Below are 71,471 nucleotides of genomic sequence, written 5' to 3' on the forward strand. Positions count from 1 at the left end.
CTGGCCCTGGGTCTGGGGCTGGGCTGGAGTCGGCCAACGTCCACTGAAATGGGTGGAGCTGGGCCGCCACCCCAACTGTCCTCCGAGCCCTTCTCTGCACCCATGGACGGGCCCCAGCGCCCTGCTCAGACCACACCCCGCCCTCGGCATTGCTGGGTGCCCCCTGCCCCGGCCGGTCCCGCGCAAAAGCCCTCTGGCTGTGACCACCTGGTTTGCGGTGGCCCCAGGGCCTCCCATCAGGGACGCGAGGCATCCTAACCCCTAACCTAACCCCTGGCCCTAACCCCAGTCCAACCCCCCAGGCTCTGAGTAACCCGGCCTGGATTCAGGTCTGTGCACTCCAGGCATACCACCTCATGGGGTCTCCCGTGTTGGGTCTTTTGATCTGTAAAATGGGGGGGTCGATAGTACTGGCCTTTCGAGGTTATTCTGAGGGCACTGCCCACCTCAGAGTAAGAGCCCAGGTGACGGTCACCCCACAAGTCCTGGTGGCAGTGACCGGAGCACAAGCCAGCTGGGTCCAGCCCGGCGTGGGGACAGCTGGTGAGACCAGGCCCACCGTTACGGCTGGAAGAAGCTCCTGGGGGTGGAGTCCGACTCAGACAGGCCAGTGAGGTGTGGCCGGTCACACACACTCAGACATACCCGCAGACGCAGAGGAAAGCCAACCAGCCCGGCTCCCTGGGTGCTGAAAGGCCCCCAGCTCCGGCCCCAGCCGCCTCCAGCCCCAGGCCTCCCGCCCACAGGGAGGACCCCACGTCCTCCCCCGGGACTGGCTCACTGCCCAGAGCATGGCCTTCCAGTCCTGCCCGCAGCCTCCCAGCCCATCCCGGCTCCACCCTTCCCACTGGAGGCCTGGGTCAACTCCTGCCCGGCCCCTCAGGCTCCAGCCGGAGCTCAGGGCTAGCTGGGCCCCTGAGGTCCAGGTGGGCGCCCCCCGCCATGATCTCCCCAGCCGGGCGGGTTCTCTGGCCCCTGGAGGCACGCTGCTGCCCTCTGTACCCTGCACTGGGGCCCCCAGGGAGGGTAGCGCCAGGAGCCGGGAGGCCCGCATGTGCCCTCCATCCCCGGACACGGGCCTTCTCTCACCCTGGCCCCCTGGACTCTGCCTCTTTGGGGCCCTCCATGGTCACTGCAGGCGGTTCCCACTTGGCTGCTGTCACCCCGTCACCTGGGCGCAGCGGCCCCTCTCCTGCCCCCAGGCCCGGCCAGCCAGCAGAGATGGGGCCTCACCTACCTCCTCCCCCAGGACTGTGGGGGCTGCTGCGGGCCACAGCTCCCCTAGGGCAGAGCCAGCCCGCCTGCCCATCGGGGGTGGGGGTGTGTGGCCCGCAGGAGTTCACAGAGGGGAGCCCACAGCCAGCCCCCCAGTGCCCGAGGCCCAGGGGGAGCCCTGCCCTGGCCCCAGGATTGCAGGCACACCCACCCCTGCCCTCCCTGGGGCGCCCTCCGGAGCCCAGCCTTGGGGGCGGGAGGGGCGAGACACAGGATGGACGCACACGCCCTTTGAGTGAGCATCGTGGTGGATGGTACGGGAGGCGGCCTTGTCCCCTCAGGGCGCCCCTGGCCTGCGCCCGTGGCCCAGGGTCTGGGCGAGGCTGGGGGAAGCACAGTTGGCGGCCGGGGCCCAGAGGCGCAGAAGGCGGAGGGCTGAGCCCCAGCCCCTGTGTCTTGTTCGCCGTGTTTATTGGACACGGAAGCACCAGAATGAGCTGACTCCTGGGCCTAGCTCTCTCCTCTCCAAGTGACAAGGCCAGTATCGATTCGCTCTTAATGTGCTTGTAATGGGGCTTGAAATGAACACAGGCTTGTTATTTATTCTCCTTTTTGGTTCCCGGCACCATCCACGGTGCTGGCAGCTGGGGACCAGGGTGGGGGGCAGGAAAGCCTCCCAGAGGCCCCGCCCGCCTCCACTGCCCGGGGTCCAGGGCGGGACCCCAGGCCTGCTCGGCCCCTTCAGCCCTGCTGCTGCTCAGAGAGACAGGCCATCAGCGTTTTGTGGGGACAGTTTCCATCAGGGCCGATGAGAGCGTCCTGAAGACGGATGGTGGGGCTGGGGGCCCACCTGTGAACATGCTTAACGCCACTGAGCCGGGCACTTGGCAGCTGCTGAGATGGTGAACTGTAGGGTCTGCGTGTTTTGCTAAAAGACAGTAATCTTTTATAAAGACGCACTGGTGACATCCTGCCGCTCTGGCCGTCCCGCCCCGTGAGTTCTCTCCAGCCCCTGAGGAAGTTCAGGGCTCAGCATTGGCCAGTCCAGCAGAGGGAGGACCCTTTTCTTTGTACGGAGCACCCCCCATCCTCCCAAGGCCCCTCCAATGTCTCCACCTCCACCCATGCCTCCCCACGTCCACCACAAGTGACCACGAGTGACCAGGAGCCCACAAGAGTGACCACAGGGACCCCCGCTGCTCTGGTCCCCTGTCCCTACCTGGGTCTAGCAGGGAGGGGCAGCTTAGCAGTGCTTGGGACCACCCCCGGTACCCCAGAACACAGAGCCCCTGCTCCCGAAACCTGGCAGATCTGGGGGGCGGGGGGTGTCCAGTGGGGGTCACCAGCGTCTCAACACCAGGTGAGGGTGTGAACCAGCTGTGGGCGGTGGGGTGGCAGAGGGTGAATCTGGCCGTGGGAGAATTGCTGAGTCCCAAGCAGGCCCCCCGGCTCCCACACGCCCGGAGCCCCGTGAACCTGCCGCCACCCAGAACTGGTTCTACAGCCCCAGGCTGAGTCATCCTCAGCTCCTCCCAGCTCCTCCCCCAGGGGGTCAGACAGGGCAAGGCCACACTCCCTCCTAAACAAACACCGTCCTTCACCACGGCTGCTCACAGCTGGGCCACTCGGGCCACACTGGGTGAGAATCACACTGCGCGTCCTGGAAAGAACGGGAAGCTGTGATACGCTGGACCCTACGCGACCGGCTGTACATAAATGCAGAGAGCGATTTTCATAAATTCTTTATGCTATTTACTTAGAGCCTGTGTTTATTAAGCTGGTTGGCTTCCAAAAACTCCTTGTAGATTTCTTCCTCCAAAAGTAAGTTTTATTTCTCCAGCCCACCATGAATTAAAAATGGGTCTTTGATATACTCAGCAGATTCTTCCCCATCCTTTCAGACTTACATAAGGAGTAGAAATAGACAGCATTCATCAGCAGTGCAGACACACACAGTTCTTTGCAGTCGTCAAAGCTGAACAGACTCTTGGATGGGCTTCTCCGAGTTCCAGCTTTTTCCCTTCTTTGCTGAGATACCATGGATGGTCTTTGAGATTCCTGCCACCTGGGGTGAGGCCTTGAGGAAACCCCTCTTCTATGAAATCAGCTCCCAAGCCTGTTCATACTTGAATTCACGTTGAATCACTGCACAGCTTTGAAGATCAGCTGATGACAGTAGCCCTTCACTGGCTGCGAATGATGAGAGTGGGTTGCCCAGGTCAGAGGGCAGTTGACACAATGCAGGGCCTCTGTTGCCCCCGCTGGGATTGGCAGGTACACAGGGACCACACCCCACCCTGCTCGGGGCCACGTAACTCCCCGGGGACAGGACCACGATCTGAAGCTGGGGGAGCAGAACCAGGCCATGGAGACCCTGGGCAAGTCGCCGAGACCCTCTGCAGCATCTTGACACGCTGCCCGCAGGGACCTCCAGCAAGGGGTCTAGGGAGACCGGGCAGGTGGGGCAGCTCTGTGGGCAGCGTTGGCTGGGGAAGGCAGGGGGCTCCAGGGTCAGACAGGGGGTGCTGGGGTCAGGGCGGGAGACGTGCAGAGGGACAGGCAGTGATGGAGGAGAATCTCATCTCCAGGGTGACCCTATGATCAAGGGCATCTTCATAATCTGCCAGGTCAGTGAAAAATGGAAAATCTGGTGTCTCTCTTTCAAAAGGCAGGAAACAAGTGCCAACCGCAATCTTAAAATATAAAGCTTTTTTTTCTTTGAAATATTTTGTTACCTCTAACTAACTTCTTGTGGCTCAGAGAGTAAAGAATCTGCATGTAATGTAGGAGATCCAGGTTCACTCCCTGGGTCTGGAAGATCCCCTGGAGAAGGGAATGGCTACCCACTCCAGTATTCTTGCCTGGAGAATCCCATGGACAGAGGAGCCTGGTGGGCTACAGTCCATGGGGTCACAAAGAGTCAGGCTCAACTAAGTGACTAATACTTTCACTTTTCAAGGTGTAATAGGGATAAAAATGATATACAACTAACAAGAAAAACTTACAAATTGTAAAATAGTATTTGGCTTCATAAGTTTATGTAGGGTAATAAATAATGACACTTTATTAATATAATGTCTTGATTAATCATAAAATTACTTTTCTGACTGCAAATGTATTTATTAGGTTACCAAAACCAATTCTTTCAGCAACTTCATTTTTCACCAGTGTAATTGAAAATGATGTCAACTGTTCTTGGCAAATGGAAGATTACAAATAATTTTTGATAATTTTTACTTTTGTGAAGGATCTCTCTGTTACTGTAGCTGTTACAAGTATTTATAGGCTATGACAACATTGAGATAAATCTCTGATAAATTAGCTTGAAATAGAAATTTTAGAACATCTACAGTTGGCCATTACAGAGAAATTTTTCTAAAAAGATTTAACTTTATACAAATCAGATTTGTGTAGTTCTGAAATTAGTTTCAAGTATAAGCTTATACAATAGCAATTTAGTGTTTCATCTGATATTTTTTGTCATGTGTAACATTATACAAGGAATAAAAACTAGGTTCTTGATTTGTATGTAATTCAAATGCCTGTTTCTGTATTCTAATGCCCTATCTTCAATGAGAAGGAAAATTTTAATTTAAAAGTTGTCTTTCTTACTAGTAATTGGCTCATCTGAACCTCCCTATGAAAATAGTATCTTTTCTGTCAAATCAGTGGTTATTTTTTGGCTGCCAGTCACTTGAAATGGGCTTCCCTGGTGTCTCAGGTGGTAAAGAATCCGCCTGCGATGAGGGAGACCTGGGTTCGATCCCTGGGCTGGGAAGATATCCTGGAGGAGGGCATGGCAACCCACTCCAGTATTCTGGCCTGGAGAATTCCATGGACTGTATGGGGTCACAAAGAGTCTTTCACGTTCATTTTTCACTTGAAACTCAGGATAAGTAGTCCACACTTTTTATCTATGGAATATGAAGATGGAAATCCTTTGAGAGGATATCATTTGTGCTCAGCAACAAGCAAAATTATCATCCTTTTCCTTGAAAAAAAATCCATCTCTTTTCCAAAATACTCAAAAACTCATTCCATAAATAAACTTCACCTTCACTTTATTCCACATCCACAACCATATTACTGCCCTCATGGAGAAGAAACAAAAGCAATGGTGGGCACTGGGTCACAGAAGCCAACATTGGGGGAAAAATTAAATTTAAAGGTCAGATCCTAGAGACCAGATGGAGATGCTTACAGAGCACTTGACCTTGAACAAGTGACCTCACAGGAGTGAGCCACCATCTCCTCACCTAGGTAAGGGCTGCCTCCCAGAATCACGAGCAGTGACTGTAAGCATGTTCTGGGAACAACTGTAACCACGATTACTGGTGGCTGAGTTTGTTCCAGGTGTCAGGCGTTAGGCAGGTTTTCATAATAATGCTGTAGGGTGGGTGCTAGCGTCTCCCTTACACAGATGAGATCACTGGCTCTTGAATCAGTGAAGCAACTTGCCCAAAATCCCATGGCCAATTTGGAACCCACCCACTGGAGGTGGTGTCCGATCCCAGGGCCTGGGGGTTTTTAATGCAGGGAGTAGAATGGCTGGCATATAATGAATGCCTTGAAAGAGCTAAGTCAGCATATTCACTTGCAACCATACACAATGCCATGTGGTTCAGTCGTTACGCTGGGCCCGACTGCAGCTCCGTGGACTGCAGCTCGCCAGAGTGTGCGGTGCAGCGTTGGTCTATTGTCTCAGGACTCTGGAGGCAGGACGTCGGAGCCCAAGCAGCGGGCAGGATCAGGTTCTCCTGAGGCCTCTCTCCTCACGCTTTCTCTCCGTGTCCTCACGTGGCCTTTTCTCTCTCGTCCCATTCTGGGGTTTCTGCCTTCCTCTCGAGGTCATGACCGATCTTGGAGCAATGACCCACCCCACTGGCCTCACTTTAACCTGATCGCCTTTTTACAGGACTTATCTCCAAATATAGTTATATTCTGAGGTACAGAGGCTTGGGATTCCAACACAGGGAGCTAGGGGGACACACTTCACAACATTCAGTATCTGTCGTAGGTTGGACCGAGATCCCCCAAGAGGTGTGTCTGTGCACTACTAAGCTCCGGAAACTGCAAACATGACCTGGTTTGGAAAATGGATTTTTGCAACGTCTCTGGGGTAACAATCTCAAGGTGAGATGGTCATAGATTGGGGACCTTAAATCAAATGGGTGTGTAGACGGGACATATAGAAGAGACACACATACAGAGGAGGCTGGGGATGGGGTGATGGTCCACCAGAGCCCAGGAATGCCAGGGGCCCCCAGAATGGACAAGGAAAGCTTCCTCTGGAGCCCCCAGTGGGCAGGCAGCCCTGCTGATACCTTGATTTTGGCCTCCAGGAGCCTGCGACAGTGCGAATCTGTTCTTCCAAGCACCTGGTTTGCAGTCCCTCACTATAGTGGCCCCAGGATGACACAGCACCTTCTCCTACCCACAGTGTCGGGCTCTGGAGGGAAGCAAGGCCCTCGGGAGGGGGCTGATGTTGAGGAGAGGCCCGTCTGAAGGAAGGCGCGGCATCTGCCCGGGGCCCATTGTCATCTTGCTGTGGCGTCTCCTTAGACAGCCGCGCTCAGGGCTCCCCCACCCCCGATGCTCCGCAGGGAGAGTAAACCGCCGGCTCCTCTCCTACACGCTCAGCGAGCTCTTTAGCTCCCTTTCGGGAATCTTGTCTATTTCTTTCTCGCTGCAACTCATCTCTTTTCTTCCTAGAGATGAAATGGCTGGGTTTCCTATTCAGGATTTCGCATTTAACTGCCATTATGTAATTTTGCAGAAACCTTTTTGCCCTGCCTCTGCGGGGTGATCATGGTCAGGCTTAGCAGAATGGAGCACTGCCTTTGAAAAGAGATCTGATTTGGCGCCGCCACTGCATCTGCCAGGATTTCGGAAACAGGTTTCTCCTTGGGTAGAAGTGCAAGCTGACGGGGGTTGTAGGTATCCATCAGGACGAGAGACCAGTCCCAGCAGGGGTCGGGGGGTCTTTAAATGGACTCTGCCTCCAGCTCCTCCAAGGGCAGAGGTGCTCAGGAAGGGGTACCCAAGGCCCGGAGCGTCTGTGCATTTGAATCTCTTAAACCAAAACACTAAATGCTTTAAAGCAGCCTCTATTTTGGAACCGAAGCTGTGAAACCTTTTGCAGAGCAGATAATGGCCACCAACACCCATGCTCAAAAGGTCAGTTTTCCTATTTGGACTTTGATTTAAATGGGGAATACTTAACTCCAAATGAAGTACTGCTCGGGGAGTGTGCGGTGAGGAGCCTGCCACTGTCCGTCTACACTCGCACTAACGGTGCCGGGAGGACCCTGACCCCCAGCCCGTCTTCTCTCCTCTCGCCCCCAGTGAGCAAAAGTCTCTGTTTTTCCCACTCACCTTGGGCAAGGCCATTGGCTACTGAGTCAAAAGTCAACCTTGGAAACGCTATCTGCACAGCCGTCCAGGGCTCCTGGAGCTGCCCATCCTCCGCCCCCGTTTGGAAGACCCTTCAACCCCGTGGGCAGCCCCCTCCGAACCAAACCCACCCTCGATCATGCAACCTCGGGTCCACCTGCAGCTGCCCCCACCATGTCCTTCTCCTCCCCACACCAGCCCCTGGACACGTCCTCGGACTTGGCGGTGCTGGACACTGCAGATCCCAACCCCAGACTCAAGCAGGCCTCCCTTCCCACAGCCTCCTGTCTCCCCAGCTCATGTCCTTGGGGAGAGAGCCGGGAAGCAGACCCTGGCCCAGGGCAGCCTTCCCGTGAGACCACAGTCATGGTCAACAGCTGAAGGAACTTCACCAGAGTCCCAAGCCCATAGATTCAGCCAAGCACACCTGAATTCCCAGCTCATGGAACATGTGCCATAATGCAGGCATTTTGCTTTAAGCTTTAGACTGCAAGGTTCTTTGTTATCCGACAGTAGGTGCAGATACATCCTCCCCAACTGTGTATCACGATGCTATCCAATACAACCCACCAGAGGTTCTGCAGTGGAATTAAAGATATTTCAACAATAAAATGTGAAAGAGACCCAGAAACTCCATCAGAAAATGCCAAAAACATAGAGGAGGAATTAAGTCCTAAAGATCAAATCTCCTTGCAAGTGAGAGTTCAAAAGCCCAAAGGGATTACGGTCCCTTTGCCCACGTCACTTAATATCCGGAGAATCACCACCACGGCCGAAGTCCTTTCCTGCTCATTCTCATCCTTCTCAATGTGGGGCGGGGCTGGGGCCTGACCGCGCCGCTCACTCAGGAGTGCGATGAGCTCTGGGAAGCATCTCCTTGGCCCAGCGCGTCGATTCCCAGTCGTGGATGGGACAGACTTGATAACAGACACCAGGTAAATCCCAGAAGCTTGGAGGAGAGCCTGGGGTGTCCTGGTTCACTCCCCGCCTCTGCACACGGGGTGCACGCTCGTGCCCCTAACCTTACCTGAACCCTCTGCCTTCGGATGACTTTTCACTCCTCCGAATGCCCCCCTCCCCAGCCCTCCTGCCGTCAGCCGGTTTCCCCTTTTAGCCTCCTTCCCGCCCCCAGCCTTCCTGGTGACACCCGGGCCTCCCAGGGATGACAGGTGACGCATGTGATGGATGAGTGTCTCCCAGCACGCACACACATATTAACTCCAGCGGCTCAGAGCCTCCTCGCCTCCATCACCGGCTGCCTCCTCGCCTCCATCACCAGCTGCCTCCTTGCCTCCATCACCGGCTACCGCCTCGCGGCTCGCACGCATCCGAGGCCCTTCTGCTTCTGCATCCGTCCATTGGACAAGCACCAGCGCTGCTCCGCCCATCCGCGCCGCGGGCACCCGGGGACCGAGCACAAGCCTGCAGAAGCACAAGGCAGGCAACGTGGACCAGTGTGGGGTGGCCTCCCGCTGGTCTGTCCACCTGATGCCCTGGAAGGCCTTCCACATCCAGGAAGCCCTCGCCCTGTCCAGGCAGGTGGGGCTCTGGCCGCTCCCGTCTCTGCCAGGGGCCCCGGGGGCCCTGCCACCCGCCCGAGGGGGCCCACACCGCATACTCTTCTTGTCTGTCTCCTCCTCACCCGGGGCCCTGAGGAGCTGGGCTACAGGCCATCAGGGCTCAATCTGCCCCCCTCCCCTGACCCCCAGGAGGTGGAAAGAAGCCGCCAGTGGGCGCCTGGGCCCCTGACGCCAGGGCCCCTGATGCCTGCCTCAGGGGACTCATGGTGAAAGCAAAGTCCAGAGGGGTGACTTCCCGGCCATGGGCCACACCTTGTCGAGTGGTCAGTAGGCGGAATCAGCGTGGCTTCCAGGGGAAAGGGGTCCATTCACGGGCATGACAGAGGTGCCCACGGCCCAGAGGAGACAGCTGAAGGGGGCCAAGCCTGACTGCAGAACTGCATCCATCATTGGAAGGACTGATGCTGAAGCTGAAACTCCAGTACTTTGGCCACCTGATGCGAAAAGCTGACTCACTTGAAAAGACCCTGATGCTGGGAAAGATTGAAGGCAGGAGGAGAAGGGGACGACAGAGGATGAGATGGTTGGATGGCATCAGCAACTGGATGGACATGGGTTTGGGTAGACTCCAGGAGTTGGTGATGGACAGGGAGGCCTGGCGTGCTGCAGTCCATGGGGTCGCAAAGAGTCGGACTCGACTGAGGGATTGAACTGAACTGAACTGATTCGCACCTGCCACGGGGCCACCTGGCAGCCCTGGCAGACCCGGGCAGAGGAGCCTCCTGCTTGGCCTCTGCTTGGCCCTGCAGCCCAGGCTGCCTCTCCCTCCAGACCCTTGAGGGCAGGCCCACTTCTTCTCCAGGAAGTCACCTTCACGAGTAAAGACGTCCTCACAACGTCCTGGCTGCCCCCGAGGCAACCAGTCACAGCCCTGTCCCGTCACCTGCTTCAACAGCCGCAGGCTGTGGATTTCCTCCTGGGGCCCGACTCCCCTTGCTCCCAGGGGAGGGGAGGTAGGGGCTCCCCTCAGTGAGGCAGATTCTTTGCCATCTGCGCCATCAGGGAAGCCCGGGGGGACGGGAGGAGGGCTCAGGCTGCAGAGAAGCCTGTAACCAGGAGCAGGTAGCCCGAAAATCAAGACCATTGTTGACGGGGGAGACCCAGGGCTTCCCTGGCGGCTCAGACGGTAAACGGTCCGCCTGCGATGCAGGAGACCCAGGTTCGACCCCTGGGTTGGGAAGATCCCTGGAGGAGGGAAAGGCTCCCCACTCCAGTGTTCTTGCCTGGAGAACCCCGTGGACAGAGGAGCCTGGTGGGCTCCATGGGGCCGCAGAGTCAAACGCGACTGAATGACTAGGGACAGTGCAGGGAACCAGGTAGCTGGAGTTAAGGAACTTAGCGCTTTTTAGTGCCTGGGGCTGGAGAAGGAAAGGGCCGCCCACTCCAACGTTCTCGCCTGGACAGAAGAGCTGGGCCGGTCCCAGTCCACGGGGCCGCGAAGGTCGCATAGGACCGAGTGACTAACACTTGTGCAGGGGAAGATGCAAGCTTCTGGGCTTACTGAAATCTTTCCTTTCACGTGCACCTACCGTAGCGATCTGGGGCCGGATCAGTTCAGCTCGGCTCAGTTGCTCAGTCCTGTCTGACTGTTTGCGACCCCGTGGCCTGCAGCTCGCCAGATAGGCGGCGGCCGATTGCTGCCAGATAGCTGGCGCTGTTCTTCCTGGGCTCAGAATTTCACGTTTGGAGGCCGGCCTCCCTGACACCTGTGAATCCTTGCTTATTGATGTGGCTGAAGATGCTGCATGTCACACCTGCTTGACCTGGAGGCCACGGGGAGGGGCGAGGTGGTCAGGCGGCCCCAGCCCTTCCCCTGACCCATCCTGCCAGGTGGCTGGCTATGCCTGTCTTCCAGGGCGGGACCCCGGACTCCCCTCCCATCCTCAAGTTTTCATTACCGCACATGACCGAGCCTCGTGATGGGGCCCTGACGGTGAGCCACAGTGGGGCACCCTCCTGGGTGAGCCCCTCCCTCCATCACTGCTGCTCCAGGGGCTCCTGGAGAAAAGTGAGTAAAGGGGTGAACAGGCGCGACAGACCCCAGGCCTGCCAGGGGCGCCAGGCCCGCATCAAGGAAGCACGTGTGGCTTCTGGGTGAACAGGCGCGACAGACCCCAGGCCTGCCAGGGGCGCCAGGCCCGCATCAAGGAAGCACGTGTGGCTTCTGGGTGAACAGGCGCGACAGACCCCAGGCCTGCCAGGGGCGCCAGGCCCGCATCAAGGAAGCACGTGTGGCTTCTGGGAGGATTCCCGGCTTCTGGGAGCAGACCCCTCCTCCATAACCTTCATCAGTCAACCTCGGGGTCGGCCTGGGTGACCACGGGGCCTGCACCCCACTCCCCTCTCCCTTCCCTCAATCCAGACACCTTCCCTTCCCTATGTGGTCCCCAAGGACGCTGCCCGGACACCCGTGTGCCCGACTCCATCCCGAGGTCTGTTTTCAGGGACTCCAGTCGTCCACGAGAAGGAAGGGAGGAGCCAGAGGTGTAGCAGGGTCATCACTTTCACGTCAAATGAGGAAAATGAGACTCGGAAAAGACAACCAGCTTGGTCAAGGAATCCCCGTTACGACTGGAGGACACTGTTGGGAGCTGCCCTCCTGACTGCGGGTGATACCGCCGGACGGCGAGACCAGCCCTGTGCCCAGGACAGCTCCGTCCATTAGCCCTGCTGCTCCTCGCTGCTCCGTGCAGGCCCGCTGAAGACTCAAGACACCTTTATTCCTTCACGCTCGGCTTGAGAGTTGCCTCTGTGGGACTGGGGTAAGAATAGGTGTTTTTCTCCCCAGAAATAGGTCTGTTCTCTTTTGGAATCATTTCCCCCAAAACCGTCAGGGCTGACAACAAGCCGGCTGCGTTCAGATGCTTTCCTGAGGCACAGACTTCTCCGTGCTGACAGCATCTCCCATAAATGCTCTCGTCTCTCCTCCGGAGCTTTCTCACCACGTCTTGCTGGTCCCACCCACTCACCCCATCCCCTCCTTCCTGTAACTGAATGCACAGTTCATTAAGATCTTTGGTAGTGGCGGAAATGTTACCGGGGAAGGAAAAGCTGTTGACAATTTTATTTTTAAAAGTAACTAAGAATAAGGTGAACCTTGTAAAAATAGCAAGCCTGCCAACAGGATTATGCCCAAGGCCAAGTTCTCCTTCTGAAAATCAGAGTTTGGGATTTAAGTCTCGGGGACGAGGATGGAACTTGAAACACTAGGACAGGATCCCTGCCTTTGCCACCAATGAGCAACCGCTTCCGCAGCCTGTGGTCAGCTCCTTTCCCACCCAGATTCATCTAAGACAGAACCTCCTGCCCACCCACACCCTTCAGAGCACAAAGAAACTCACTGATCCACCTGGATTAGGTCCCCGCATCACCTGATAAAATGAGGGAAATGTCCCCTGAGATCGTCTTTCATATGATCCCTATTACCCGAGAGCTTAGGAGACAAAATGCTACTGAAAGGACTAGGATTCTGTGAAACTCCCCAGTGTTTATTGGGAGGAAATTGCTGTTGTGTTCGCCTTTGACCCCTGGCCAGAGGGATGGGGATACGGGGTAAAGATCTTCACTGGAGTGGAGCAGGGGAGGCTGGCAGGTGGTGGAAGCCCCAGAGCCAGAAGGAACCCAGCGCAGGTGAGCGGGGTCTGGAGGTGGGGATTACGGCAAGCCAGGTGTCCTGAAGGCCCTGCCCGCCCCTGTGTCCTGGGCGGGCAGAGTCTGTCAGACCTGGGTCAGCAATTTCATCAGGCCGGGGCCCGACGAACTTAGCCTGGATGTGGACAGGTCCTGCACGGCAGCGGGAAGCAAGGAACTGCTCTGGGAAAATGTGAATACACCTCACAGTTCTTGGATTGTCATAAAGGCCCTGTGAGGCAAGTCAGAAGTGCGGAAGATGGGGTTTAACTGAGAGGCACAGGGTGAGGACGTGCACGCTCAGATCCTGGAACCTTCCAAGAGCTGATCCTGAGAGCTCCAGAACGGAAGGCTTGTGGCAGCGGACCATCGGGGACCGCCTGGGGGGAAGAAGGGGGAATGAAGAGCTTGCCCACTCCTGCACCAGCCAACCTCCCGCCATCAGCGGGAGTCTTTCCTTTGGTTGGTTTGCTTTGCTAGAATAGGTTATGAATGTAACCACACAGCATGTGCCCTTTTAGTTCTGGTATCTCTCATCCTCGGGAAAATGTGTGTGAGGTTCACCCATTTGTCGTGTGAATCAGTAGTTCGTGCTTTTCAACACAGAGCAGTGTTTCATTGCAGGAAGGTCCTGCCATCTGTTTACGGGTCCCTGAACCTGCTCTGTCTTCAAGGAGCAGAGACTAGAGGGGCGATCGAATGCAGGCACTCACTGGAGAAACAGGTAAGAGCTCCGGGTTCCTGGGATACTTGTGGCACTTGTTCACCGAGCATCTAGAGAACACCTGCTGTCTTCCGGGGTCACTCCGGGGACTGAGGACGCAGAGATGAACCCGGAGGAGCCGGTCAGGCGGTAGCAATGCCGTGTGGCTGGGACGAGCAGCCGGAGAAGCACCATGTTCCACGGGGGCCCATGGAGAGAGGAGAGGGGAGAGGGGCCAGGAGGCGACAGTCCTGTGAGGCCGGGACTCCAGATCTGGACTGAATCGAACAGCCCCCTTCATGATGCAGCCCCCCAAGCCCCAGGGATGGAGCCGACTTGCCTCGCGCTTCTCATCAGGTCGTGGGTCAATTCTCCATCGTGAACAGTGTTTCGGAAGGAGGCCCTGGAAGCTCTAAGACACAGCTCCACAATGGCAGAATCATAGATCAAATGTGGGTCTTCGGGATTGTACTGATGAATAAAAGCCGAGACATTGATTAAACTAAATTGTGGGAAGTACAAGCATCTTCGCACTGTGTCCTTCTGAGGCTGAGCCCCAAAGGCCCCGTTCTGTCAACCTCTGGTTCCCCAGCTGGGTCTGTGAGCAGGCGTGATCACGCCCTGCGAGGGAGCGTGCCCTGAGTCTGCAGCCAGCAGATCTCCCAGGGTCCCCTCGGTACCCCTGCTGCCAGCCAACCCTCACCAGCTGGCACCTGTGTCTTTTGGGAGGGGATTGCCCTCAGATGGCAGAGCCCCTCACCCAGTGCTTGGCATGGGCAAGTGCCAGCAAATGGTCCGCCTCAATTCCCATCCGCCCTGGAGCCAGCCCTGGCTTGTGGGCGTGGGGTGTGAAAGCCTGGCCCGCCCTTGACCCTCTGTGGGGCAGTTTCCAGCACAGCCCAGGTCCTGCTGTTACCCTGGGGGCGGGCCCGCCTCTCCCCGCGTCTCCGCCCCTCTCCGCTCCACGCCTCGCCACCTTCTCGCCCTGGAATCTCCGCTGAGACTCTGCTCCCGGGGAGGCACACGCGGGCTTCCGCTGTGTGTGGCTGCATCTTCAGCTCCGTCTGTGCTGCAACGGCAAACGCAGACTCTTCTGAATCAACAGCGGGCGTTCCGGGGCTCTGTATGCCTTTAACAAGCAGGTTTCCTGCGCCCCACACTGAAGCCTGGGGCCCCACAAAGAACACGTGTTCAAGCTTTTCACACATCAGTGATGTGGCATCGGCGAGACCCTTATCTCCTGAGGGAAGTCCTTCATCTTCAAGAGGAAATCGTGGGGACTTCCCTGGAGGTTCATTTGTTAAGGCTTCACTGTCCAAAGCAGGGGACACAGGGTCCATCCCTACTCAGGGAACTAAGATCCCACATGCACATGCCATGCGGCCAAAAAGCGAAAACATAGAACAGAAGTGATACTGTAACAAACTCAACAAAAACTTTAAAAAAGGTCCACATCAAAAAATATTGGGAGAAAAAAAAGGAAGTCGCTGCACCAGCCTGCCCAGGACTGTGTCTGTGGAGCGTGTCTGGCCTCCGCAGCTGCAAAAAGTAACACGGTGCCCCTCCCCGTTCATCCCGGCCCTGTCCATGGGCACCAGGTTTCCTGTAAGCGGCTAACAGAGTCCTGCACGGCCGTGACGCTCTCTATCCTCAGAGCTGATGCTTCTCGAGCTGGTGACATTTATGTGCAAGCACCGCTGAAGCTCTACTGTGTGTGGCTCTTTTAGGCGGAGCACAAACAGGAACTCATTCCAGGCTGCAAAGTGGCTCCGAAACCATCGCCTGGCTCCAAACGAGGGGGCTGGGGCTCAGAGAGGTTTCGCCACTTTCCCAAGGTCACACAGCTGAGAGTCAAGCCCAGGAATCAAGCCCAGACATTTTGCCTCCATCATCCAAGCTTTCAGACTCCCTGCTCTCAGAGCCTGAGGGCCCGACTACTCGTCTAATAAACACTCGGGAGACCAGTCGCCAGGGCAGAGTGACTAGCTCATGGGCTAAGTTACCTCTTCTGTTCATGGAGATCCCGTCTCAGGCAGTGTTCTTAGACAGTCTGGCGTTACGAATCCTTAAGACTGAGACTGGAACGAATCAGCCCTACTTACTAAAAATACTCCCGGTACACACGCTGCCTCTCACACCTCCGCCAGGCGACTGGCAGGACCAACAGCATCTGGCCCTGAGCCTGGCAAGCCGGCGCGGAGACACCGGGGTCGGGAGGGTCAGGGTGGGGGCACCCTGGCTGACTTGTGCCTGTCATGGTTGATGCCGTTTTCTGAGCTCTGCCTCTGAGCAACCATCCTAGGTCCTCCAGTATCGAGGGGGCCCAAACGGGTTAAAAAAAGACCAACAGACACAGAAGAAAGGCCGAGAGAAGAGAACGGGCCCCCTATTTCCTTACACAGAGGAGATCACAGCGCAGGGGGAAACTCACAACCTGAACGGACTCTGTCCTCTCTGCTCCGCCTGCTTCCTACGTGAAACACAAGACCGTGAAGATACGGCTCCAGGTCCAGGAATAAGATCGGCCCGAGGAGGGAGGGAAGAGAACAGACACTCGCTGAGCACCTGCTGTGTGCGGGGCACTGCCCACACCGCTCCCGTCGCTAACCCCGCCCTCACCTCGTCCCTGGTCTTGCCTGAATCTCTCCATCTCTAATCCCACCCTCCCCTCATCCTGGGTCCTGCCTACACGGAAGGAAAGGGCACGTCAGGGAGGTTCCATCAGCGCCAAGGTCATGTCACCAGTGAACAGCCCCTGGAGCCCAGCCAGCTTCAACTCCTCCGCTCACCCACTACAGGCTGCCTCCCAGGGTTTTAGGAGTGAGGACAGGGTGACCGGGACAGCTTCTGAGGGGCTCTGAGTCAGCTCGGAGCACCGAGGTTAGCGTCCCTGGAGTGGGGCTGCATTCCCTGCAGGCAGGACAGGTGAGCCTGGGCCACGTCCGGGGCGCCTGTGAAGCATCACCAGGATGTTTGTGTAGAGCCTGGAAAGGTCTGTGCAGAGGGGGCACCGTCAGGCCCGAGTCCCGCAGTGGGGAACATGAGGTGTGGTTGGGGGACACACGGGAGAAAGAGGCTCAGCCTGGTCCCACAAACCCTCCCCTCACTGGAGCACCCCCCGCCCCGGGCACCCTGACACGTGATGGAAGAGCTTTCCCTGACCTGCTGCCAGAGGGATGGAAAGACGTGTCCTGATGCTGGGGACAGGGCCCCAGGGACAAGAGCGCCTGCAGATGTTCATCATCCCTGGCGAGATCAGCTACAGCCTGGGGAAGGGACGCGGGCTCACAGCGGCCCAGCCCCGGACACCTCCGGTGTCGCCCACACCAGCCGCTCCCTCGACCCCAAGGGGACCCTCAGCCCTGCAGGCGAAACAGCCACTCAGCTCACTCCCCCCAGAGGCCGCACGGGGACGGCCTCCTGCTCCAGGCTGTCCGCACCTAGAGCCTTTAAAACCTCCTGTGTACAAGGCATCATCCGAGGCCCTTGCCAGCCCCACGGCGGCAGCCACGCAGGCCGAGGACCCGACGGCAGAGGGTCCAGCCGGACGGGGTGGGCACCGCTGAGCCACGCGGCCTCAGGCAGCCGCAGCCGTGCGTCCCTCGGGCTCTGCCCTGAAGTGGAGAGGAGAGCCTGTCACCCACCCCGGGGCGAGAGGATACGGGAAGAGACCATCACCAGGGGGACGGATTTCCACCTGACTCCATGCCACCTGTGACCCCCCCCCGCCCCCGATCGGACCATACCACCCACAGTGGGGAAGGCGGGGAGACCCGAGGCTGTGCCTGGAGATGCCCCAGAGCCCTTCCAGCCTGATCACAGCCTTGGCAGAAAGTGGTCCAACCCCTGGGTGGGGAGGAGGCCCCACAGGCCTTCCAGATTGAGCTCTATTGCAGCTTTTTTAACCCTGATGTAGGCTCCTCCAGGCTGTCTGCAAAATTTATGTAATAAATTGTGTGTACTTCAAAATTTATGAAATTCAGATTATTCCAACCAACAGACGAAGTGAGCTCTGTTCCCCAGGTGGGGGTAGGGGGAGGTAGGTTGGGGATCACGTCATAATTAACAACAAGAGAATTCAGGAAACTGGGTTATACCCACATTTCATAAACGCTGTGCCACAAAACACTGCTCTTTCAGGAAGCATGAAAAATGCTCCCCATGAAAGAAATGCCTGCTACCTTCATTTGTGTTTCTGAAATTTGTCTGTGTCACTGTCAATTTTTGAAGCGTGATGTCCGTGCACATGTGTGTGCAATGTGTCTGCTGAGAGTGGCTATAACCGCAGAGGCCCAGCTGATCCCCAAGTCTCACCAGCCTGCGGTCACCACACAGTCCCCCAGGCAGGACACATGGGGCTTGCTCTGCAGAATTGCTCCCCCACCCCAAACCTCTCCATTGTAGAATATTTTTCAGGCTCAGTCATATCTGACTGTTTGCAACTCTGTGGACTGCAGCACGCCAGGCCTCCCTGTCCATCACCAACTCCCGGAATTTACTCAAACTCATTGAATCGGTGATGCCATCCAACCATCTCATCCTCTGTCGTCCCCTTCTCCTCCTGCCTTCAGTCTTTCCCAGCATCACGGTCTTTTCCAATGAGTCTGCTCTTCGCATCAGGAGGCCAAGGTATTAGAGCTTCAGCTTCAGCATCAGTCCTTCCAAGGAATATTCAGGACTGATTTCCTTTAGGATGGACTGGTTGGATCTCCTTGCAGTCCAAGGGACTCTCAAGAGTCTTCTCCAACACCACAGTTCCAAAGCATCAATTCTTTGGTGCTCAGGTTTCTTCACAGTCCAACTCTCACATCCATACATGACCACTGGAAAAACCATAGCCTTGACTAGATGGACCTTAGTGGCAAAGCAACGTCTCTGCTTCATCCAGCCCAGTGTTTTTCATGATGTACTCTGCATAATCTGTATGCAGGTCAGGAAGCCAAGTTAGAACAGGACATGTAACAACGGACTGGTTCCAAATAGGAAAAGGAGTACACCAAGGCTGTATATTGTCACCCACTTATTTAACTTAAATGCAGAGTACATCATGAGAAATGCTGGGCTGGAGGAAGCACAAGCTGGAATCAAGATTGCCGGGAGAAATATCAATAACCTCAGATATGCAGATGACATCACCCTTATGGCAGAAAGTGAAGAATTAAAGAGCCTTTTGATGAAAGTTAAAGAGGAGAGTGAAAAAATTGGCTTAAAAGCTCAACATTCTGAAAACTAGATTATGGCAACTGGTCCCATCACTTCATGGCAAATAGATGGAAAAAGAGTGGAAACAGTGGCAGACTTTATTTTCTTGGGCTCCAAAATCACTGCAGATGGTGACTGCAGTTATGAAATTAAAAGTCACTTACTCCTTGAAAGAAAAATTATGACCAACCTAGACAGCATATTAAAAAGCAGAGACATTACTTTGCCAACAAATGTCCATCTAGTCAAGGCTATGGTTTTTCCAGTAGTCATGTATGAATGTGAGAGTTGGACTATAAAGAAAACTGAGCACCAAAGAATTGATGCTTTTGAACTGTGGTGTCGGAGAAGACTCTTGAGAGTCCCTTGGACTGCAAGGAGATCCCACCAGTCCATCCTAAAGGAGATAAGTCCTGAATATTCACTGGAAGGACTGATGCTGAAGCTGAAACTCCAATACTTTGGCCACCTGATGCAAAGAACTGACTCATTGGAAAAGACCCTGATGCTGGGAAAGATTGAAGGCAGGAGGAAAAAGGGATGACAGAGGATGAGATGGTTGGATGGCATCACCAACTCAATGGACATGGGTTTGGGTGGACTCTAGGAGTTGGTGACGGACAGGGAGGCCTGGCGTGCTGCAGTCCATGGGGTCACAAAAAGTCAGACATGACTGAGTGACTGAACTGAACTCTGCATATAAGTTAAATAAGCAGGGTGACAATATACAACCTTTTTCACGTTCACTTCAGCTCTTTTGTGATGTCAATCAATGTTCCTTCAATTTACACTACATTTTTTTCTGGCCAGTCTCATTCTTAAAGGCTGCAGCTGACAAAGGGAAGCTTGACGTGAAAAATGCTCACTTGCTGTCTCATGGGCATACACGCACAGCCCCAAGGCACTTAGCAGGGTGACATGTCCTACACAGATGGGGGTTTCTTTCTCTCTCACATAAGGGTGTGGTGCAGATAGATGGTCCACGGTGCAAGCCATTCCTTATTCCAGGACACATGAAGTCCATCCCCTGGTTCACATCGTGGTATAAAACCGCTGCTGCTGCTGCAGCCATCACGTCTGATTCCCACCAGCTGGCTGGAAGGAAAGGAAAGATTAGGTACTCTTCTCTTTAAAGGGTTGCATACAAAACCCGCGCTACTTTCTTGGCCAAAACCTTATCTCCCAGCCACATCTAGCTATAAGAGAGGCTGGAAAAGAGGTTTTATTTTGAGCAACCTTGTGCCCAGCTGAAATATGAACGTGAAAAGTGAAAGTGTAAGTCACTCAGTGCTGTCCGACTCTTTGCAACCCCACGTACTGTAGCCCGCCAGGCCCCTCTGTCCATGGGCTTCTCCAGACAAGAATACTGGGGTGGGTTGCCATGCCCTCCTCCAGAGGATCTTCCTGACCCAGGGATGAAACCTGTGTCTCTTTTGTCTCCTTCACTGGCAAACAGGTTATTTACCACTGACACCATCTGGGAAGTCCCCCCTAAACTGTGGGAGTACTGTTATGAGAGAAGAGAGAAAATGAATGTTGGGGGCAGCCAGCAACCTCTTCCACAACCAATAATATGTATTAATATCATAAATCTATTAAATTTGAATGCATTAAGTTAATTATGTTTCTTATTTTGTGTATATACTCTTTAAAATAAATACGTTGCATTCCTGAGAGCAGTTTTAAGTTTATAGAACAATTGAACAGAGAGTTCCTATATATTACACACACACACACACACAGAAGCATGTACACAATTTTCTTATTATTAACATATTGCCTTAGTGTGATGAATTTCTTACAGTTGATGAACCAATATTGATACTATTATCTGAAATTCAGTTACATGAGGGGTCACTCTGTGTTATAAATTCTGTGAGTCTGGACAAATATATGATGATGTTTACCCACCATTACAGTCAAACAGAGAAGTTTCAGTGCCCTAACAATCCATGCCCCATCTACTCAACCCTGCCATAATCACTTAGCTTTTATCGTCTCCACAATGGTGCCTTTCCCAGAATGTCATACAGTTGGAATCACAGAGCATGTAGACTTTTCAGATTGGCTTATTCCACTTAATGATTTGCATCTTAGTTTCTTCTATGTCTTTTCGTGACTTGATAGTTCATTTCCTTTAGTGCTGAATACTATTCCATTCTCTGGATGGACTGTAATTTATTGATCTGTTCATCTACTGAGGGACACCTTGGTTGCTTCCAAATTTAGACAATCACAGGCAAAGTGGCTGAAAGCATCAGCCTGCAGTTTTTTGTGTACACATAAAAGTGCTGGAGAAGACTCTTGAGAGCCCCTTGAACAGCAAGGTGATCAAACCAGTCAATCCAAAAGGAAATCAACCCTGAATATTCACTGGAAGGACTGATGATGAAGCTGAAGGCTCCAATCCTTTGGCGAAGAGCCAACTCATTGGAAAAGACCCTGATGCTGGGAAAGATTGGAGGCAGGAGGAGAAGAGGATGAGACGGTTGGATGGCATCATCAACTCGATGGACATGAGTTTGAGTAAACTCCAGGAGTTGGTGATGGACAGGGAGGCCTGGTGTGCTGCATGCAGTTCACGGAGTCACAAAAGTCAGATACAACTGAGCAACTGCAAAATTCGACCATATGAGAGAAAATGCCAAGGAACCAGACCACTGGAGCCTGTGCTAAGAGCTTGTTTTGCTTTCCAAGAACCTTCAGCCTGTTTTCCAAGGTGGCTGCGCCACTTTGCATTCCCGTGGGCGATGCCGGAGTTCCTGTTGTTCCACATCTGCGCTAGCATGGAGCGCCGTCAGAGTTCTGGATTCTACCCATTCTAATAGGTGTGCAGAGGCATTTCCTTCTTTTAATTTGCAATTCCCCAGAGCAGTGTGCTTATTTGCATCTGAATACCTCCTCTTGTGAGATTTCTCTTCAAACCTTTTACCCACATTTTAATTGGATTCTTTGCTTATTATTGAGTTTTAATAGTTCTTTGTAGATTTTGGACTTGCAGGTCCTTCATCAGATATGTGCTTTGCAAATATTGCCTCCCAGTTGGTGGCCTGTCTTTCTGTTCTCTTAGTAGTGTCTTGTGAAGAGCAAAAGTTTTTAATTTTAATGAAGCCCAACTCATCTTTTTCTTTTTTTTTTTTTTAATGAATCATGCTTTTGGTGTTATATCTAAAAACTCATTACTAAAGCCAAGGTCACTTAGATTTTCTCCCATGTTATTGTCTGGGAACTTAATAATTTGCATTTTACGCTGGGCTCTATGATTTATTTTTGAGTTAATTTTTGTGAAAGGTGTAAGGTCAGTGTCTAGATTCATTTTTTTGCATGTGTGTCTCCCTGTGAATATTTTTGTACCATTAAATATTAATTATAAGGACTACAAAGAGACTGGAAAATATCATGATATAATGTTAAGTGGAAGGCAGCAGGCACAGTCTCCTCTCTGCAGTAGATTTAGGTGTAGCAGTTATGCCTGAATTAGTAAGAGGGGATGGGGAATGGCAGAGAGAGAGGAGAGGTGATGGGGGATGGGGGAGCAGCGGTCTGCAGAGAACCTGGAAAAGCTGATGCTGCCAAGAGGACGCCCCCCAGGCCTGTGGGGGGGGACAGACCCTGGGGGAAGACCGTGACCTAAGCCACTGAGGTGTCTGAGTTTCTCTGCGTGCTCAATCACTCCGTCGTGTCCGACTCTTTGCAACTCCATGGGCTGTAGCCCACCAGGCTCCTCTGTCCATGGAATTTTCCAGTCAGGAATACTGGAGTGGGTTGCCATTTCCTACTTCCTGACCCAGGAATCGAACTCGCATCTCTTGCATCTCCTGGATTGTCAGGTGGATTCTTTACCATTGCGTCACCTGGGAAGCTTCAAGCCACTGAGATGAGGGGAGGTCCAAACAAAGCAGTGGGGAGGGAGGCATTGAGAGCAGACGCCTCTGCTTGCAGAGAGGACCTGCCTGCAGCCTTGCCGGTCACGGTATTGGTCATGCTCCCAGTGGCAGAAACGGGGCTGGAACTAGATCCCTCGGGATGCAAGCTCAGGTGGATTTAAAGTTGTAGACAGGCAAGATGAGGGAGAGCCCAACGCTGTTTATCCACCCAAGGCTCTGGCCCCGATCCCCCACCTGGAAACCCCGGTCCTGCAGAACCTAGGTTGTGTCAACTTAAAAAAAGATGCCCAGTGTGAGAGCTGCGAGTTAAGACTTATTTGGGGCAAAATGAGGACTGCACCTGGGAGACAGCAGTGGAGCAAGGTCAATCTATAAGGTTTTCCTGGAGGGGAGCTCAGTGCCAGGAAGCGGCTACTTTACGGAAGGCTCTCTGTTAGTCACGGGGAGCTGACGTCATCATGAGGGGACTTAGTGCTTTTACAGATGTGAGCAGATGCGTGGGTTGGACGATGAAATCAGCTCCTGAGACTACCTACCTGAAGACGCGTCCCCCAGTTTCCTGGAGCACACGGTGGTCACAGCCCTCCTGAGCTCCCCGCTGCGGGCGGGAAGGTCGGCAGCCGCCTCAGCCCTGGGTTCAGTCTCCGCAGAGGCAGGGCGCAGAAGCCCTTCTTGCCGGTGTTCAGTCGCGGGCAAACGCTGCTGGGTGGTGTGAGATGAGAGGACGTTGCTTGTGAGGGTCCCGCAGGCCTAACTGACTCAAGGCAGGGCAGGCCCTGTGACTTGGGCCCAGTATCTCCTGAAATCTGCGGTCCAAGACCAGATGCTTCCTGACTCACATCCCACGTTGCTGGCCAGACCTCAATCCCTCTTCCTCCCCAGGAGTCAGCCATCTGCCCCCAGATCCCAACATAAGTTCAGCTCAGTTCAGTTCAGTTGCTCAGTCATGTCCGACTCTGCGACCCCATGAACCGCATGGGGTGGGACATGTCTGTCCATAATCTGTCCTCCTGGACATCCCTGACCATCACCTGTCCATCACCAACTCCTGGAGCTTGCTCAAACTCATGTCATTTGAGTCAGTGATGCATTCCAATCATCTCATCTTCTGTCATCCCCTTCTCCTCCTGCCTTCAGTCTTTCCCAGCATCAGGGTCTTTTCAAATATGTCAGCTCTTCGCATCAGGTAGCCAAAATATTGGAGTTTCAGCTTCAGCATTAGTCCTTCCAATGAATACTCAGGACTGATTTCCTTTAGGATGGACTGGTTGGACCTCCTTGCAGTCCAAGGGACTCTCAAGAGTCTTCTCCAACACCACAGTTCAAAAGCATCAATTCTTTGGCCCTCAGCTTTCTTTATAGTCTAACTCTCACATCTATACATGACTACTGGAAAAACCATAGCTCTGGTTGTATGGACCTTTGTCTGCAAAGTAATATCTCTGCTTTTTCATATGCTGTCTAGGTTGATCATAGCTTTTCTTCCCAGGAGCAAGCCTGTCTTAACTTCATGGCTGCAGTTACCATCCACAGTGATTTTGGAGCCCCCCAAAATAAAGTCTGCCACTGTTTCCACTGTTTCCTCATCTATTTGCCATGAAATGATGGGACCAGATGCCATGATCTTAGTTTTCTGAATGTTGAGCCAACTTTTTCACTCTCCTCTTTCACTTTTCATCAAGATAAGGGTGGTGTCATCTGCATTTTTGAGGTTATTGATATTTCTCCCGGCAATCCTGATTCCAGCTTGTGCTTCATCCAGCCCAGCGTTTCTCATGATGTACTCTGCATATAAGTTAAATAAGCAGGGCGACAATATACAGCCTTGATGTACTCCTTTCCCAATTTTAAACGAGTCTGTTGTTCCATGTCTGGTTCTAGCTGTTGCTTCTTGACCTGCACACAGCTTTCTGAGGACGCAGGTCAGGTGGTTTGGTATTCCCATCTCTTGAAGAACTTTATACAGTTTGTTGTGATCCACACAGTCAAAGGCTTTGGCATAGTCAATGAAGCAGAAGTAGATGTTTTTCTGGAGTTCTCTTGCTTTTCCTATGATCCAACAGATGTTGGAAATTTGATCTCTGGTTCTGCCTTTTCTAAATCCAGCTTGAACATCTGGAAGTTCTCGGTTCACATACTGTTGGAGCCTGGCTTGGAGAATTTTGAGCATTACTTTACTAGCGTGTGAGATGAGTGCAATTGTGCAGTAGTTTGAACATTCTTTGGCATTGCCTTTCTTTGGGATTGGAGTGAAAACTGACCTTTTCCAGTCATGTGGCCACTGCTGAGTTTTCCAAATTTGCTGGCGTATTGAGTGCAGCACTTTCACAGCATCATCTTCTAGGATTTGAAATAGCTCAGCTGGAATTCCAACACCTCTTATAGCTTTGTTTATAGTGATGCTTCCTAAGGTCCACTTGACTTCCCATTCCAGGATGTCTGGCTCTAGGTGAGTGATCACACCATCGTGGTTATCTGGGTCATGAAGATCTTTTTTTGTATAGTTCTTCTGTGTATTCTTGCCACCTCTTCTTAATATCTTCTGCTTCTGTTAGAGTCATATTGTTTCTGTCCTTTATTGAACACATCTTTACATGAAATGTTCTCTTGGTATCTCTAATTTTCTTGGAGAGATCTCTAGTCTTTCTCATTCTATTGTTTTCTTCTATTTCTTTGCATTGATCACTTAGGAAGACTGTTTTATGTCTCCTTGCTATTCTTTGGAACTCTGCATTCAAATGGGTATATCTTTCCTTTTCTCCTTTGCCTTTCACTTCTCTTCTATCCCAGCTATTTGTAAGGTCTCCTCGGACAACCATTTTCCCTTTTGGCATTTCTTCTTCCTGGGGATGGTCTTGATCACTGCCTACAATACAATGTTACAAACCTCCATCCATAGTTCTTCAGGCACTCTATCAGATAACATCCCTTGAATCTATTTGTAGTGACAAATAGATTGTCACTACACTGTATAATTGTAAGAAATTTGATTCAGGTCATACCTGAATGGTCTAGTGGTTTTCTCTATTTTTTCAATTTAAGCCTGAATTTTGCAGTAAGTTTATGATCTGAGTCACAGTCAGCTCCTGGTCTGCGTGTGTGTGTGTGTGTGTATGTGTGCTGACTGTCTAGAGCTTCTCCATCTTCGGTTGCAAAGAATATAATCAATCTGATTTCGGTGTTGACCCTCTGGTGATGTCCATGTGTAGAGTTGTCTCTTGCGTTGTTAGAAGACTGTGTTTGCTATGACCAGTGTGTTCTCTCGGCAAAACTCTGTCAGCCTTTGCCCTGCTTCATTTTGTACTCTAAGCCCAAACTTGCCTGTTACTTCAGGGATCTCTTGACTTCCTATTTTTGCATTCCAGCCCCCTAAGATGAAAAGGACATCTTTTGATGTTAGTTCTAGAAGGTCTGGTAGGTTTTCATAGAGCTGTTCAACTTCAGCTTCTTAAATATTGGTGGTTGGGACATAGACTTGGATTACTATGATAATGAATGGCTTGCCTTGGAAGCGAACAGAGATCATTCTGTCATTTTTGAGATTGCCCCAAGTACTGCATAGTCAACTCTTTTGTTAACTATGATGCCTACTCCATTTCTTCTAAGGGATTCTTGCCCACAGTACTAGCTATAATGGTCATCTGAGTTAAATTCACCCATTCCAGTCCATTTTAGTTCACTGATTCCTAGAATGTTGATGTTCACTCTTGCCATCTCCTGTTTGACCACTTCCAATTTACCTTGATTCATGGACCTAACATTCCAGGTTCCTAGGCAATATTGCTCTTTACAACATCGGACTTTACTTCCATCACCAGTCACATCCACAGCTGTTTTCATTTTGTCTCAGCCTCTTCATTCTTTCTGGAGCTATTTCTCCACTCCTTTCCAGTAGCATATTGGGCACCTACTGACCTGGGGAGTTCATCTCTCAGTGTCCTATCTTTTTGCCTTTTCATACTGTTCATGGGGTTCTCAAGGCAAGAATACTGAAGTGGTTTGCCATTCCTTTCTCCAGTGGACCATGTTTTGTCAGAACTCTCCACCATGACCCATCCATCTTGGGTGACCCTACACGGCATGGCTGAGTTAGACAAGGCTGTGGTTCATGTGATCAGATTGGTTAGTTTTCTGTGACGGTGGTTTTCATTCTGTCTGCCCTCTGATGGGGAAGGAAACATAAACTCTGCAACAGCCTGAGTGTTGTCCTGACCACAAGCCCCACACGCAGGCTCCCATCCAAGGGCCTTTCTTACCAGGAACCTCAGGCCATTAAGAAGGGGAAGAACATTGCTAACAACCTGAACATCTATGAAGCCCAAATCAACTTGTTAAAAATAAAAAGGTGCTGATGATTATTTGCTATGGGTTTAACTCAATTAGATGGTTTACTTAAAATAATAAGGCTTTGGGGGATGAAAACAGAAACTGATATTGTATTTCTAGGCTTTGAGAGAGCTCCTTCACCAGAGCTTGGATCCATTTGCCAAAGCCAGACACTGTTACCTGCTCTGTACACCCACCCACAGGACAAAGAGGTCACAGGTCCTGCCATGATGGGTGGTCATGGGTCTCGTCTTGATGGGGTGGCCGTGGGTCTCACCCTGATGGGTGGTCACAGGTCCTGCCCTGATGGGTGGTCACGGGTCCTGTCCTGATGTGGTGGCTGTGGGTCTCGTCCAATGGGGTAGCCGTGGGTCTCGTCCTGATGGGGTGGCCGTGGGTCTCGTCCGATGTGGTGCCCGTGGGTCTCATCCTGATGGGTGGTCACAGGTCCTGTCCTGATGTGGTGGCCGTGGGTCTCGTCCTGATGGGGTGGCCGTGGGTCTCGTCCTGATGGGGTGGCCGTGGGTCTCGTCCGATGGGGTGGCCGTGGGTCTCGTCCTGATGGGTGGTCACAGGTCCTGTCCTGATGTGGTGGCCGTGGGTCTCGTCCTGATGGGGTAGCTGTGGGTCTCGTCCTGATGTGGTGGCCGTGGGTCTCGTCCTGATGGGTGGTCACAGGTCCTGTCCTGATGTGGTGGCCGTGGGTCTTGTCCTGATGGGGTGGCCGTGGGTCTCGTCCTGATGGGGTGGCCGTGGGTCTCGTCCTGATGGGGTGGCCGTGGGTCTCATCTGATGGGGTGGCCGTGGGTCTCGTCCTGATGGGGTGGCCATGGGTCTCGTCCTGATGGGGTGGCCGTGGGTCTCGTCCTGATGGGGTGGCCGTGGGTCTCATCCTGATGGGGTGGCCATGGGTCTCGTCCTGATGTGGTGGCCGTGGGTCTCGTCCTGATGGGGTGGCCGTGGGTCTCATCCTGATGCGGTGGCCGTGGGTCTCATCCGATGGGGTGGCATAGAGCCCCGGAAACACCCCTTCTTTCCTGTGCGGAAGTGCTCGTGCTGAGCTCCGTGGAGAGCCCTAAGGGGTCCCTGGTCTTCTGGGCCATTCGGGAGCCTCGTTTTATTTCGTCTGGAGCACAGAGGTTAGAAGTGGAGCTGGGGGGGAAATGTGGAGGGAAGACAAGGGCAGGTCTCATCAGGGGCCTTGGGTGCCTTGAGAAGCGAGGACTTCCTCTCCGGACTCTGTCGTAGGACGGGGACCATGGTCCGCAGCGGGGGCCATCTAGGACTGTCTGCCATCTTCCCTCCACCCGAGCATCCTGGCCTCCTGGAGCTGTGTGGGCCCTCGGCCATCACTAAAGCCAAACTTCCCCTCCCGCCCCCCATCCAGGAAGTCTCCTGATGAGCCTAGACAAGTGGACAGCCTCCTTCTGCTCCAAGCTGCCCATGGACTGGGAGCCTGCTGGCAGCCCAGAACATCTGAACTGTTCCGAAATTCACAGCATTCTTTTACATTAATCAGAACCTGCTGTCTGGATGCAGCCATCTGTCAGAGTCGCGTCTCTTCCCCACAGTCAGCTGCACAGAACAGACCTGCTCCCACGTCCTCGGCAAAGGGGACATGTCCTGAGTGTCTGAAGGTGGCCATCCTCTCCCCAGTGTCCCCACCACCTCTGCGGCCTTAGGAGAGAAAAACTGCCACTTCAGAGGCACCCACTGCTTGCCAAGTGTTTTATTTGGGTCAAAGCACGGTCACTGCCATTTAGAGATGAAGAAGCTGGATTTGGAGAAATTATCAGCTCGCCCAGTGAGGAGATCAAACCGGTCAATCCTAAAGGAAATCAATCCTGAATGTTCATTGGAAGGACTGGTGCTGAAGCTGAAACTCCAATACTCTGGCCACCTGATGCGAAGAGCTGACTCATTAGAAAAGACTCTAATGCTGGAAAAGATTGAAGGCAGGAGGAGAAGGGGACGACAGAGGATGAGATGGTTGGATGGCATCACCAGCTCGATGGACATGAGTTTGAGCAAACCCCGGGAAATGGTGAAGGACAGAGAAGTCTGGCGTGCTGCTGTCCATGGGGTCTCCAAGAGTCAGACACGATTGAGCGACCGAACAACAGTAACAGTCAGCTCGCCCAGGGTCCCACAGGGAGGAGACGCTGATGCAGACTCTGTCTGTTTGGCTCTGAAGCCTGCGCTCTCTACACGGTGCGGTGATGGCTTCTTTTAGGTGCTTAACACCCCCAGTCTCACCAACGCCCACCCCAGGGGCAACAGCCCCAGCCCCTCACCCCGCTGTTAGCCGCCTTCTGCAGAAGTTACCTACACGCCCCACTTCAGTGGCAAAGGCACCCCCTGGACCTGGACTTCCTTCCCTCCTCTGTATCTTTTAGGAAGGCCTTCAAGTCAAATAACAGAAAGCCTGTTAAACTGTCTTAAACACACAGGGCAGTTTGAGACCCTGCGGTGGGCAGTCCAGGCTGGCACAGGGGCTCAGAGGTGACAGCGCCCCCAAGCTCGTCCCCTATTAGCGTCTTGTCTGCAGCAGGCGTTTGCAAGAGGCTCTGCGCCTCCAGGCGTGACACCCTTCAGGGAGAAGGACAGACAAAGCCTTTCTTCTCAGGCTGCTCTGTCTTTACTCCAGAAGGGAAGAACCCCCCACACACTTCCTCCCACGTCTCAGCCAGAACAAGGCATTACACCCTGCAAAGACCAACGTGTGGCCGGGAGAGCCGAAACGAGCGGAACTGGCTTAGATCAATCATGCTTCTTTCCGAGGGTGGGCTGGACAGCGCCCTGCCTGCACCGCGCGTCCCTGGAGGCTCCCTGGAGACCAGGAGCTCCGTGTGACCACTAAAGAGGCCACGCAGGGTGTCGGTTTTACCCTCGAAAGTGTGATCATTCTGAAGCCTCTGTTGGAACCATTTCCTTTCAAGGAAAGATCAGAAATGTCAGCAATTTGCACTGGAAAACCATACTAAACAGTGCAATTAAACCGAGAAATGTCTTTCTTTTTCAAAAAACCGTATTTAATAGGTTTCTGACAATGTGGATCATTTTGCACATAGCTTTATCAACTTGAAAGCATTAATAAACTGATTTTTTTAAGGGAAAAAAAGAAGGAAATTTTAGCCAGAGTCACAGCAATCTAATACTGGAATCTCAGGCACCACCTGCCCATCAGCCATAGTGTCCATGGTAGGGCCGGCAGAGAGAGGTCAGCAAGGTAAATACGGGCGGTGGAGGGAAGGAGGGACGAGGAATGGGTGAGAAGAGGTGAGCAGGTAGAGGAGGGAAGGAGGGAAGGACGTGCGGGTGGAGAGAGGGGGGATGGCTGGGTGATGGGTGTGGGTGGGGCTTGGAGTCGTGAGAGGATGAGTGGACGGGTGGACGCAGGGAAGAACGGACGGTGCCTGGGTGGCGGGCAAGTGGAGGGGAAGGGTGGTGGATGGCTGAGTGGATGGAGGGAAAGGTGAGTGGATTGGGGGAGAGGGAGAAAGGAAGGGAGGGAAGGATTGTGGATGGTGGCTTTATGTAAGGATGGAAATATGAACGGATAGACGGACAGATGGATGGGTGGGTGGGTGGATGGACGAAGGTGAGCTGCTTCACGGGGCTTCTTTTAGAAAAGGCTTTTTCTGCTCATCTCAGCTCTCGAGGACCGGGCTTCGGCTGGAAATCCCCGGGGGTGCTGCCGAGTGCTCACAGTTGGTTGGACTCTGCTGAGCTGGGGTGTCTGAGCCAGGAGCCCCGCGCAGCGCCCAGCGGGAGGGAGGGCTGGCCACCCTGATCCCTGGCAGGCTGATGCAGCAGGGTGGACAGCGGCCCTCCTCTGATTGGCATTTTCCTCCCTGGCACTGCCTTCGCCTGAGGCCGCCGGCTGTGAGGCTGGTCCACCTCTAACAGGCTCGTCATCCCCACGGAGGCAGCAGGCAGGTGGCTCAGAGCCCCGGAAGGACAGGGCGGCCTGGGGGCAGGGTGCAGGTCCAACAGGGGCCACCATGCCCCTGTGAGCCCCGAGGGGGGCTCCACCCGAGCTGGGCCCCTTAGTCTCCATCAAAGGAGCTGGGAAGAGGCGGGCGTCCTGCTCAGGGGCAGCTGCAGGTGTTGGGAAGAGTGCAGAGCAAAGGAGGACACAGCAGGCCCCAGGTTCCTGCACCGGGAACCCCTCCCTCCCGCTGCCTGGCTGCCCGGGGGGGCAGGGAGCGACCCCCCAACCCAGCTGGCACTGCAGGGCCCTGGCAGGCCCCTCCCCAGGGAAAGGGCAGCTCTTGACATGGCAGGTGGTCCCTGAGGCGGGGGGATGGGACAGTCAGCCCCCAGAGCCCCACTGTCCTCCAAACAGCGAGCACACACCTCCAGGCCTCCCCCGGATCAGAGAGAGGGCCAAGGAGGCAGACCCTGCCCCTTCTGAGGGCAGGAGTGGGTGCCCGCTCCAAACCCAAGGAGCAAGCGGGGTGCGCGTGCCAGGGGGGCACCCCAGGGTCAGCCCCGGGGCTCCGAGGCCCAGAAGCTGGGCCGCGCAGAGCTGGAAGCAGGTCTATTTCTGGGCCGCCTGCACTGAGCATGGTTTTTTCTTGTTTTCCCTCAGATCTCAGCAAAGTCCTTTTGGAAAATTCCAGGCTGGCTCAGCTGTGCTGAGAACAGGGGACATTTGAGAGGCCGTGTCTGAGGGCACCTGTGATCAGAGCCCTGCGTGTCCCAGGCTGAAGGGGGCGGGGGCGAGCAGCGGGGATGCCTGCGTGGGAGTGGGGGGCGCCCAAGGGGGAGCGTCCTGGCCGCCCCCGGAGAGCCTGCAGCTCAGACCTCAGGAGTTCTGGGGCCCAGGGGAAGGTTGCATTGTGTGTACCAGGGAAGACTGCCTCTTACAGGCTGGCGGAGCTGCCTGGACAGGTGGGACGCCCTGGACAGGTGGGGCATCCTGGACAGGTGGGACGCCCTGGACAGCTGGGACACCCTGGACAAGTGGGGTGCAGGCCAGGCCTCCCCCCAAGTCACCCTGAGCAATTTCCAACCTCTTGAGCCATAGACTGATCTGTGGCAGAGGACGCAGGCCAGTGGGCCAGACACCACAGTGAAACCCAGCACACAGTGGGCGCTCATGGAGGGACCGCCAGGATGTCGTCCCTGAAGGAGGCTAAGAACCTGCAGGGGCAGAGAGGTTAAATCCCATTCGTGCACACACGTGTGCACACACACACACTGCTGGTTAGTGGCAGAGCTGAAACTCACACTCTCCACCATCCTCCCTTATCCCACAACAGACCGCAACCACCTATGATATTCAGGGTGAAAATTTCCAGAATAACAACAAAATGAGAGGAGCAGAGTAGAGAGAGGAAGACTGGGAATACTGAGGCTCTGAGAGGGAGGTTCTGCCTCCTGCCCATGGTCGGCAAGCAGGCCAAGACCCCACACCGCACAGGACCCCTCCTGCCTGAGGCAGCATAAGACAGATGCTGAGTGGAAACTGGAGACCTCAGGGGCAGCAGGAAATGCAAAAGGCGTCACCTCTTACAAGTGCTCAGTAGCTTCGGTCACGTCCAACTCTTTGTGACCCTATGGACTCTAGACTGCCAGGCTCCTAAGTCTTTGGGACTCTCCAGGCAAGAATACTGGAGTGGGGAGCCATGCTCTCCTCCAGGGGATCTTCCCGACCCAGGGATCAAACCCGGGTCTCTGGCATTACAGGCAAATTCTTTACTGTTAAGCCCCTCTCTTACAAGAGACAGACCCAGCCTCCAAACTCAGAATCAAACAGAAGGAAGAACTGGCAGCACTCGGTGTGATACAAAATGCAGCTGGACCCGTGGCCCCTCTTCCTCGAGGGAAGCTCTACATCTCCAGGATTTCCAGAATGGTAGGGCATCTGTGCGACTTGCGGGGGACCATGGACCTCGTCTGAGCTTCCCCCCATGAGTTGATGCCTCTGGGCCCAAAGATGGTCTGTGTGACAGAGGTGAGGCAGGACAGGGCTGACCTCGCCAGAAACACTGGCCACAGGGTCAAAGGGCTGAAGGCTTTGAGCCACAGGTATCAGCCCACCCCCCACCCCCCACCTCGGGGAGCAGATGGGGCTGGAGATTGATGACCGGCTGATGATTCGGCCAACCTGAACCACATGATGAAATTCCAGTCAAATTGGACACTGCAGCTCTGATGAGCTTACCTGGTTGGTGAAGTTCTGTGTGCCGTCACCCAGGATGTACCTGGAGGGAAACGTGACTCTGGGGACCACACAAGCTTTATCCGTGGGACCCTCCCAGGCTGCTGAGCATCACTGCTTTGACTGGTTCTCACTTGTATCCCTTTTGCCGTGATAAAACTGTGTTGTTGTCATTCAGTCGTGTCCGACCCCTTGCGCCCCCATGGACTGCAGCACGCCAGGCCTCCCTGTCCATCACCAACTCCCGGAGCTTGCTCAAACTCACGTCCATCGAGTCAGTGATGCCATCCAACCATCTCATCCTTTGCTGTCCTTTTCTTCTCCTGCCCCCAATCTTTCCCAGCATCAGGGTCTTTTCCAATGAGTTGGTTCTTTGCATCAGGTGGCCAAAGTACTGGAGCTTCAGCATCAGAACTTCTGATGAATATTCAGACTTAATTTCCTTTAGGACTGACTGACTTGATCTCCTTATAATATATAAAACAAAAACCACAGGTATTAGCACTTTCTTGAGTTCTGAAAATTATCGAACCCGAGGAAGTCCGTGGAGACCCTCCCAGGTTGCAGAAGTGAGGCCCGGGCGCCAACATTGCAACTGCCATCTGAGGTGAGGGCATCTTGGAGAGGACAGTCCCTGCGCCTGGACGTCTGGCGTCAGGAGTCACCCCGCAGGCAAACGACACACAGCAGCATCGGGATGTCATCATTCATTATCCTCCAAGAGTCACTGGACAAAAGCAAATAAAACACGGATTTGGCCATGTTGATTTTTAATGCTGCATATTTCCATTTAAATAGCATTAAATGGAATAAGATGTCAATGTACCTTGCTAATATCTTAATTCTACGCTGTGGCTGTATTGTAATCTCACACAGGCTGAGTGAAATAGACGAAAATGAAAGTCTGCAACTCCTGGAAAGATCTGAAAGAAACAAAAGAAATACAAAGCGTTTAGTGAAGACCTGCTGAATTTCTTGAATCTCTGTCTCACTCTTTAGGATACAGAATGGAGAAAGCTGAGGAAGCTGAGAATAATTGGAATAATGCAATTATAAAGAAAATAATACCAGAAAGAGACAGTGTTTGTATTATTTCCAATAATTCATGGTCTCTACAAAACATATCCTTCATTGATACTACAAAAATGCCAACAAATTGTCAAAAGCAGGAATTGCACGGGGCACTCTGGCTCATTAGATTAGAATTTATCCTACAAGCAAACAGACACAGACACACAGTGTCTGTGACAAGCGCCTGGGGTGAGGCCAGCACGGCCTCCCGAGGTGAAGCTCCGTCTCCTGGTGTAAAAGGCCAGGGTGGGAGAGAGACCTCGGCATCGGGGGTAAAGAGCGCCCCCCCCCAGAAGCGTACCTGCCCCCTCCCCGCCCTAACTGCCCCCCCTGCACCCCTACTTCACTCCCCGAGTTCTCCCAGCACCCCTCTCGCCCCTGTGCCGGCCAGGCCCCTCTGCGGGGATGCACTCCCCTGAGATCCATCTCCCAGGGCACTTTCTCTTTCCCCTAAGCTGGGGCAGGTCCCCCGAGGACTCCTGCAATGTGCCAAGGTCACATCTTTTCCTAGCCTGCACCGCAGACCCTGGACATGCCTCTGTCCTTCCCACAAAATGGAAAGATTCTTGGGATAAAATCCTGTCATATTCACCGCTGTGGACCCCCAGGGAATGAAGACCCTGTACACAGGAGACCTGCACAGAACACTTTTGAATACATTAACACCCAGAAATACAGATCATTTCCTTAGAGGCATGAAAAATAAAAGAATCAAGACATCTGTGAAGGATCTGTTTCTTAGAACATTTCAGTTCAGTTCAGTTCAGTCGCTCAGTCATGTCTGACTCTCTGCGACCCCATGGACTGCAGCATGTCAGGCCTCCCTGTCCATCACCAACTCCCAGAGCTTACCCAACCTCATGTCCACGGAGTCGGTGATGCCATCCAACCATCTCATCCTCTGTCATCCCCTTCTCCTCCTGCCTTCAATCTTTCCCAGCATCAGGGTCTTTTCAAATAAGTCAGCTCTTCGCATCAGGTAGCCAAAGTATTGGAGTTTCAGCTTCAGCATCAGTCCTTCCAATGAATACTCAGGACTGATTTCCTTTAGGACGGACTGGTTGGATCTCCTTGGTGTCCAAGGGACTCTCAAGAGTCTTGTCCAACACCACACTTCAAAAGCATCAATTCTTTGGTGTTCAGCTTTTTTTATAGTCCAACTCTCACATCCATTCATGACTACTGGAAAAACCGTAGCTTTGACTAGATGGACCTTTGTTGGCAAAGTAATGTCTCTGCTTTTCAATATGCTCTCTAGGTTGGTCATAACTTTCCTTCCAAGGAGTAAGCATCTTTTAATTTCATGACTGTAGTTACCATCCACAGTGATTTTGGAGCCCCCCCAAAATAAAGTCAGCCACTGTTTCTCCATATATTTGCCATAGAGTGATGGGACCAGATGCCATGATCTTAGTTTTCTGAATGTTAAGTTTTAAGCCAACTTTTTCACTCTCCTCTTTCACTTTCATCAAGAGGCTCTTTAGTTCTTCTTCACTTTCTGCCATAAGGGTGGTGTCATCTGCATATCTGAGGTTATTGATATTCCTCCTGGCAATCTTGATTCCAGCTTGTGTTTCCTCCAGCCCAGCGTTTCTCATGATGTCTCTGCATATAAGTTAAATAAGCAGGGTGACAATACACAGCCTTGAGGTACTCTTTTTCCTATTTAGAACCAGTCCGTTGTTCCATGTCCTGTTCTAACTGTTGCTTCCTGACCTGCATACAGATTTCTCAAGAGACAGGTCAGAGTGGTCTGGTATTCCCATCTCTTGTGGAATTTTCCAGTTCATTGTGATCCAACAGTCAAAGGCTTTGGCATAGTCAATAAAGCAGAAATAGATGTTTTTCTGGAACTTTTTAAAACATCTCTTAGGACGTTTAAAAAAGTAAACATCTGGGTTGGAGACAGTGGCCTGCCTGCTCCTCCGCCGGGTGGACTTGGGTAAATGGCTTGACCGTGCTCGGCCTCAGCTTTCTCATCTGTTCATTGGGGGCAGCTGACGGTTCCTCCTCTTCAGGGTTATCGCAAGGATTAAATGGATGACTGTATAAACCGTCTGGAGGAGGCGGGGTGCAAACTGTGTGTTGTAGCGCCTGGGCTGTTGGGGGGATCGCGTGTGGTGCTCCCAGCCTGACTCCCCTCCTGCCTGGTGGATCAAGCCCCCTGACTGGGATCCCAGCCCCTAAGCCTCCGTCTGCTTAGGATCTGATGCTCTGACCCCGAGGGGCTGGGTGGGGAGAGGGTGTCCTGGGTGCTCAGTCAGCCCAGGCACTTCTAGAGCCTCTGACTGCTCCCCTGCACCCACACAGCCCAGTGATCTCCATCTGGGGGTGGGGGGCCATGCGCTCCCGCTTTCAGGGCTCGCAGCTCCTCTCGCCCTGCTGATGTGAGGGCATGTGTGTCTGCACCGTGGGTCCTGCATTTCCTCCTGCACCGGAGTCTCCAGGGGCCTGCCTCGCCTGCATCCCTGCCCCCGCCCACTCCCCCCTGCAGCCACGCAGAGTCGGGGGCCAAGAGAGAAGTGAGCAGCCCTGTGTGCCCTCCCCCCTTCACAAGCCCCGCCCGCCCGCTGACCCCCGGGGTGTCAGGATGGCCCCAGGAACAGCGCAGTCCCGTTGCTCCCCCCCACGCCATGGTTCACCTCTTCCACTTGACACCTCTTGTTTCCATTTTCTCGGATGCTGTGGGCATCTGTGCGCTTCTCCACACCCGCCCCTCCCCAGTGCAGATTTCCCCTGCGGGCACACTCCCCACTGTGAAGCCATCACGTGTCTAGAGGGGCCGCCTGGACCCACATCCCAGGTGGGGTCAAAGCCCCTCCCACGGGCTGCAGGGTCCATGATCTGGACGTGGTCCCAGGGGGACATCTTCCGTGGGAACTCACCTGTAAACCCCACTCCGGACAGGCTCCCGCCTGTGGGGAGCAGCCCGCAGCCGGTGCTGACCCCCTGGGGAGGCAAAGTGGACCGAGTCAGAAGCAGCAGAACCGGAGGATCCAGAAGGCTGCTCCTGACCCAGAAGCCCCCTTCCCCCACGAAGTCCGGGTCTCAGCCACCACTTGAGGCAGCTTGGCCTCTTCTTTTTGTTCAGTTTTTTTTTTTTTTTTTTTAAGTAGAGGATGATTGCTTTACAATACTGTGATGCTTTCGCCACAGGTTAGCATGAATCGGCCACAGGCATCCATGTGGCCCCATCCTCCAGGTTGTCACAGAGCACCGGCCTTGGGTTCCCGCATCATACACGGAACTCCCACGGGCAATCTGTTTTACTGACGGTAATGTGTGTGCTTCAGCGCTTTTCTTCCAAGACACCCCACGTCTCCTTCCCCCACTGTGTCCGCAAGTCTGTTCCACATGTCTGTGTCTCCTCTGCTACCCTGCACACAGGACCATCTGTAGCATCTCTCTAGACCCCATATAAGTGTGTTAGACGTGATATCTGTCTTTCTCTTTCTGACTTACTTCACTCTGTGCAGTAGGCTATAGGCTAACTGACTCAAATGTGTTCCTTTTTGTAGCTGAGTAATATTCCATTGCGTGTATGTACCACAGCTTCCTTATCTATTCATCTGTTGACCGACATCTAGGTTGCTTCCGTGTCCCATCTATTGTAAACAGTGCTGCGATGAGCAGTGAGGCATCTTTTTGGTCCCTTGTTATGGCAAACCTCTAATGAAGTTAGATAAAGGCCAGAGAAAACAAGATATCCCTAAGAACAATGAAGAGCATAGCGACTGGGAGTCAGCAGTTCTTAGTGGAGGAAGGAACACGCTTGCATTGAAAGGAATAAAGGTGATGTAACGAGACAGAGCTGTGGAATCAGAAGAAAACTGTGGACATTATTTGTTCTACAGTGATTTGCATATTTATATCATTCCAATCAACAACCTCTATAGCGATTATCATGAAAATGTGACAAGATTATTCCTACATTAACTGGGGATAAAAAGAATACTCTAATATTTTAAGTATATAAAGAGAGACCAGCAAGAGGGAGCTTGTCTACCAGACACCAACCTGCATTGACCTCGGACCGGCAGTCGGTCAAGAGTGAACCTTGGAGAACAGGAAACATTCACGGGCGAGCACCCGTGACTCTGAGCCCCCGCCTCGACACGGGAGGCAGGAAGGCCACAAAGCCTCGCGGGGACAGTGGCTCCTTCACAAAGGGAGACGGATGATCCGTCTTCAGAGCAAGAGTCAGGGGATCCTGACTTCACAGCCTGCGTGGCTAAGATGTCTTCACAGTCGGTGAAGAGTTACTGGCTTAAAAATAGCCCACTGACGGGGAGCACTTAGTGCCTGAGACGTGGAGGGCGTCAGGTAGGAGAGAAACGAGGTCTTTTGCTCAAGTAGGACTGAAACAGGGAGACGGGGCGGGGGGTCCATGCTGGCCCCGCTGCTGGCCGACACCCTCTGCTTCCCTTACTCTGTCTTCAGAAGGCAGACACCTCTCATCCGTCTTGTGTATCTACTGGCAGTTTTTTCCTAAGCGTCCTGGGGTCCTCTGAGCACCGGGTGAGCTGGATGCTTTCAAATTGCCGGGAAGGGTGGTGGGCTCACCCAGGCTCTGTGAAATCTGGGGACAGTGACCTTGAGGACACTGAACCTTTGCGGAGAGTCCTATGGTGTTGGATTTCAGAGTTTTTGAAAGGGGCGATTTGAGTTTTACTTTAGCCTCTCAACAGGACGGAAGGAGGGAAAATCCTTTCAACCCAAAACAGAAAGGGGGGTGGTGGGGAGAGAGAAAATGTCAAATCTGCAATTGTGCAGCGTTTTAAATTATCCGAGCACTTGCTCTAATTAGTATTCCAAACTAGGCAAGAGCAGAAAGTCAAAATCTACATTTAAATTAAGATCTTCACAGCCCCTGACCCTAGGCTCCTGTCTGCTTGGGGCTTCCTGGGACCCCAGGGGACTTGGAGTTCAAGGCCCCAGAGGGCTCCCTGGGGCTGAGTGGGAGGAGGGCGGTGGACGCTGGGCAGGTGGACTTGCCCCCGCCCCGCCGCTTAAAGGCACAGGCGTGTGGGTGGTGGGAGGGTCAAGCCATCACCTGCAGGGGGACCCTTTTGCCTCAGAGACAGTCAGCTCCCCATCACCCACCATCGGCCACCCGCCACCCCTCTCAGGAAAGGTTATCTTTTCCCAGGAACTCGGGGGACCCTGGTGTTGGCTCCCCGCTCCGTGTGGTCCTAGAAAGGAATGGTTCCTCGGGCACAGTTGGTCTCCCCAGAGCTGGAAGCCCCTGGAAACCTCGCTGATAGCCTAGGGTTCCCGTGGGCGAGGCCAGGATGTCTGGAACTGTGGTTCATGGGAGCTCACACGGGATGGCATTGCAGAGGTGACATCAGGAGAGACGTTTGGGGCAGAAGCATCCTCTCATCTCTGTGTTGGCAGGATGCCTCCCCTGGCACCGAGCACGGCTTCCCGGAGCAGTCCCGGTCCAGGCGGTGATGACCAGGCAGAGAGCTGAGGAGGCAGGAGGCCGTGGGGCTCGGGCTGAGCTGAGCTCTGCGGTTTCCACTGTTTGCATCCTGGTCGCCCCACGAGTACGACAGGTAAGCATGGTCAGAGCTGCCCAGCCCAGACGGTCTGCAGTTGTTAAGTCTCTAAGCCGTGTCCAGCTCTCTGCGGCCCCATGGACTGCAGCCTACCAGGCTCTTCCGTCCATGAGATTTCCCAGGCAATATTGGAGTTGGTAACCAGTACCCCCTCCAGGGGACCTTCTTGCCCCAGGGACGGCCCCTGTGTCTCCTGCATTGGCAGGCGGGTTCTTTACCACCGTGCCGCCTGGGTAGCCCGGAGCCTCTGCAGACGCATCCTTCATCTCCACAACTTCTCAGAAAGCAGGGTCATTAGCCTCATTTTACAAATGGAAAAATGAACAGCAGTGGCCTTTGGGGACCTGAGCCGCCCAAGGTCATGTCTGCCGGGGAGAGAGTGTCCACAGACCCCCAGCCCTGGAGCTTCCCCATGACCCTCAAAGGCCTCAGGCATTCCTGGAACAGGGGGAAGTACAATGAATGTCTGTGACCCAATCTCCTGAGGGCATCTGAGCCTGTCCTGGCCACGGTTTCCGAGTGGCCATCCTGCTGGGGGCCCCGTGTTTGGTGCTGTGTGACTTCCTCCTGGCTCCGGGGTGAGAAAGAATTTCCCACGTTACACATGAGGAAACGAGGCCCCAAACTCGGGCTCTCTGCACCGGCGCCAAATGGAATCTCTGACTCAGGAGCCCTGGGTGAAAGAGAAAGGAATAGCTGTATTGATTTGCAAGCAAAGGGGCCACAGCATGCTCCTGCCCTAGAAACCGCATGTCCCGAGCCGGGAGGGTTTAGTGAGGAGTTTTGTAGCACAGGTTCCGGGCGGGCTTGCTGAGGAGGGTCCGGGTGTGGGCAGGACCTGCTGTCCTTTAATCTGACCTCACCTAGTCTCCTGCTGAGCTTCTCCAGGTCACCAAACTGTGATCTTCTCTGGGATGAAGGATGCTAACATCTTCCATTTCCTGGGGGTTTTACTTCTGCAGAAGAGCTCAAAGGTATTGTTGTGTGTATCCTTTGAAGGTGCTGGATGTGGTGTCGGAGAAGACTCTTGAGAGTCCCTTGGATTGCAAGGAGATTCAACCAGTCCATCATAAAGGAAATCAACCCTGAATATTCATTGGAAGGACTGATGCTGTAGCTGAAGCTCTGAGAGTTTGGCTACCTGATGCGAACAACTGACTCATTTGAAAAGACTCTGATGCTGGGGAAGATTGAAGGCAGGAGGAGAAGGGGACAACAGAGGGTGAGATGGTTGGATGGCCTCACCAACTCGACGGACAAGAGTTTGAGTAAACTCCAGGAGTTGGTGATGGACAGGGAGGCCTGGCCTGCTGCGGTTCATGGGATCGCAGAGTCCTACACGACTGAGCAACTGATCTGAACTGACTGACCCCTTGATGGGGAGCCAGGACCTCCCCAACTCCTGTTTCTCAGCTGTTCCTGCCTTGTCTCTGTATCCACCCCACTCCCTGATCAGTCTCTGTTGGGAATCTGCTCTTTGGAACTCAGGGAACATCCTGGAGGCTGAAACTGATTTCCTACAAACAAGAAACGGGACACAGAAAGACTTCTGCACCCAGGATTCCCCCAGGGCCCTGCTTGGTCAGAAACTGACCTCAGTGAGATTAGGTATCTTGCCCACGTGTGCGTGCCCAGGACATCGCAGGACCAGGCTCTGATCTGCAGGTCTCACTGGCCTTGACCTCTGCTCTCCAGCGTTGTGCCCGCAGATGACTTGCAGAAGTCACAAAGTGGCAGATCCCTGAGGGGTCCCGGGGGTGGGGGGTGGACCCAGGTGGAGGCCCTCCTCTGGTGTCAGAGCGCCTCAGGCCTCACCCGAAACTTCCCCGCTGCCGTGAGCACGGCTCGGGCTTGATTTGTTTCCACACGATGAGAGAGTCAAGAAGCGAGTTTTTTCCGAGGCTGGAAGCAGGCCTATTAGTCATATAAATAGGAAGTTCTGCGCCTGCAGCAGGACTACAGCGTCAACAGCTCCAAGAGGGGAAAAAAAAAAAAAACCCATTTGGTTAAATATGCTTTTCAAGGCTCTCATTTCTCCAGCAGAGGAAATGGGTGAGGAGACGGAGCACGAGTTAGCTCATCTGGAATTTCTCCAAAACACGACTGCTGATGAACAGACAGGATCTGGGTTCAGACCTCATGGGAGGTCAGGATGCTGGGTCTGTGCTCCATAGATTCAACCACTACAAGAAGAAGGGGGTCGCCTCGTGTCTGGAGGGCTGTGGATGCAGGAGGTGGCCCCAAACACACCTCGGGGCCCCAGGCTGCCATCAGCTTCCTGATGTCAGGGGGTGACCGGACAGCCGTGTGGGTGCCGGAAGGCGGTGGCCCGGGCTCAGTGCCCGAGGCTGACACAGCCAAGTGCTGCTGGGAAGAGCACCGTCCGAGGCCTGGACCTGTGAGGGGGGCGTGGGTGTGACCAGGGTCCCCATGGATTCCTCAGTGTCCCCGTCTCTATGTAAGGTCATCAGCGCCGCAAGCTCAAGGGACCAAGGTTCCGGGAGCTCCTGGGACCCTCCAAAGGGTCTCTGTGTTGTTTTTGTTTCGTGGTTCAGTCGTGGCTAACTCTTCGCGACCCCATAGACTGCAGCACGCCAGGCTTCCCTGTCCTTCACCATCTCCTGGAGTTTGCTCACATTCATGGCCATTCAGTCAGTGACGCCATCCAACCGTCTCGTCCTCTGTCGACCCTTCTTCTCCTGCCCTCAGTCTTTGCCAGCATCGGGGTCTCTTAGTGGAACTTCGTTCTCTTGAACCTGACATCTTGCAGGAAGAGCTCCAGGAGGCTTGTACCCTGAGGGCCTCTGGCCACAAAATACCCAGTGGAGAGATTGCTGGGAGCAAGAGAACAAGACTGGAACCCAGCAGCCCAGGGCAGAAGGCACCCAGGGGCCAGGAGGCACCACCATTCAGGCCTCTCTGCAGGGTAGTGGTCCAACCCCACTGGTCTGCCCACCACCGCTCTGCAGAGGGGCAGGGCCCATGGCCACCCTGGACTCGTCTCTCTTGCTGATGAGGAATCCGAGGCCCTTGCTGCTTCTGGGAACATTAAGGGAAGAGGGTCACCCACACTAGTCCCCACGGGAAGATCGGGAGTGTTCAGACTCTGCGAACTCATTTTGTCAGCTTCTAGGCGTTCATGTCAATAGCTCAGAAACAACGCATTTCAGCGCCAGAGGTTTTCAAAGCAATCATTGGAATTGATGTCACTATGAAGTTAGCGTTGTCTATATCTGTTCTGTGAAACAAAAAGCCTCTTTCGCTTACAGACTTCAAAAACAAACCAACAGTTAACAAAGAAGAAGGGTGGGAGGGATGAACTAGGAGTCTGGGTTTAGCAGATGCACATCGCTATAAATAGAATGGGTAACCCATAAGGATCTACTCTGTGGCGCAGGGGACCCTACCCAGTATTTGCGACCCGTGGACTGTATCTGCCAGGCTCCTCTGTCCATGGGACTCTCCAGGCAACAGTACTGGAGTGGGTTGCCATGCCCTTCTCTAGGGGATCTTCCCAACCCAGGGATGGAACTGGGGTCTCCTGCACTGCAGGCAGATTCTTTACCATCTGAATCCCCAGGGAAGCCCCTTATATGGGAAAAAACTCTGAAAAATAATGAGTATATGAATATGTATAATCCAACCACTTTGTTGCACACTTGAAGCCAACACAACACTGTAAATCAACTATGTGAGGTGTGCACGCCCGTCGCTTCAGTCGAGTCTGACTCTGCGTCCCTATAAACTGTAACCCATAACCCAGCAGGCTCCTCTGTCCATAGGATTCTCCAGGCAAGAATACTGGAGCGCGTTGTAAATCAACTATGCTCTCATATAAAATGAAAATCAAATGCAACGAAAAGCATCTTTATGTTGATGCACTTGGCATCCCCAAAGAAAATTTGAGAGGTGCCATCACTAATGAAAGGCAGCATGTCCTCATGAAGCCTTGTGATTCTGCCCACAGTTCTCCAAGCAGCCAGAAGGAGGGGGAGAAGGGCAGGTGCGGGGGTCAGGGGGAAGGGAGATGGCAGCTCTTGACTTGGCCCGCAGTTTCCTGAAAGCAGCTCAGCTTCTGCAAGGATCTCTGGGGTTGATGATGGGGAGGACCTCTGGGGTTGATGAGCAGGCAGAGGACCTGGTCATCCTCAGGGGCCAAAGACAGGCTACCAGGAATCCACACTACAATCGCTTTATGACCCAGGAAGTGTTATCTTGTACATGACCTCCAAATCTGCTCTCTTATTCTGCTCCCCCTTGGGACCTGGCCATCACACTGAGGAAGGCCGCACAAAGGAGCTCCTGCCCCTGGTCCCGGCTGAGCCCAGCCTTGAAATTTCACACCCCAGCCCTTGCCGTCTTCTCAGCTGGGGCCCCCATATCCCAAAGCAGAGATTAGCGGTCCCTGCTGAGCCTGTGCAAACGGCTGACCTGAAGAAGCCACGAGCAAACACTACCAAACTCTGGTGGTTTGTGACTCAGCAGCAGCTAACCAGCACACCGGCCCCGAGGTCTCCTGAACTGCCCTCCCCTCTTCTCTGCCTCATTCCTGGGGCTGCAGTGAGAAGCGGGAGCTTGCCAGGAAAGGCTCAGGTGAAAGTTCCCTGCGGGCACCCCTGGTGGGCACGGATTACACCATCCCATCCCTGCCTCCAGTGTCCCCAGGTTTTCATCCAGTCTACTTACTCCATTTCAACCATAAAAATAATAAAAGTGCCATCATCATCATCGTTTTTCTAACACCTGACAATTTAAAAAGTACTTTCAAATACACTAATTCATTAAATAACACACCCTTGAGAGACTTTTATTTCATTTTTATAGAAATGCTCAGGCTTAAAGAGACAATGCCCTTTAACTTGCCCACATTCACTTAATATTAGAAGAAAAATCAAACCAACAAACAAAAGACGGAATGGCGGTGGGAAGACTGGGGTCCTTAGAGTGTCACTGCTTCTTGAACATGAGAATACACTCAGACAACTCCCTATGTGCGTGTGCTTTTATTTAACAATCCCGCCTCTCCTTCTGCAGGACATCATCACATGATCCATCAAGAAATAAACCTGCCGTTTGGCCCCAAGTCAGCCAAGCCAGTGGCATTCGCGGGTTAGAGAGCCAGATCTGGAGCCAGCTCTCCTGGGGTGGAATTCCAGCTCTGCTCCTGCTTAGCTGTGTGACCTTGAACAAGTTAGGTAACCTTTCTGTGTCTCAGTTTCCTCATTGGATAAATGGGGGCAAATACTGGTTCCACAGAGAAGTATAAGTCGGTCATTGTCAAGTGCTCAAATTATCCCACCTTTGGACTTTGAGAGCAATTTCTGTTAGCATCCATGTCCCTCTGAAATACCCTTTTGTGGGTGCATTTTTGCATAAGTGCACTTGTGATTTGGAAATATGGCGTTTGTCTGGTCTGTTAGCACGTCCTCACTTACTGCTGCGGGCACCGTAGTCACATATTTCCTTCCCCTGCTTTCAACTTGGAGCAGGCATCTCTCCAAGGCGCCTTGGTCCTTTTGTTGGGAAACAGTGTCAGAAACCAAGATCTGGGCCCCAAGAGTGCTCACTGCTGTTGGCTGCTATTTCTTTAAGCCTTTCAAGAGCTGACAGAGCAAAGAAATATATGTTTGTGCACCAACCTATGTACCTATGTACACACATAGCGACAAATATTTCTGTCTGTGACCATCTGTATTTATATTGAGTTAAATGTGACTTTGTATCGATTCTCCAACTCCATTCCATCACCAGCAGAATATTTCCAGCCTCTTTCCTTGTTTATCTGTGGATTCTCACTCCGACAGTGACAAACCTGGCTCCCTCCATCTGCCATCCACTTACTAACTTGCCCAAGAGGAGAGCTGCACAGATAGGAGGCTCAGAATGCCAGCCATCCTCCTTGGGTGACTCCATCAGCTGGGACACGGGTCCTGGGTGGCCCCTGTCGCACTTACAGACCCTGCTCACGCCCGGGTCTACATCGGTCAGCAGCTCCCCGACCCACAGCCGTGAGGTCGCTGCACACATCCGCAACGGTTATCTTCTCCCTCTCTGTTCATTCCTGGGATCCCATGACGTCCTAAACGATTTTTCAAATTTGCATACGTTACGTTTCACCCTTTGTGCTGTAAAGTTCTATGAGTTTTGACAGATGCAGAATATCATCTATTCACAGACTCTGTCATCCATCATACATTTATACATATTACACACATAATTTATCATGCACACAGCTGTCCTACAGAAGAGTTTCACAACCCTAAACACCCCTGTGGCTCATTTATTCAAATCTCTCCCCACTCCTCCTGAAATCCTGGCCACCAATGATCTTTTTATGGCCTCTGTGATTTTTCCTATCTCAGAATGTCATGTAACTGGTGTTATATAGTGTCCTGGTTTTTCAGACTGACTTCCTGCCCTTAGTAACATGCATTGGAGGTTGACCCATATCTTTCTTGGCTTCCTAGTTCATTGGTTTTTATCACGGAGTGACAGTCCATTCTCTGGACACACCACGGGCTGTTTATCCATTCACCTAGTGAAGGACATCTCAGTTGCTTACAGTTTGGGTGATTATGAGTAAAGCTGCTACAAACATTCATGTGCAGATTTCTGTGCAGACGCAAGTCTCCAGATCAGTTGAGTAAATACCACTAAGTATAATGACTGGGTTGTGTGGTAAGACTTAATTAGCATTGTGAGAGTCTTCTTAACTGCCTTCCAAGCTTGCTGTCCCATTCTGCATCCCACAGGCCACAGAGGAGATTTCCTGTTGTTCAGCATCTTCACCAGCACTTAGGGCCGCCCGCTGTGTGCATGGTGTCCTGTGCATGCAAGTGTTGTGCGCGCGTGTGTGTTGTGTGCGTGCATGTCTCGTATGTGCGTGGTGTGTGTGTGTGTTCTGTACGTGCGTGTGTTGTGTGCATGTGTATTGTGTGTCCCTGTGTTTTATGTGTGTGTGGTGTGTGCACAAGTGTTGTATGTGTGTGTGTGTTGTGTGTTTTATGTGTGTGTGGTGTGTGCGCTTATGTTGTGTGTGTTATATGTGTGTGTGTGTTGTGTGCATGTTGTGTGTGCATGTTGTGTGTGCGTGTGTTCTGTACGTGCGTGTGTTCTGTACGTGTGTGTGTTCTGTACGTGCGTGTGTTGTGTGCATGTATGTTGTGTGTATCCATGTGTTTTATGTGTGTGTGGTGTGTGCGCATGTGTTGTGTGTGTTGTATGCGTGTGTGTTGTGTGCGTGTTGTGTGTGTGTTCTGTACATGCGTGTGTTGTGTGCATGTATATTGTGTGTGTCCGTGTGTTTTATGCATGTGTGGTGTGTGCGCATGTGTTGTGTGTGTTGTGTGCATGTGTATTGTGTGTGTCCATGTGTTGTATGTGGGTGTGCATTGTGTGTGTGTATGTTTAACCATTCTAATGTGATGTATTTGTATCTCATTACTGTTTTAATTTGTAACTTTGTGGTGACTAATCATGTTGAGCATTTTTTCATGTACTTATTTGCTATCTATCTAGCTTTTTTTGAAATTTTGGTTTATTTTGGCAATGTCGTGCAGCTTTCAAAATTCCAGTTCCCTGACCAGGGATCGAACCTGGGTCACAGCAGTGAAAGCCCTGGATGGTACCCAGAAGACCACCAGCAAACTCCCCATGTAGCTTTTTAAGGGGATGTACCTGTTCAGACTGCTTTCCCAGGATTCAGTTGGGTGCCTGTCTCATCACTAACGTTCTGAGCTCTTTGCGTATTCTGCGTGCAGTTCCTGTATGCGAGATGCTTTACAGACACTTCCTCCCAGTCCGTGACTTGTCCTTTCGTCTGCTTAGTCCCGTGCAGAGAAGGCTGTCGTTTTAGTAAAGTTCAGCTCTTTTTTCCCTTCATGGATCTTATTTTGTTGCTTAAATCTCATCACAAAACGCAAGGTCACCTGAGTCTTACGTTTCCTTCTAGAGGCCTGGTAGCATGACTTTTGCCTCCAGACCCGTGGTTTATATTCAGGTAGTTTTTGTGGACGGTGTCAGGCACGTGCGGGCTTTGCTTGCCCTTTTCCAGCATCATCTGCTGCCAAGACTATCCTTTCTGCAGTGGCTTGCCGCTGCCCTTTTCTCAAGGCTCCACTGACCACACTTCGTGGATCTTTTCTGGATTCTCTTCCGTCTGTTGCTCGATCTGTGTGTCTGTCCCCTCGGCAAGGTCACGCCATCCTGATCACAGCAAGTCTTGAAATCAGGCGGTGTGTGCCCTCTACGGGTGCTTCCAGCGTGACTGTGTGGGCCACTCGGCCTTTCGCCTTTCTGCACCAACGTTAGGGTCACTTTCGCAATGTCCACAAAGCAACTTCCTAGGGTTTTTATGGGGGTAGCATTGAATCAACAGATCAAATCGGAAAGAGCTGACAGTTTAAAAATGCTGAGTCTTCCAACTCATGAACAGAGAATATCTGTCCATTTATTTAGAATTTTGCCTTCTCTCTTCAGTTTTTTAGTTTATTACATATAGACCCTGTACATATTCTGTTAAGTTCATACCTAACTGTTTCATTTGGAGTCCTTTTAGGGGGATATGCCATTAAATGATATTTGTTTTACTAATTTCAAATTTCAGTTGTTCATAGATGGTACATGAAAAATCAATTGACTTTTATATATTAACCTAGTATACTGCAGGCTGCTATAATCATACACGAGTTCTAGAAGTCAGTATGTTTACTCTTTGGAATTTACATAGATAATCACATCATTTATGAACAAAATTTTCCTTCTTCCCAATATATGTATTCCTGACCCCCATCTTGACTTCTTGCACTAGTTAAGATGCTTAGTAAGAGCTTTGAGAGAAGACATCTTTACTTTGTTCCCGTCTTAGGGGGAAAACATCAAGTTTCTCATCATTAAGTATGATGTTAGCTGTAGATTCTTTGTAGTCTTTATAAAGTTGAGAAAGTTCCTATCTGCTCCTAGGTTCTGAGAGTTTTTATCACAGATGGACTTTGTCAAATGCTTGTTCTGCATAATTGACATGAACATATGGCTTTTCTTTTTTATCCCTATAGATGTGATACATTACATTAACTGACTTTTTCGAAAGCTGAACCAGCTTTGCATGCCTGAGAGACAGCCCAGTTGGACATGCAGTATGATCTATTTTATACATAGTTGGGTTCAACTTGCTAGTATATTGTTGAGGATTTTTGCATCAAGCTTCATGCGTGATACTGGTCTGAAGTTTTCCTTTCTCGTAATCTTATCTGGCTTTAGTGTTAGGGTAATGTGACCCTTATAGAACAACTTTAGAAGGGTTCCCTCTGCTCTTAATTTCTAGATGAGATGTTAGACAATTGATATAATTTATTATCTAAATGTTTGGTAGGATTCACCAGGGAATCCATCTGAGCCTGGCATTTTCTGTAATGGAAGGTTATTAATTATTGATTCAAATTTATAATATAGACCATTCCAATCATCTATTTTTCCTTCTGTTAATTTCAAACACAAAAGGAGATCAGACTTCAGAACTCCCTGAGCAGACAAAATCAGCTTAGTTATACAAGCAGAACTTAATTTAGCTTATTGTGCAAGACAAGTGCGGTTAACTTGACCTGGGTCACTTCTTGCTGATGTCTCTGAAAATTGTAAGTAAAACTTAAAAAGGTTTCCAGTATTTATATGAGGTGACCCCTAACCACTTCTCTTTCATTTAAGGAAGTTCTCATATTGTTACCAATCCTGTAAGAATAAACACTTGGTGGCTCAGACTATGTGAATTGTTTTATAATCATATACCTGTGAGCCTCACTCCTTGTTTTGAATCCTCCGTGTCTACTAGCTGTCTTTTCGGTGTGTGCACAATACGCTTACTAATTATTACTTCAGTGATCCACTGGTTTTACTTCTGTTTTCATTGTTCCTAAACTTTCAACACATCTATGTGTTTTGGTAAATTTTTCCCATTAAGAAAATTTTCCATTTCACCATGAGGTCTCCAAGAGTCGGACATGACTGAGCAGCTTATCACAGCACAGGGCTAAAGTATTTCATTTGGAGACAGATGAATGTTACTCATAATATGCTCTTAGCACCATTTTATTGTCCACGAGATCAATAATGTCTACATCTCTTACATTTGTGACTTTAAAACTTTGTGTCCTCTCTCTCTCTCTCTTTAATTAGCCTTGCTAGAGTTATATCGATTTTCTTGATCTTCTCCAGGAACTGGTTTTTGGTTTTGGAGGTCTATTGTTTTACTGCTTTCAATTTCATTGCTTTCTGGTATAGTTTTTATTATTTCTTCTCATCTGCTTCCTTTAGGCATAATTTGCTCTTCCTTTCTTTAGTCTAAGGTGGAAGCTTAAATAATTGATTTTAGATCTTTCTTCTTTATTCATGCTCTTATTCAATGCTAAAAATTTCCCTCTGAGCACCATTTTTGCTGTGTCCCTCAAGTGTTGATAACTTGAATTTTCACTTAGTTCAAAGTCTGTTAATTTCCATTGAGAGCTCTGTTACTGAGAAGGGTGGTGTTCAATTTCCAGATATTTGAGATATGGCAGCTTTTAATTCCCAGTTTTGATTTCTATCTTAACGCCACTATGGTCTGAGAGCCTACTTCGCAATATCTCCACTATTTTCCATTTGTGAAGCTGTGTTTTATGACCCAGAATATGGTCTTTCTTGCTGAATGTTCCATGCCCTCTTAAGAAAGATGTGTAATTGTACTGTTTCTGGCTGGACTGTCCTATAGATGTCAGTTTGATCAAGTGGGTTGATGAAGACGATCACGTTCGCTCTCCTTATGGGTCTTGCCTGCTGGGTCTGCCACTTCCTGGAGAGGCTGTCAAAGGCTCTCACTGTCGCGGTGGATTTCTCTACTTCTCCTCAAAGCTCAGTCAGCTGTTGCCTCACCTGTTTTGACATTCTGTTTTCAGGTGTGTACACAATAGGGGTTGTTTTATCTTCTTGGAGAACTGACTTATTTATCATTACATGATGCCCCTCTTCATCCCTGAGAGCTTTTCTTGTCTAAAGTCTGTCTTGTCTAAATTAACATAGCTACTCTGACTTTCTCTGGACTAGTGCTGATACGGTATCTCTTTCTCCACCCATTTAATCTACCGTGCCTTTGTATTCCTCACAGGGTTGGACCTTCTGTTTTTAATCCACTCTGACCATCTCTGTATTTGAAACGATATATCTAGAGCATTCGCATTTACAGTGATTCTTAATGTAGTTGAATTAGTATAGACCATGTTTGTAGCTATTTTCTGTTTGATGGACTTAGTTTTTTTCTCCTCCTTTTTCTGCCCTCTTTGGTTTCACTTGAGCATTTCATATGACTCAATTTTCCCTCCTTTCTTAGCATATGAATCATAATCCTTTTTTTAATTCTATAGTACTTTTCCTAGTGTTTTCAAGATGCATTACAATGACCCTAAGTGTTTCAGCCAACACTACACGCGTCAAATGTGACAGAGGCGGCTTATGACAGATCATTGCTAACCCACCCCCGCCCCGTGTAACCCTGCTGACCTTCACTCCACTCACCCTCACGCTGTGTTCACTCAGTACATCGTTCCTGCTTCCAATGGTTATCCTTCAGATCAATTTTAAAACGAAAGACATTTCAGTTATTTGGCCTCTAGTTATTCCTTGTCTGGTGTACCTCCTTTCTTTAGGTGACTCTGGGTTTAAGGCCTTCATCATTCTCCTTCTTCCTGCAGAGGTCCCAAGCTTGCTTACAGGGAAGCTCTGTTAGCTGCGAATGCATTCAGGCTTTTGCTTTGTTTTTGCTTGCCTTTGCCTGAGAAAGTCTTTATTTCCATTTCACTTCTGAAAGGTAAGTCATTGGATATGGAATTCTAGGTTGGTATTTCTTCCTCTCAGCACTTGAAATGCTTCTCTCCATGTCTCCTTCCTCTCATGGTTTCTGAAGACCGTGGGACTCTTATCCTGCTTTCCCTACAGTTGCTAATTTTCCTTTTGGCTCCTTCCAGGATATCCTCCTTTGTCTTTGAATTTCTGCAGTTCAAATGTGATGCCTAAATGCAGGTTTTTTAGTGTTTATCTTGCTTTTCTCGGATCTATTGTTTTGTGTCTGTTCTTAATTTGGGGAAATTCTCAACCATTAGAACTTTAAATATTCCTTCTGCTCCTTTCTTTCTTCTTTTTCGGGGATTTCCATTAAGCATATATTATAATAGTCTTATTGTCTCACAGTTTTGGATAGTCTTCCTTGCCCTCCCCACCCCCCCCCCATTTTTAACTTATTATTTTTTTCTAGTTGCATTTCATATTTGGAAGTTTCTACTGACATCTCTTCAAACTCACTGATTTTTTTTTTCTTCAGTCTGCTGAAGCAGACTCAGACTCAAAAGCAGTCTACTTTTTCCCTCAGACTCAGAAGCAGTCTACTTCTGAGTCTGTCAGAGTAATTTCTGCCTTCCTTAGCAACTACAGTTAATAATATTGTATTACATGTTGAATGCTCCCAGGATAGTAAGTCTTGTAAGTCCTCATCATAAGAAAAATAATTCTGTAGCTATGTGAGGTGATGGATGTTAACTAGACATTGTAGAAATCATTTTGCAATATATACAAATGTTGAATCATTATATCATAACCTGAAACTAAAATAATATTGTGGGTTAATTATACGTATGCTTAAAGAAAATGAATGACTGTCCTAGCATTTCCTTTTGATTCTGTCTTGCAGTTTCCATCTTTTTGCTTAGGTTACTCGTCTGTCCTTACATGGGACAACATTTTTCCCCCATTAAATCCCCTAACATGTTAATCACAGTGACTTTAAATAACTGAAAATCTGAAAATCTGTGTTGTATTCTGCAGCTTAAGGCCAAGTTTGTCCTTGCCTTTAGCATTCCTTATAATTTTTTGCCGTGATCTGGACATAGTATTTTCGGTAGAAATGGATGCATTCATCCCAGTTGCATTCGCCCATCTTTAGTGGGTGCTATGTTAATCCAGCTGAGAGCTGGGTTGTATTTAACGATCACTGCAGCTGTAGGTACCAGAGGCTTTGAGTTCCTGAAATGTCCTTTCTCCCATCTCTCTGATGTCTCTGGGTTTCCCCATGAGCCTCCACATTTCTGCTCTTTACAGTAATCCTCTGTTATTATGATGGAGTCCTGCTGATGGAGTGTAAGGTCCAGGAAGGGGGAAGTCTTGCCTTAATTCAAAATCCCAGTCTTGTAGTGAGGCTGCATCCTGAGCTCTGACCTGCACAAGTGTTTCTTAGCATCCCTTCTCCGCTTGAGTGGCGGAGGAGGGCTACAGGGTGTTGGAGCTGGATAATCACAATTCCCCCTTCAGCCCAAATGAGATAAGTCTCTGCTAAATCTATTTCCTTTCAGAGTCAGAAGTGTTATGGAAAATGCTCTGAGTCGTTTCAACAGGGTTACTTTCCTCTCCCCCCTGCAGGGGCTGTGAATTTGGGCTCAGTCACTCAGTCCTGTCCAACTCTCTGTGACCCCATGGACTGTAGCCTGCCAGGCTCCTCTGTCCATGGCATTTCCCAGGCAAGAATACTGGAACTAGTTGCCATTTCCTTCTCCAGGGGATCTTCCCGGCCCAGAGATGGAACCCACATCTCTCTCGTCGTGTGTGCTGGCAGGCGGATTCTTCACCTCCAGCGCCACCGGAAAGCCCGCAGGACACACTGAGGGATTTTTCTTGGCCCCTCACTGTGAAGACTGACAGGGTTCCCTAGAGCCCATGGAATGTGGGGGCCCCGCGGCTGAAGCCCCAGGACTCGTCCGCACTCAGCCTCTAACATCTGTCAAAACTAGTCCTCAAGTCTTGCCATCAATCCGCAGCTCCAGGGCCCTGCTCAGAATAAACTGACCTCAGCCACGTTCATTTTTCTCTCTTTTTCTGCAGGTTTTGGGCGGTAGTTTGTCCTGCCACCTCTGCTCTCTGATGGTTCAAGAAAAGTTATTGGTTCTCATTTTGTTCAGCATTTCTTCTTAATATAAGGGGGAAAGTGACAACTTCCAAGCTTTCCTCATCATGGTTGAAACCGGATGTTCCTAAATAGACTTTTTATTTTAGACTTTAGAGAAAAGTTGCAAAAATAGCCCATTGAGTTCCCAGACACACCCACACTCAATTTCCTCTATTGTTCATATCTTACATGACTGTGGCACTTTCGTCACAACTAATCAGGCTGTATTGATAGATCACTTAACTAAAGTCCATATTTTTTCTGGATGTTATTAGTTTTATCCTGGGCTTCCAGGTGGCGTCAGTGGTTAAAAACAAAACAAAACAAGACAAAACCCACCCGCCAATGCAGAGACATAGAGACACGAGTTTGGTCCCTGGGTCGGGAAGGTCCCCTGGGGAAGGAAACGGCAACCCGCCCCAGGATTCTTGCCTGGAGAGTCCCATGGACAGAGGAGCCTGGTGGGCTACAGAGCCAGACACGACCGAAGCGACTTGGCGCGCAGGCAGTTTTATCCTGATGTCTTTTTCTGTCCCAAGATCCCATCCAGGATGTGGCGTGACATTTCCTCAGCTCAGATTGCTCTACACAGGGACAGCTTTTTGGAGTTTTCTCGTGCTTGATGACCCTGACGGTCTGAGGAGCACTGGTCAGACATGATGCTGACTGTCCCTCAGTCTGCATTTGTCTGGCCTTTTCCCCACAGTTACGCTGCGGTTATGACTTTGGGGTTTGAAGACCATGAAGGTCAGAGCCTTGATCATCCCGTCACACCAGGCCAGGTGCTGTTAGCATGACTGACCTCTGGGATGCTAACCTTGATCACCCGGCTGGCCTGCGCCCTCCAGGGTTTCCCACGGTAGTTACTCTTCCCAGCTTTCCACCCTGTCCTCTTCAGAAGAAGTCAGGAAGCGTAGTCCACGCTTAACGAGGTGGGGGAGGAAACTGTGATTTGAACTAGCAAATAGAAGGGATCATCAGAGATTCTTTAGGAAGGGAGAGAGAATGCATTTGTTCATATATATATATGTACACATACATACAGTATATTTATTGTCTTTATGTATGTGAGTGTGTGTTAGCTAAGCTGCTTCAGTTGTGTCCAACTCTTTGTGACCCCATGGACAGTAACCCACCAGGTTCTCCTGTCCACAGGATTCGAATACTGGAGTGGGTTGCCACGCCCTCCTCCAGGGGAATCTTCCTGACCCAGGGATCAAAAACACATCCTTTATGTCTCCTGCAGCTGCAGGCAGGTTCTTTACCACTAGCGCCACTTGGGAACCCCATCTTTATGTGTGTGTGTGTGTGTGTGTGTGTGTGTGTGTGTGTGTGTATACACAGACACAGGTATCCCCCACCTCTCAAAAGTTCTTCGCTTTTATGAAGACCTACATTAGGATCTGTTCCACTGACAAAAAGAAATCCAAAGATGTTCACTTTTAGGAGAAAATCAAAAGGTAAGCCTGGCATCAGCGTTTGTCTGCAGCGTCGCAGGGGCAGGGCCACCCGCAGGGAGCACAGCCCCTCCAGTTCCTCCCAGGAGCCCCCCAGAGCTGCGAGCGGCGGGTCCTCAGGTAAGCACGCCTCTGCCGTATGCTGCCCCGTTCATGACAGGCCTCACAGGCTGTCGTTTGGCTGTGATACCTGGATATATATTATATGGGCCTGTAAATATATATATGTGTTCCTTTAGCAGGTAGAAGGAAAATATATATATATTCTCAGATAGGTGTGTGTATGTATATAGGCTCCCTCCATCTGTGACAGGAATATATACACATGTATATGTGCACACCTACATCCACCTAACCGCTGTGTGTATTCTGTGTGTATATATGTGGATCCACGTACATATACAGGGCTTCCCTCGTAACTCGGTCGGTGAAGAGTCTGCCTGCAATGCAGGAGACCTGGGTTCGATTGCTGTGTTGGGAAGATCTCCTGGAGAAAGAAAAGGCTACCCCCTCCAGTATTCTTCCCTGGAGAATCCCATGGACGGAGGAGCCTGGTGGGCTACAGTCTATGGGGTCACAAAGAGTGGACACAATTTAGCAACTAAACTGCCACTACGTACATATATAGAAGTACATATAAACATATATAATTTATATGTACATGTGTTTACGTATATACGTGTATAATACACATACAAAAACACATTAATATATAATATATGATGTGTATATTTACATATGTGCATATCTAAAACACATATATATAATGTATATATATTTACATATACAGGCATACACATATACAAATACATATTTATGCATATATAATTTATACGTACATATGCTCATGTGTTCGGTTGCTTCAGTCATGTCCAATACTTCATGATGCGACAGGCTGTAGCCCACCAGCCTCCTCTGTCCTTCAGATTCTCCAGGCCAGAATCATGAAGTGGGCTGACATGCCCTCCTCCAGTTATATGTATATATGTTATGTTTACATACATATTTATGTACATATATAAAATACATATAAGCATATATAGTTTATATAAACATATAATACATATAAATTATATTTAAACATATAAATATATATTAAATGAATATAATATTTATAGATAATATATTTATATATATCTGTGTATTATATAATTTATATATTAGTATATAATTTGTTTACATGTATTTTTTATATGTATTCATATTGTTATTATTAACCATATCATATTCAGATATGCAGATGACACCGCCCTTATGGCAGAAAGTGAAGAACTAGAGAGGTGGGACTGGAGGCTGGTCCAGGTCAGCATCTCGCGGGCACGTCTCGTCCTTTTGCAGATGATGCAGTGCCCGACACCCAAGGACCGTCCCTGCAGGGCAGCAGACAGCAGCCACAGGCAAGGAAGAGTGTGGATCTGAAGGGTAAGGGGCCTGCGGGCGTCCGGGCAGCATCTGTTCACATAGGCTACAGCAGGCAGGACCCTGAACGGGCCGTGCGGAAGGCCAGGCCAGGCGACCACGCCCGGAGGGTGGCGATGATGGTGGTGGTCAGTGAAAGAGGAAGCGTGAGAATGGCCAGGCGGGACCAGAAGTGCGTCAGACTGGCGGGGACCCACGGGCAGGGCCACTGCTTGATGGCCCTGGCTTGGTCCCCAGCGCTGAGGAATCGACCAGGTCACCCTCCTCTCCACACTTCTCCTCAACCCTGTTACGGGGAGGAAGCCCGATTCAGGGTTCAGTAGTCCACCCAAGCCAGGAACTGTGCCAAGTGAATAGTGAAGCTGTGATTCTGATCCAGCCCCAGGCAGCCCCGCGGCACATGCTGTCACACGCGAGGCAGGAGGGTGTTTACGGCGCTGGGAACACTTTCAGCAATCTGAGGGCACGGTGCTCCGAGTCCGATGGCTTCCTCTCCGGGTGCCTCCCTCTGGGTGCAGAGAGACGGGGGCGTTAGAGTGAGGATGGCCGTCTCTGGCAGCCGGCTGCCCCCAACCCTGGGGCTCAGGATCTGTTTAACTCTGATCATTTCCACAGCCACATGTCCGGGGCAGAGACGTTTCCAAGTTGTAGTTTTGGAACATAAGCCAGGGAACAGCTGGAATACAGGCTCGGGACCCTGGCAGCGTCCTCTGGGGCTCACAGTGGGGTCTTCATAGGGCTCCACTTTCGGGTTGCTTTCCCTACACCCCCAAAAGCAAGTGTCCCCTTATCAGACAGAACAACCCCAGGACACAGTGTGGAACATGGGGTCCCAGGCAGCCTGGGTCCTAAGTCTGATCCTTTCTCACCTTCTGCCGTCTGCTGAGCTTGGACCACTTTAGCCTGGGGTGAAAACTGGTAGAAAAGAATCTTCTAGCTCTTTAACAAAGCACCTGTTTTCCATTCTTAGAATTTTTTTTATTTCCAGACTTCAGGCAAAAGTATTTTTTTTTTTCTTGGCAATTTGGCATTTTCCTCCCTCTCTGCTTCCATGGAGCTGTTTCCACCAGAAGCCGTCCCCAGGTTCACGGTCCCATGGAGCCGCACACTTGATGCCCTGATGTTCCCGCATGTCCCGCCTTGGCCAGAGAACACGGGACACCAGCTCGTCTGCAGCCCTGCCACCGCCTGGCCAGGAGTCCCCGTCACCCTGGGGCCACCTTGGCGGCTCAGCAGTGGGCCACCTCTTCACCCCTCAGGCCCCCAGTGGAGCCGCGGGGGGCAGCAGTGTCCTTGGTGATCATCTGATGTGAGCACCTAGCTCCAAGCTGAAGGGCAAGTCGGGAGCCCAGCATGGGTAAAGGTGGGGCAGGCATCTCAGGGCTGAGGCGGCTGGAAGACCCTGATGGGCGGTGCAGCCCACCACGGAGCAAAGCCCAGGACCGGCCCTGTTCTGTGTCCGTGCTCCTCCTGAAATGCGCACACACACACGCAGAGTTTTCAACCAGTGTCAATCACAACATGCAGGCAATTTTACGCCATACGCATTTTTATGTGGCTTTGTGCTTTGTTTTGTAATTATAGTTTTGAATGCTTGCATAATACTCCATCAGATGATGGCCCATCATTTACTAAGCCAACTCTGCGCAGGTACTGTCAGATTCTCTGTGTTGGAAACTTGTCCTTGGGATCCTACCTTTGGAGATGACCTCCTGGATCCATCCTCCGATGGGGTAGGAGGTCACCTGGCAGATGGCAGGCCTGAGTCACATCCATCCACAGGCACAGCGTGACGTCACAATGGTTGCTGACCCTACGAGTGTGACGTCACAGTGGCACTGCTGATCCTGTGAGCGTGACGTCACAATGGCACCCCTGCACTCAGCCTCCCAGGACGCCCGCTGCCCCGGGCACTGATCCCCCTCCCACTAGGGTGTCAGCTCCAAGGGCAGAACCTGGTCCCTGTCTGGATCACAGCCTCCTTCACTGTCTCTGGAACACACTGGCTCAATAGGTTTGTTGAACAAATTAATGAGTTATGGCTTCTAAGGTGAGCCCACCCCACCCCCTTCCACCTCACACCTGAAGCTTCAGAGCCTGAAGGAAGTGGCTTCATCCCATGTCACGTGATCGTAAGCCGAGCAGAGAAGCCTGGACTCAAACACCCACCCTCCTCCTCCCGCTTCCTGAGACACCTCTCATCCGTGGGTTTCCTGTAGGTTAGTCATCAGATCAGTCAGCTTTCGCCTGACTTTTTGACAAGAACACCTCACAGGTGGGGCGGTGTCCATGGATGGCATTACATCAAGAACCTCATCAAAGATGCATCTGACGTGTCCATTAGAGAGATCCCCTGTTCTCACACCTGTGTGGAGAAAATCACCAGATGATGGACCTCAAGAAAGGCTAAGCGCCGAAGGCTGAGCGCTGATGTTTTTAAACTATGGTCCTGGAGAAGACTCCTGAAAGGCCCTTGGACTGCAAGGAGATCCAACCAGTCCATCCTAAAGGAAATCAGTCCTGAACATTCAATGGAAGGACTGATGCTGAAGCTGAAGCTCCAGTACTTTGGCCACTTGTTACGAAGAACTGACTCATTGGAAAAGACCTTGATGCTGGGAAAGATTGGGGGCGGGAGGAGAAGGGGATGACAGAGGATGAGATGGTTGGACGGCATCACCGACTCAATGGACATGGGTTTGAGTAAATTCCAGGAGCTGGTGATGGACAGGGAGGACTGGGGTGCTGCAGTCCATGGGGTCGCAAAGAGTCGGACACGACTGAGCGACTGAACAACAAGGAGCAGACAGACTGACCGACAGGCGGAGAGAAAGGAAGAGGAGACCGATGGCCTCTGTGTCTCACTGGGCTGTGAGTCACGACCCTGGGGGAACTGTGCTTTCGTTTTGCTTTTTCCCCGAATTTCATCCTCCGTCTCCCCATGTGCTCAGCATCTGGTCAGCACTCCGTGAACATCATCTAAAGAAGGAACGAAGGCATCTTATAAGGAGTTAAAGTTCGAAGAAAAGAAAAGTATGTGAAAACAAAGCCTCTCTTCATCCCGGTTACTGAAAACCCAATTATTGTTTTTGTTCTACTCACAGCTATTACGATGCTGCTAATTGAGTATGTAGGAGACTCTAGGTCAGTCAGTGGATTGGGAAGTTCCCCCGGAGGAGGAAATGGCAACCCACTCCAGTATTCTGCTCTGGAGAATCCCATGGATGGAGGAGCCTGGCGGACGACAGTCTGTGGGGTCACAAAGGGTCGGACGCGACCGAGTGACTAAAGAACAGCAACAGCTGAGTCGCAGAAAGTCTCCTCCGTGTCCGGGCAAAAACAGCGTGCGGGGTCCTTCCAAGGCCCCAGGCTCTGGAGGGGCTGAGGGCGGGGAGGGCAGTGTGTGCGGCGGGGTCAGGGCGTGGCTGCGACCTCTCCGAGCGACCCAGGGAGGCGGAGACCTCTGAGGCTGCAGGGTCTTCAGGAGCCCAGATTGTAGATTAAGGGGAGGCTTGCGCAGACCTCCTCTGGGGCACTAAGTGAGTTCCGGATGAATGGCCTCGGGCTCAAAGGTGTAGACAGCGCAGCCTCTGCAGGCTGGAGCCTGAGTCCTGGGGTGGGGGGTCTCTTTCCATTTCCCCAGCCCCCCGTGATCATGCAGCATGCCCCCAACCCACCCCGACCCCACCCGCTGTGGTCGGCCTCATTGGACCACCAGCAGCATCTGAGCACACATTTTCATAAATTTCTAAGACCATTTTTTCCTCTAGTAAATTTCTCCCCTGACTTGAAACCTCTAAGGTTCCAGGTGATTTTCTTCACCTCTGTGATTAGCAGTTCTTAATGAAATGGGTGTTTAATTACGTCAGCAGCATCTATTCTCATGTACATTTATCATCCTTACCTCTTTCACCTCGCCCCAAAATATGCCGCCCGGGATTTAATTTTCTCTGGCAAGCCTGTCCTGCCACAACAGCCCCTTGAAATGATGGGAAAATTGAGCAGTTTGTCTCTATGAGGAAAATATGACGGGAGGACAGAACCTGGCTTTGGAGCTATCTGTGGAGAGCCTGACGGATCCCAGAAATGGGGCCCTTCCCAGCCAGGACCTGCATGCAGCCAGGCCGCTCTTCTCACGTTCGGAACCAGCCGGGGAGGTGTGCAGAGGGGGAAACAGGTTCGTTTAATGACGGCTGCCATTCCAAGCTCCAAAAATCGGCTTGCTCCACCCTTCAGGGAAAAGCCACGTTCCACGAAAACCAGGCCAGTTGCTTAGAAGTCAGACAGCGTGACTGAAGCGCATCACGCTGTCAGCCTGCCTTCCGTCAGCTGCCCACGCTCCCAGGCAAGGAGGGCGTGGGTATATGAACCTGACCCGGGCCCCTGGGGAGGGCCACCCCCACGCTGGGCCCCAGGCCCGGGGGGGAGGCGCACACACACACGGCTCCAGCCGGCCCCTGCCTAACAGATCCCGGGGACCACCCGCGGCCCCGTGTACACATGGGGACTTGGACACACCCACCTCCGAGGGGGCTCGCCCTGTCCCCATGCCGCTCTGGCTGACCCTGCCCCCAGGAGCGAGGCCGCTGCCCGCCGCTGCCCAGCCCACACGCGCCTGCTCCAGAATCTTCAGGGGCAAGAGATGCTCCTTCCCAAATGGCTTCAGAAAAGCCCCAGCGTGGCCCTCACGTCTGAGCACCCGGGCAAGGCCCGGGACCGCGTGCCTCCGGGCGGCTCGGGCTGTGCCCACAAGGACCCCCAGCCCCAGTGGCTTAAGCAGCAGAGGTTTATCCCCTCCCAGTCCTGGAGCCTGAGTGTCTGAGACCAAGGTGTGGCCGGGGCAGCTTCTCCGGAGGCCCTTCTCCCAGGCGGATGGCCGTCTACTCCCTGGTCCCTATGCTGTCTCCCCTCTGTCACTCGTAACTCACTGAAAGCTGAGCAGGCCGTGTACATCACGGGTGCAAAAGATCTGTGTTCATCTGAGCTTAACTTCCGAGAGGCTGCAGGTGCGGAGGTCTGGGGCTTGTCCAGGGTCCTGGGTTGTGTCCCCGTGTCCCTTTGACCTTATGCCCAGGGCTCCTTCTCACACGGGCCTGTGCCCTGCTGCGCTTTCAGCTGCAATCATACTGAACAGTTTACTGTCATTGTACCGGAGCTCTGTCAGCACGCTGGTGGGGTATGGGGTACAGAGAATGTCCTGTCATCTTCCAAATAAGTCTCAGACTTTGGTGAGCCTATGTGGCTGAATGGTGGCCCCAATGATATATTCACATCCTACCCATTTGTGAGCATGGCCTCGTCTAGAAAAAGGGCCTTTTTGATGTGATGAAGCCACAGATCTCCAGATGGGGTGTCTGGGATTATCAGACGGATCCTGAATCCAGCGATGTATCCCTCTGAGAGGAGAGGACACAGACTCACAGAGAAGAAGGCTGTGTGATGACAGAGGCACAGTCTAGACCCCAAGGATGACCCAGAGCTGCCAGAAGCTGGAAGGGCAAGGAAGGGCCCTCCCCAGAGCCTCTCTGGGCAACATGGCCCTGTCACCTTGATTCAGAGAGGGAACAGATGCCTGATTTGTGGGAGCTGAAACTCCAATACTTCAGCCACCTGATGGGAAGAGCTGACTCATTTGAAAAGACCCTGATGCTGGGAAAGATTGAAGGCTGGAGGAGAAGGGGACAACAGAGGATAAGATGGTTGGGTTGCATCACCGACTCAATGGATATGAGTTTGGGTAAACTCCAGGAGTTGGTGATGGACAGGGAGGCCTGGCATGCTGCAGTCCATGGGGTCGCAAAGAGTCGGACACGACTGAGCGACTGAGCTGAACATTTGTGGCACCTTGTTCTGGTGGCCTCAAGAAGCTGGCAGGGTGGACCTTGGCTACATACTTGCCAAGTGTTTCTCTCCCCTTCTCCCTGCTCCCCAAAAGCATCCTAATCTGTTTCCTCGAAGCCCTGTGCTATGTGGACCATGGCTGCCCCTCAGGTCGGGCAGGAAGGCTGGACAGCTCTGGAGTGGACACGCTTTTCATCAGCCAGGTCCATCACAGCTGCCTCTGGTAGATTCTTGAGATTAGGTGTTCACCCTGGAGATTAGGTGTTTGTACAGAGAACAATTTGTTGCTCGGTTGCTAAGTTCGTGTTTGACTCTTTGAGACCCCGTGGACTGCAGCACACCAGGCCTCCCTGTCCATCACCAATTCCCAAAGCTTGTTCAAACTCATGTCCATTGAGTCGGTGATGCCAGCCAACCATCTCATCCTCTGTCGTCCCCTTCTCCTCCTACCCTCAATCTTTCCCAGCATCAGGGTCTTTTCCAAGGAGTCAGCTCTTCGCATCTGGTGGCCAAAGTATTGGCGCTTCAGCTTCAGCATCTGTCATTCCAATGAGCATTCAGGGTTGATTTCCTTTAGGATAGACTGGTTTGATCTCCTTGCAGGTATATAGGTCTTAGCTGCATTTCTCAGATATGCGTTTCTCTTGAAATCTGTTTTGGGGTTTGCCCTTTCACCACCATTCTCCAATGGGTTCCCCAAAATTGTTGATTTTTGTATTTTCCATAGTTTCTTGTAAGGATGAGAATGATGACATCCAAGATCTCTACATTTTGGAGCTGAAACTAAATGACCCCAATAGTCTTTGCTATTCATATATGTTATGGTTTTTTTCTGTAATTATTAGATCTCACTCCAGGACAATTGATTAGTTGGTTAATTCGTCCACTCAGCCCTCTCGTGGCCATCCTCTGCCAGGCTTCAGAGACTCAGAAAGGTCTAGATCTGTGCTCTCAAGAGCTTCCTTCAGGAGGGGGTGAAATCAAGAAAGAACGACTTGCTGTGAGGCTTGTGGCTCTGATGGCCGGTTGTCCGCAGTGTTTCCACTCGAGCAGGGACGTGATGCCTTCTCCAGGCTGACCCTGGGGCAGGGACGCTTCCTGGGCGGGGTTCAGCTCCAGCTGAGGCCCGAGGCCCGAGGGGCCAAGCCCCCACCGGCCGCCAGAGGAGCAGAGGAGGGGAGATGGCACTGGGGACGTAGTTCTCGCTGCGTGGGACGCTGGAGTGTGCGCGAAGCCTGGGGAGCGGGCAGGGCTCCCAGAGAGGAAGGCCGATCATTGGTGCACTCCCGTGGCTCTGCTCTGAGCAGGGCGGTGGGTGCCTCCGCCCCCGGCTCTGCGCCGGGGCTCATCAGCGGTGCTGGCGGCTCAGTCCCCCTGGGCCTCAGTGCTTGGTTTCCCGGGTCTTTTGAATCCAGTCATTTTTATGGAAGGTTTCTTTTTTTAAAGAAACTTTGGCCGCAACATACTCTCTGTGAGCAGTTTTTAAAATTAATTTTTAGTTTAATGCATTAGAATTAACTGATATTATTGTTGTGGTCTAACATATAATCACTATTTTGCAAATGTCTCATAGAAGCTTAAAAGGATGAAATAATAATTTGTTATGATACTACGTTTGATAAAAATTCATTAATTCAGCATTTCAGGAAGGCTATTCAGACTCAACAGATTTCTCATTTGTGCATTGTTTATTTGACACATAATCTCCTATAAATGGGTTTCTGCTCACCTAAATCTGTTAATTCTCAAAGCGTTGGCTGTATATTGTGATATTGGTATTTAATTGGTATTTATTATAAAATATTCTACTGACCCATCCTCACTGAGTGATACAATGTTCTCTCATCAACACACAGCGACCCTCCTTGTCCACTTGTCAATGACTTGTCAATGACTGTCCTTGAATGTGACCTTTATTTTTTAGTTTATTACAGGATATTAAATGTATTTCCCTGTGCTATTCAGTAAGTCCTTGTTGTTCATCTATTTTATATGTAGTATTTTGTATCTGCTAATCCCAGACTCCTAATTTGTCCCTCCTCTGCCCTTTCCCTTTTGGAAACCATGAGTCTGTCTTCTATGTGTGTGAGTCTATTCCTGTTGTGTAAGTAAGTTCATTTGTGACACAGTTTAGATCCCACCTATAGGTGATACCATGTTTTGTCTTCCTCCGTCTGACTCTCTTTACTTGGTATGATAACTCTAGGCTCATCCATGTCACTGCCGATGGTATTATTTCATGGTCTTTCTGACTGAGTCATACTCTGCTGTGTAAATTGCCGCATCTTTATTCACTCCCCTGTCAGTGGACATTTAGGTCACTTCCATGCCTTGTCTATTGTAAACAGTGCTGCAGTGAACACGGGGATGCGTGTATCTTTTCAAACTGGAGTTTTCTTAGGATACGTGTCCGGTGGCGGGATTGCTGGACCATATGGTAGCTTTATTGTCAGTTTTCTGAGGAAACCCCATACTGCTTTCATTACGGCTGCACCAATTTACATCCCTTTTTCCCACACCCCTCCAGCATTTAATGTTTGTAGACTTTTGATGACGGTCATTCTGACCGGCATGAGATGATACTTCATTGTAGTTTTTATTTTCTGACCTTTATTTTAAATTAACAGAGCCAGCCTGCCTTTCTTTTCCTTTGCTTGTGCTAAATAAATCTTTCCTGCTGTTTTATCTCCAACCTTTCCACTGCAGTGACAGTATTTTGCTATCAGTAAAACCAGGGCTTCCATTCTGGCTGCACCACTTAAGAGATTCGTGACCTTAGGAAAGTCATTTTACCTCCCAGAGCCGGGTCCCTCACTTGTGTTCTGGGAGCAGTGAGAGCTGTTTGGAGAGCTGCTGTAAGGATTCACTGAGATCCTTAGAGTCCATCGGGGAGTGATTTCCACCTGAGGACTTGAGTGCCAGCCCCCGTCACACGTGTAGGAATCCAGCAGCAAACAATACATGTGCTGCCTGCAGGGACTTTCAAGAGGATGAAAATAGGCATTAAGTACGTGAGGGTAAATACTGCGTAAAGGTGCCATCAATACGGACACATGCTTCTTGTATGCGGTAACAGCATTTAGGAGGAGGAAGCCAATCAAACAGGCTTCCCCAAGGAAGTATCCCATGATCCACCCAGTAATTAAAAGCCAATACATGGAAACCTTTCCTTTAAAATAGCTAGCATTAAATTACCGCTGTCTTATGTATGTTCTGTGTGTTTTACATTTTGCTCTAATCTGCTAGTCTTTGCCATTTAATAGGAGAACTTAACTCATTAATATTTATTGTCACAAAATAATGTTTTGTCTTCTTCCTGCCACTGAAACACAGAGCTTATTAAGAAAAATATTAACACCAAACATTGCAAAGGCTTAATACCCTTAGCATTTCTGGGGGTGAGGGGAGCTGCTAATCTACCACGAAGGAGACAAATGACTTGAACACAAAAGTCACAGAAGCACCCACATATGAGAAGCACTCAGCCTCACAAGTAATTTTAAAATGCAAATAGGAACAATTATGGGACTTTTCTCCATCTTTCAAATTGGCAATTTAGAAACATAATATTTGATGTTAAAGAGGTTAGAGTGAAATAGCTATAATCTTCCCCATTGGTGGAAATATCAGCTAGAATTGCCTCTCTGCAAAGCAATTTGGTAATATACGGGAAGAGAGTTAAAAGAGCTTGTACCCTTTAACGCCATAATCATAGTTGCAAAAATCCATCCTCAGAGCAACACAGAGCTGGGGGCAGGGACTCCCAACCACCTGGAAGAGTCAGGCTGGAAGTTTCACAGATCCACCCCAACCCAATCTTGGAGGGGGATTTCTGGCTAAATATCGGGGAACCCCTTCTTCAACATGGACACCAGTTTATAGAAAGTTTCTCTTTATAAGTTTGAGTATATGATTTGAAATTCTAATAAAATTTATTCAAAAGACACTTCTCTTGAATAAGAAAGAATTCTTATTTAAGGAAAGATTCTTAACTCAGATGTTCAGACACACCGTGTGGGCACCTCTTTCTGTGTTCTTGCTCCAGGTCCCCAGGAGGTCAGTACCAGGCCTGCCGGGCTCCCCCTGACATCTGAGCTATAGTCAGCAGCTAGCAGGAATGCAAGTATTTTCCATGACGTCTTCTGTGATGAAGTGAAAGTCACTCAGTCCTGTCTGACTCTTTGTTACCTTACGGGATTCTGCAGGGCAGGATACTAGAGTGGGTAGCTATCCCTTCTCCAGGGGATCTTCTCAAACCAGGGATCGAACCCAGGTCTCCCACATTGCAGGTGGATTCTTTACCAACTGAGGTATCACAGAAGCCCACTGATCTAAAAATTAAAGATCCTCTTCCCTGTCTCTGTCGTAACGACTTTCTATAAGTGACTATAAGTCTGTTCCCTATTCAAAATCATATTCAGTGATAATTAGATATTACTCCCATTGGTTCCTTTCATAGATAAGTGAGTTGTTGCAAAGGTCCACACAGAGAGGCAGGTCTCCCCACACCCCTCCATCTCTTGAGAATTTGGTAATAAAGGGATTTGTTTCAGATCAAGAGTCATGGACCCAACTTAGTCATGACCTCTGTCCTGGATGAGATGCTCAGCCCTTGTGACAATGACCATTTATTTCTTTTCCTTTTGGGGCAACTAGAGGCAGGGTCCGTCCTGCTCTCCCACTAGACCAGGAAGTTCAGAGGCCCCCCACACCCCGCCCTTCTGGGCGACATCCTTCTTACAGGTATCTCTACCCAGAGCCTGCGTATCACTCTTCCCAGCCCATTTTCAGCCTCCCAGGACCCAGAGTTCTGCCCAGTGGAGTGGGCAGAAAGATCACTGGCCAGCACCCAGGCCAGGGACCGCTTCTCCACCCAGGAACACGAGACTCCTGGGAATCTGAGAATTCAAATTCAACCCTTCACCTCTAGGTCATTACCATGGCACATCCCTCTAAGTCGGGGTTTACAGCAGACGCTGCCTTAACAGAATCTTAACTCAGAAGTTCAGACACACCATGTAGGCACCTCTTTCTGTGTTCTTGCTCCAGGCGCCCAGAATGTCAGTACCAGGCCTGCCCCAGCTCCCCCTCAGATCTGAGATATGGGCAGCGAGCAAGAGCTCAAGTATTTTTCATGATATCTTCTGAGATAAACTGACATAAAAATTAAAGATCCTCTTCCCTGTCTCTGTTATAACCACTTTCCAAATTGCCTGAGAAATATATTGCCTCTTCTAGTCCATATTTTAGCAAGCAAGCTCTGTTTAAACAAAGAATGATAGCACATTCAAAATCCTTCTGTTTATCCAGAAACTTCAGGTTAAAAATTGAAACATTTAAGTTATGCATCCTGGTGGCATTCTCCCACAGTTAACATATTGGGTTGAGATTTTTCCTGAGAAGTGAAACATGAAATTCAAAATATATCTCAAGTCAGAGCATGATTATTGAGCAGATAAATGGAGAAAGACATCATTTCTCTCTGTAGTTAGTAACTGCCCGGGGATGGCACCAGCACAGACTCTAGCAGGAAGGTCCTTTCTGGGTGCAAAGTCTTTGATCTCATCCCCTTGCGTCCAGGCTGCAGAGAGAGAGAGACGGTGCGGGCAGGGCTGGGACGGTGGTGGGAGGCGGGATCCCCAGCCTTGAGTGGCAGCTTGAGATATTTTAATACACTGTTTATCCAATGAGTTGGGTCATTGTCTCCAGGACAGGGCAAGGTGTTGTTTTTGTTTTTTAGTGCAATTTGACATATAAATTTATAAAGTTTTTATATGAAGTGGTTTAATGGCCAAAAATAAAGAACATATCTTGCCATTTGAAAAATATGTTCCTTCTTCCCCTGAACATTGAGACTAAAGTCCAGACAGATTCCCGGCTGGCTCCCCCTTAATCTTCCCACTCCGGTTTTCACTGAAGGCATGGTGCCTCCAATTAATCATTGAGTTGATTAGGTGTGAATTCCAGGCTGATAGTTATGCATCACTTAGCATCATGAAACTGTATCAAAGCCCCCACGCACGAGTGTTTTTACACGTCTCCTCATCTCTTGTCATACTTTCCTGCCCCAAGAGAAAGTTCTTATCACCTCTCTAAAGGATTTAATAGCTGTGAATTACAGACCCACACCTCTGCACACCTGTCTAAGCCACTAGGGGGTCAGAGCTGATTGTTTCGCTTTCTGCATATTCAATGTCAAGTTTACAAAGTCTAGAGAGCTGGGGCACAAGCTGACGAGCTTTATTCTTACGAAGACCAAGAAGACAGGCGACTTTCAAATGAGTTCATTTGTTCCTGCAGCAATTTTCCTGAAGATTCACAAATGCAACCGTTGATGTAAAAATTGCCCTTTTCTCCAAAACTCCGTCCTCCACCTTCATCCTCCAGACCTGCCTCTTGACTTGGAGCTCTGTGCTGCTCGCCACGGCTCGGAGAACTGACAGGACACACATACTCTTCACACACGCCCGCATGCACGCTGGGTTATGAGCACTGTGTATGTGTGGGTACCCAGTCTCGTCCAACTCTTTTGCATCCCCACGGACTGTGTAGCTCACCAGGCTCCTCTGTCCACGGGATTCCACAGGCAAGAAGAGTGGATCAGCTTGCTGTTTCCTTCTCCAGGGTATCTTTCCCACCCAGGGATCAACCCGTGTCTCTTGAGACTTGCGTTGGCAGGCAGATTCTTTACCACTGTGCCACCTGGGAAGCCCTGCAATGTTGAAATTAGGATTTTATCCAGAAAAAGGAGAGAGAGGGTCCACATGCAGTTGCTTTCTCTCTTCACCAACAAGACTTGTCTCCATTCATAGTTCACCTAGAATTAAACTCCAGTTTCACAAAGATTACGGCATCCACGCCCAGCACAAATTCCCGCATTCGTCTGTGGGCTAAGAATGCTGCCTGCCGCTTCAGCAAACAGAGGAGGTCGCAGCCTCAGCCTCTCTGAGCCCCGAGGGACCTCAGGATGGGAGAAGACAGGATGGAGGCCAGGACAGCGACATCAGAGGAGCGATGCCAGGGAGCCCGGGCTCCTCATCTTCCCATATGTAGAAAAAAGCTGAATTCCTTAACTCGAGAGGTCCAGTTTGTTGTTGTCATTGCTCCGTCGCTCAGCCGTGTCTGACTCTCTGTGACCCCACGGCCTGCAGCACGCCAAGCTCCTCCGTCCTCCACTGGCTCCCAGCATCCACTTAAGCAGTGATCTTCTGATGTTCCCACTGCCTGGTCTTAGTTGTAAATCCCCCCATACACCCTGGCTTCCCACCCTTGCCTTTTCCGAGCAGTGTCTCAGAGTGGTAGAGATGCTGTGTCCCTGGCCTTAAGTCCTCAATTCTGCCCACCGAATAACACATAACCCTCAACTTTGGGGCTGTGGTTTTGTTTTTTTTTTTCAGTCGACACCTCAGATAAATCTCACACCAGTGTCCCCAACAGGCATCCTGTACCATCTGAGGATCCGTGTTGAAAACAACAGCTCCGGAACAAGCAGAAGGCAAGCCTTCTCCCGGCTTTGATCTGTGAGCAAGTGGACCTGCGATCCAGCCTGCGCTCAGGAGGCCATCAGGAGGGGAGCGGAGTGTGGACCACAGTCCTGGCGTCTCGGGGAAACCTCTCGCCCCCTGGAGGAAGGAGAGATGGCTCTCCTTCCCTCTGGCGTGGCCTGGGTGGACAGTGGACCGTCCTCAGGGGAGCTCGCGAAGGCACCCTGGCCTCCGGGGCTCTCAGAGGACAGAGACAGACATGAAGCCCAGGAAGGCAGCTCTCCTCCAGTCGGCGAGTGGGGGCTGGCTCTGAAAGCCCACTGCGGAGCCGGTACTCAGGACAGGGCAGGGAGGGGCTGGGGCCCAGCCAGCGAGGCTCAGACCTGAGGCCGGGCTTCTGGCGCAACCTGCAGGAGAGGGGTGTGTGTGGAGGGGAGGGACCCGCTCCAGCAAGTTCATGAACAGCCTCTCAGGGTGCATCCACCAAGGAGGGGAAGGCAAAGAGCGGAACCCAGGTCAGCAGCAGAGGCCCCGGCGCTTCCCGAGCCCTGTCCTCGGCCCGGGCTCCGTGATGCTTGATGCCGCTTAAGTCTCAGCCCATGAGGAAGGCCCAGTGGTCGCCCGCCTTGGGAGGTGAGCAGTTTCAGGATTAAGGACAAGAGTCTGCTGAGGGCACGCAGCTTGATGGAGAGGCTGGAATTGACCTGGGCCTTCTTTCTTCCTTCCTTTCTCTTTCTTCTTTTTTTTTCTCTCTTTCTGCCTCTCTCTCTTCTTCCTCCCTTTCTTCTCTTTTCCCTTCCTCCCTTTGTTCTTTCTTGGTGAAGCATAGTTGATTTCTAACATTGTTACTTTCAGGTGTACAACATAGTAATTTAATATTTTTGTAGATTACACCCCCCATACCAATGTATTATGAAATACTGACCACATTCCCAGTGCTGTAATTACGTCCTTAGAACAGATCTGCAGTAGTTTTGAAATTAAACAGGTGTTTTCATATTCAGATAGTTCAGGATCACTGATACACTAGAAGCTTCCAATGTCCTCAAATGCTACAGCGTTTCCATGAGTAAACATTCAAGCTTAAGTACAGATTTGGCAACTTTTAGAAGGAATAGACATAAGGGAGTGTTGTAGGAAGAAAACAATGGAGAACTTCAGCAAAATCCTAGGCTAAGATTAATGAATTAGAAAATAGTAAATGCATTTCCTATTGTCAAAACAGAACAGAAAGCTCCTTTTATTCTTAATGCAGAGCGGGGTGTCCTGACTAGAAGGCCTTTCTCTGTTCTGCTTTGTCTTCTCCCCAGGAAGAAATGTCAGCAGGCTGCTTGGAACCTGCTTCTAGAGCGCAGAGCAGGGGGTCTCCTTCGGTGAATTGAATGAGCCCCAGCGGGCTTCGGGAAGGCAGCCCCGGGTCTAGGAGCCGCAGAGGCCCTCAGGCCGGCCAGGTCCTCCTGGTGCCCGCTCCCCTCTTCGGCCAGCATGCCCCCTCCGTCGATGATGGCTGGCCTGTGGCCCCTCCTCATCTGCAGCCTTGTGCAAATATTTTTCTTAGTGACAGAGCTCAAAGATA

General features: G+C 51.1%; 1 protein-coding gene across 1 annotated transcript; it reads right to left on the reverse strand.

Moving 5' to 3' along the window:
• Window positions 1-27,225: 27,225 nt before the first annotated feature.
• On the reverse strand, window positions 27,226-27,906 carry LOC139030527 (proline-rich protein 2-like). The gene has a single exon (XM_070453060.1). It carries the CDS (start codon window positions 27,904-27,906, stop codon window positions 27,226-27,228), a length of 681 nt encoding a protein of 226 aa, XP_070309161.1.
• Window positions 27,907-71,471: the final 43,565 nt, after the last annotated feature.

Source organism: Odocoileus virginianus, chromosome 23, assembly GCF_023699985.2.
Source record: "Odocoileus virginianus isolate 20LAN1187 ecotype Illinois chromosome 23, Ovbor_1.2, whole genome shotgun sequence".
Lineage (NCBI taxonomy): Eukaryota > Metazoa > Chordata > Mammalia > Artiodactyla > Cervidae > Odocoileus > Odocoileus virginianus.

What these genes read in the sequence shown, in the direction of transcription:
- LOC139030527 (XM_070453060.1), bottom strand. Translation starts at nt 27,906, where the DNA reads ATGAGACCCACGGCCACCCCATCAGGACGAGACCCACGGCCACCACAT.